The 72,089-nt window shown below is 37.0% G+C and overlaps 2 protein-coding genes across 2 annotated transcripts; one reads left to right on the top strand and one right to left on the bottom strand.

Annotated features, from left to right (window-relative positions):
• Nucleotides 1-27,647: 27,647 nt before the first annotated feature.
• Nucleotides 27,648-40,513, bottom strand: LOC120357505. Its single transcript, XM_039448019.1, has 3 exons — nucleotides 39,753-40,513; nucleotides 31,081-31,325; nucleotides 27,648-27,719 (listed from the first exon to the last, which is right to left on the bottom strand). The coding sequence occupies exons 1-3, from the start codon at nucleotides 39,991-39,993 to the stop codon at nucleotides 27,648-27,650; spliced, it is 558 nt and encodes a 185-aa protein (XP_039303953.1). The 5' UTR covers nucleotides 39,994-40,513.
• Nucleotides 40,514-52,277: 11,764 nt separating this feature from the next.
• On the top strand, nucleotides 52,278-55,259 carry LOC105204281. The gene has a single exon (XM_011173337.2). It carries the CDS (start codon nucleotides 52,278-52,280, stop codon nucleotides 55,257-55,259), a length of 2,982 nt encoding a protein of 993 aa, XP_011171639.2.
• The last annotated feature ends 16,830 nt before the right edge of the window (nucleotides 55,260-72,089 follow it).

Here is a 72,089-nt window from a genome sequence, read left to right as displayed (position 1 = left end):
AGTTCGCAGACAACAAATTGCAAGCTTTATTGAATGGAGATGATACTCAAACTCAACAAAAACTTGCGGATCAGTTGAATACGAAGCAGAAAGCCGTCTCCATTTATTTGAAAGCTATGGGAAAGATTTAGAAAGTGGGAAAATGAGTTTCGCATGAACTGAATGAAAGACAACAAAAAAATCAAAAAACCACTTGTGAAATGCTGCTCGACAGATACAAAAGAAAGTCATTTCTCCATCGAATCGTGACAGGTGATGAAAAATGGATATATTTTGAGAATCCTAAGAGTCGTAAATCATGGGTAAATCCAGGCAAACCATCGACATCCACTGCAAGACCAAATCGCTTTGGAAAGAAAACAATGCTCTGTGTTTGGTGGGATCAGAAGGGTGTAATCTATTATGAATTGCTAAAACCTGGTGAAACCGTTAACATTGATCGCTAACAACAGCAAATGATCAATTTAAATCGAGCATTACGTAAAAAACAACCAAAATATAGAAAAAGGCAACACAAAGTCATTTTGTTTCATGATAATGCCCCATCACACACAGCAAAACGGGTCAGGGAAACGATCGAGGCGTTCAGTTGGGAAATACTAACGCATGCGGCTTATTCTCCAGACTTGGCTCCGTCCGGTTATCATCTATTCGCATCACTGGGACACGCTCTTGCTAAACAATGCTTCAATTTGTATGAAAATGTATGAAAATGGCTCGATAACTGGTTTTCTTTAAAAGAAGAACTGTTTTTTGGGTGTGGCATTCATAAACTGTCAGAGAGGTGGAAAAAATGTATAAATAGCAATGGAAATTCTGAATAAAATATTTTTTATTATTTTCAAACAACAAACGTGTAATTTTTACAAAATAATTCCGGTTTCATACTTCTACACCTGGTATATTCTACACCTGGTAACCGTAGGGAAGGTACCGATAGCGCACAGTACTATTGCACACAGCCAATCACAGCGGCTGGTGCCTAGTGATATTCTTCTGTTCAAGCGCTATGAGTGGTTGTGAGTGGCTTGTGTGCAATAGTACTGTGCGCTATCGGAACCTTCCCGTAGCCGTAGGACCGCGAGTCTCGGCGCGGTGGGGGCATGAGGGAGCAGTGCGGTGCCAAGCTGTCCTTCCCCTTGCCGCCACTTATTGTAGCCTACAGTCGGGCCGCGGTAGGCGGTCCTACGGCTTAGGCGAGAGACCGCTTTTCTCTCCGCGCGCTCTTATTCGTCCGACTTTAATATTTTATTACTCGAAAATTATTGTAAAAATCGCAAAACGGTGTTAGACTTTTTGATTTATCTCGATCCCTTCTACCTCATCGTGATCTTTAGCCGCGTAAAAAACATTAAAATTATAAGAAAACAGCGCCAAATATATTTTTGTTACAATATAAAATCAAACCAAATCAAAACAAATAAAACCAAATATAATACCATCAAAAAGAAGTGAAATTAAAAACATTCCAAGTATATTTATTATCGATAGGATGAGAGCATTTTGACCACGTTGAAATTGACCACCAGCCATTTACAGTGTTAAACAGTGGAAAAACTCTAGGCATCAGCCGCTCCAAATGGCTGTGGTCAATGGCAACGTGGTGAAACTGGACACTCCCGTACTGATGAGCAGCAAATTATGTGACAGATAAAATTAAAGATGGGCAAAATCTAGCAGCAGCGTACTTGGCGCGTTTGTTTTTTTTAATAATTTTTAGAACATGTATTTCTTCTATTATTCATACTTTTACTTAAATCAAGGACAGCCAATTAGCGGCCCGCGACCTAGTTTTATGCGGCCCCAGACAAATTTTAAAAACATTAGATTATTGATTTATTAATAAACCTGAAACATAAAAATATAAGTACATTTTTTTTCCAAAATCTTTTTTGGAGTCCAAGTAATGTATAAATTGTAGAACACGGCTCTTATCCTCTTGTACCGTACTATAAGCGGGCAGGTAAAAGCGCCAACACAACGCGCCATCCGCGCAACTTGCTTTGCGCATCCCTGTCCAGTTGAGTTAGAGAATCTCTAGGAGAGAGAATTGCCAAGAGGGGGGGGGTCACGTGATTGACTCTGTAATTGGCTGACATCAATGTGCAAATTTATGCATTGCGACGTCAATGCATTAACCAGCACGCATCACGCGGAACCATCGATAGTTCTTCGCGACAAAGCCCGTCAACGCATTGACGTCGCAAATGCAAAATCTGTACATTGCTGCCAGCCAATCATAGAATCGGTTACGTATAACCTCAATCGCCACTATATTCAGCATCATGCTGCCAAGTACAAAAATTACACTGGAGAAGCTCGGCTTACTATTGTATCTAATTTGAAGAAAAAGGTTAGTGCTCAAAAAAGTTTTTTTAATAAATCAACATCTTTGCAAAAAAAAAATCACTCTTAGCTTTGTATGTTGTGAGTGCAGAGATAGCTAAGGCTAAAAAACCATTTTCTGATGGTGAGGTTGTTAAGAAATGCTGTGTAAAAATGGCTCAAGCCTTTGGTGAAGAAAAACTCTCTAATAACTTAAAAAACGTTTCACTTTCAAAACAGACTGTCACTAGGAGGGTTGAAGATATAAGTAACCATGTATTAAATAAATTAAATAGTATTATTTCAGAGGCTGCTTATTTTTTTCTGGCCTTGGATAAATCCTGATATTACAGATACTACTCAGTTGTTAATTTTTATCAGAACTATGGAATTTACAATCAATGAAGAGTTGTTGGCATTACAGTCACTGCATGGTACCACCAAAGGTCAAGACATTTTTGATGCAATTATGAAAGTACTGAACAGCCGTGAGAGAATAAATAACCTGTCGGCTATTGTAACAGATGGCGCCAAAGCTATGGTTGGTTCTCAGGCCTAGTTGGCTTACTGAAAAAGGCTAGAATCAACTGTCCAACAGTGCATTATATTATACACTAGGAAGCTTCGGAAAAATTCTGGAAATGGAATATACTATGAAAACTGTCATGAAATGTGTAAATATGATTAAAGGGGGGATCGGTCGTTGACCCATAGAAAATTCATAGCTTTTTTGTCAAAATTAAAGGCAGAGTATGGTGTTTTGACACTATTCACGTAAGTGCGCTGGTTAAGCAAGGGAAACTGCTTAAAACAATTCTTTAATTTGAGAAAAGGGGTAACTGAGTTTCTCAATGTACATGTCAAAATATCTAGCTCCTTGGAAATGCAAAAAAAGCTTCTCGATTCACATTTTTTGTGCAGTATGGCCTTTATAACAGACATAAGTCACCACATAAATGAGCTAAACTTGAAATTACAAGGTTCAAATGAAACTATACCTGAGTTAATTAGGCACTTAGATGGATTGTAAGCCGACTTAAGATATTCAAATCCAGCCTAGAAAAGGCTAATCTAGTACATTTTTCATCATGCAAAGAAATCATGGAAGAACAACAAGTGATTTCAGTTTTTGCGTACCTATTTTAGATATGCTTTTGGAATCGTTCAACGGTTTTTGAATTTTAATGAAATGCGGCTACATCTTTTCTTATTTAACAACCCCATGTCTTGTGATATTTCACAGCAAGATGACAACATTCAATTAGAGCTCTGTGACTTGCAAAGTGACCCATTTTTTCAGACAAGATTGGAAACTGCTACTGCATTTTGGAGTCTATTGCCTAAGGAAAAATATCCCAAACTACGTGACTTCGGTAGGAAAATAATTTTAATGTTTAGAAGCACATACTTTTGTGAGTGCACCTTTTCAACAATGAAATTTACAAAACTCATTGCAACAGACTCACAGACAATCATCTCCGAAATCTGCTAAAGGTGGCAATCACTTCAATTCAGAATGATTTTGATGAATTGTTGAACGATTGTGCCCGCCCACAGTGTCCTCATTAAGCGAACTACTTATGGAAGATTTTAAATGAATTAGACAGAGAAGATATAAGTAGAATTAGGTATGTAATTTTTTTTTTTTTTAATACTGTGTCCTGATAGGTTTTATGTCAAATTTGGTCTAACATTAAATTTTTAGTTTTTATTTAATGTTATACTTGTTTTGATCCTTTGTACATTTGATTATTGAGCTTGATATTAAATACATCTAAAAGTATTTTGCATAACGTTTATTGACTCGTATTATTTAGTATACGTACTGTCTACATTTGGCTTATTGATGTATGTGTGAAATTAGTTGTGTGGCCCTTGTCTTCACTGAAAATATTGAAATGGCCCTTTGGGGTTAAAAAGTTGGCCATCCCTGACTTAAATGACTGACAAATTTCAAAACATTTTATTTACCTACTTATAAGTTTACAAATATACTTACACAGACGAGAAGGCTCACCATCAAAATAAGCAATTTTATTTGAAAACAATACTGAATCTTATTACACATTATTACAGTATATAGAAATTTTGAAAATACTTATAGACTTTTTTTTGTTATTGGAATGGCTGGTGGTCAATTGCAACGTGGTCAAAAAGCTCTCACCCCACCGGTAATAAATATACTTGGAATGTTTTTGATCGGGGAGGGGGAGAGGAAAAGGGAGAGAGGGAGGGAGGGAAGGGAATGGGGTAGGGAGAGAGAAAGAGAGGGAGGGAGAGAGAGAGAGAGAGATTTAATTTGATTTTGATTAATTGACCTTTATTTAGCTTTCACAGCTATTTCTTGTACACAATTATTATACATACATTAACTATATATTAACATTAATTAATATATATTCTTTTAACAATCTCTTAAACGCTACTAATTCTCTACATTGCTTAATCATAGTGGGTAACGAATTATACATTTTTATACCTTCATAGAAAAGGCTTTTTGAGCACTTCTAGTTTACGGAAAGTTACTGCTAAGTTTCCTGTCTGCCTCGTTTGTCTATCGCATTCTCCTCCCACTATCTCTATTTTATTGTTTAATGCCTCCGAAACCATGCTATTTAATATTTTAAAGATAAATACATTAACGTTATAATATAATCGTTGCCTTACAGACATGAACTGTAAGGCGTGTAGCATGTGTTCAATTTTGATATATAGTATCTATTGTACTGTAAAATTACTTTTACGGTTTTGAGCTATCTGAAGTTTATTCAATTGCGTTTCATCCATCCCAACTAATAGAGTGGCACAGTACTCGAAATGAGGTGCTGTGATGGACTTGTACACAATACATCTAGTATATGCTGATACAAAGTTACCTATTCTATTTAAAAAGCTAGTCTTTTTCCCTATTTTCTTAAGTATATAATCGCAGTGGTCCTGAAATCTAATAGCGTTTTTCATTGGGAAAACTAGTGCGCACTGAATGTGCACTTACTGCAGGTAATTGGGTGTTTCCGTTGGCACCGTCATCGTGCGAACCGAAACGTCCAATTGCCAGCGGCGAGTGCACACTCAGTGCGCACTAGTTTTCTCAATGAAAAACGCTATAAGTCTATCGTCTAGCATTATACCTAAATATTTCATGGTTGATACCCGTTCTATTTCAATTCCATCCAGACACTTCACAACAGTATTATCTCTTAATTCTTTTCTAATACTTCTAATTATCATATATCTTGTTTTATCGGCGTTCATTTTTAACTTATTTATAGCGTTTTCGATTGGGATGCACTGGCTGCAATGTCAGGCGCGTGTTCGGTTGGCAGTGCCAATGCGCACTTGGCTAGTGTCGCGTGTTCGTTTGAACGCACGACACTCGCATAGTGCGCACTCAGTGCGCACTAAGTGGCACGAGATATTTTGACTGTGCCAGTTCAGTGCACTGGATGCATGCAAGCATCAGTGCATTATTAGGTTGTTTTCTATTCCTGCACTAGACTGCACTGGAACGTTCCATCTTGCTTTCGCTTACTTTCAAATATATATCTATTTCATTTTAAGTGCACACTAATTCAGGGAGTTCAGGAACAGAAAACAAACGGATTGTAAGCAATAACGAACAAAGTTTCAAATTTGAAAAAATGAGCAATCCGGATTTGGATCTTTTTCTATATTTTGGAGACATTTTTGGAATCTTCTAGTTCAAGCGAGGAAGAAGAAATAATTGCAATCTTTCGAACTAGAAGAATGATTCCAAAAACTATAAATTATGTAGCATGTGTGAAAAAAATGGATAATGACACCGTAAGTGTTATATCTTTTATACAAGTACATCGGCTTTATACCTTTTTTAAAATATACTTAATTATTTGATATAATAGCATTTTTTTAATGATTATATACTATTTAATTACATATAGTAAAAATCATTACTTACTGAGCACAAGATTACTTTTTCAAGATTACTTTTTTCTTTTTCGCGTGATCTATTATAATTAACTCAAGTGACACTTGCACTAAAAATTTGGGCGTGTTCTTTTGTATTTGCACTATTTAGTGCAACTCATGGAACTTGTCCAGTGTTGGCGTGAACTGAGTGCGCACTGGTGCGCACTAACTTTTTCCCAATCGAAAACGTTATTATATTCATCCAATGTTCGATTACATTAAAAGCCATATTCATTTTTATCTCTACATCCGCACTACTTTCTCCACTTACATATATAAGCGTGTCATCTGCAAACATTTTTATATTGCACCCTTCTGAACAGACTTCAATTATATCATTTATATATAATATCAGGGTTGGGAACGTTACCTTAAAAAAGTAACGCGTTACCGTTATTGTTACTGTTTATAAAAAGTAACTCGTTACCGTTACCGTTACTAACTTAAAAAGGTAACGCGTTACCGTTACTGTTGCTTGGAAAGTAACGATTCGTTATTTTTTCGTTATTTTTTGATGATGTTAAAATAGGGATCTTTTAACGTCAAAAAAATCTATTCAATACGTGATAAAAAGAAACATTTCATGTTTTTTTGTTTTACAAAATCCGCACAGAGGGACATAAATACCTTCTTATGTCTTTTCATGCTTTTATCTCATTCTTTCTTATGTTGTCTTCAATACACGTGCAACTTCAGATGTTAAAACATTTATGGCCGGTATTCATAGTAGATTCTTATTTCGAGATCATCTTAAGTAATGTCTTAAGATGCTGATACGTCTCTTTGATTGGTTGATAGCATCATAAAATGATACTTAAGACGATCTTAAATATAAGAGTGGACTATGAATATCATATGTACCATATATCTCCGTGTACATTCAGGAATATGATTCTATCACTGAATATAAATCCTATCGCAATTGCGATTCGTAATCATATACCATATCAAATGATTATGTGTGATAATTAAACATAATTGATCAATACAAAAAGTCTACGTTAATTAATGGGGCGCGTGCTGCCAACCATTTCTCCCACGCTGCGCGCGGTCTGCAAATAGTGCCCGTACTGATACCGCTGGAGCGCTGTATGAACGAACGTACTTGTTTAATTTGGTAACTATTAATTATGGGCCGAATAAAGCGCATGTTGGTTACCGAATGTAAAACGAACATAAAATGATGCATCATACGTTTTATGAAACATAGATACTGCCAGCTAAAGTAACGAAAAATAACGGCTGAATTCCGTTACCGTTATTGTAAAAATGTAACGACGTTACGTTACCGTTACAGACATAAAAAAGTAACGCTCGTTACCATAAAAAAGTAACGAAAATGGTAACGGCGTTACAAGTAACGCGTTACTTCCCAACTCTGTATAATATAAATAGCAAAGGTCCTAGTATTGAACCTTGTGGCACTCCATATTCTGTAGGCAACAATTTAGACTATATCCGATTGAATCGCATCTGTTGTTTCCTATTATTTAAGTATGATTTGAACCATTCTAAGGTTTTATTCCTCTAATTCCGTATTGATACATTTTTTCTAACAATCTTTCTTTATCTATTATTTCAAACGCTCTCTTAAGATCCATGAAGATAACTCCTACCATTTTTCCTTTGCTCACTATTAATTTCCATTTGTCTATAACAGATTGAATTGCTGTTTCACACGAATAATATTTTCTAAATCAAGTCTGATGCTCTGTTATGTTATAATACCGTTTGTTTCCAAATATGTTTTAAGTTGTTCTTTTACTACTAATTCTAGCACTTTTTCATATATTGGTAACATATTAATAGGCCTATATTTGCTCGCTTTTTTGGCTTTATCTATCTTTGGGAACGGTATTATAGTAGAGGTTTTCCAACCTTCCAGACAGTGACCTTCTCTTAAAGAATTATTTATTAAAATCGCAAATTCTTTTTTTATTACAGGAAAAGCTACTTTCAATATATCACTAGTTATTCCCTCTTCCATACCTTTCTTTTTTGATAATCCCATAACTATTTCTTCTAGCTGCTCTAGTGTAACAACCTCAAAATTTTCCATAATTCGTTTGTTCTCGATAGTATAAATAGTTTTCTTATTTATATTCATCCAAAATTTAATTATAATACTGCCGGATCTATCTACCTTTATAGAGTTTACTATACTATTAATTGTTTAACTTTGTATATAATATAAATTAAATTTATCGGCTATATTGCACTCTTCGGTATCTAAGATTTCAGAATCTATATTTCCTATTTCCTTTATACCTACTGGCTCGCCTCTAATTACTTCTTTCAAGGTTTTCCACATAGTCGTAGGATTTTCTTTATTAAGATCTATCATACTTTTGTAATATTCTTTCTTTTTTTCCCTGATTAATTTTACTACTCCATTTCTTTCAATTTTATACTGTGACCAATTTTGTTCGGTATTGTCATACAATGCTTTCTTATATGCCTTATCCGTTCTATCCGCAGCCTCTCTTATCTCACCTGAGAACCATTTTTTTCCCTCCTATGCTTTTGGATTTTTAAATTTTTTCTTTGGTGCCATTACATTTAACGCATCTACTATACTGTTAACAAATTTTTTCGCTCTCTCACTCACATCCACACATTCACATTGCCATTCCTGACTTTCCTGTAATTTGTTTTTTACTAATATAACAAATTCATCTTCATCGAACTCTTTGTAATTTGTAGCGCTAAATTCCCTGTATTTACTTTTATTTTTACTCACACTTAACTCTACTTTCAGCCACGCATGGTCTGTAATCTTAAGTTCATGAATTACTTGTACTATTTTATTATTATTAGAGACAATTAAATCTATAATTGTCTGACTGTCTTTTGTAAGTCTCGTCGGTTCGTTCACATACTGTTTCATGCCCAAGATTAACATTGTCTCTTGTAATTTCTTTGCACAAAACGAGTCCTTCATAAGGTCTATACTAAAATCTCCTATTACCATGCGTTCTCCTTTTATTACTAACTCCTCTACATCCTTAAAAAATCCCATGAAATCCCCGTGCGATGCGCTTGGTGAGTGATATGTTACCATTATCACTCCTTTATAAAGTTTTTCTTTTATTTCTATCGCAGCACACCAGCAATTTGATTCTAATTTTTTTATTAATACTACTTCATATCTAATATCGTCTCTTATATACATAATAACTCCCCCTGTGTTCCTATTTTCGGCATCGCATCTAACTACAGTGTAACCCGGCACATTTATTTCACTGTCTTCTATGTCACTAATCAGTCTGGTCTCTGACATCGCTACCACCACAGGATTTATCCTCTTCATAACCTGATGCTGCAGTTCGTCTATGTGCGCTGGTAAGCTCTGCGCATTTGTATACATAATTATTTCTTCTTTCTTCGGTAGTTGCTATTTTGTATCTTCCCAACCTGCTCTCCTCTTCTCTTCCTGTAACGCCCTCTTAAAAGTTGGACATTCTCGACTGATGGCTTCATGTTCGTCATTAATTTTAAATTGTATGTTCTATTTTTGAACATGCAATTCATACATTTGCTCTCCGTTGCTGTGCAAACACGCGAGCTATGATTCCCTGCCCATTTGCAGCATGTTTCTTCTCTCGTACAATTTTTAGCAGTGTGAAAGTACCCTCAGCATTTAAAACATCTTTTGGCACTGATGTGATTAAATACAGGACATTTCTTCCATTCTATATTTAGTTTTGATTTCTTCAATATCAGCTCATGCGTCTCTTCATCTACTTCCATTATTATTGATTCTTCTTCATTTCCTCTTCTTTGATTGTTACTCTTTTCTTCAACCATTCTCTTCACAATTCGCATATTTACTATCTATTTTATTCTGCTTCTTAATTGTATTTATAAGGTTATCATCTAAGTTCGTTTCTTCTAAATTTATGTTAACAATTTTTACTTTTGGTTTTGATTGAAACGACTCGAGTACTTTATAATTTTCTCCCAACTTAGCTTGTACTGTTTGCTTCAATTTTTTCACCTCTTCTCCAGTTTCACAACCCATAATTACTACTCCTTTGCTTTCTTTCTTTAATTTTGTTACTCCCATTGTCATATTTTTAATATCTACCTTCTCTTTTATTACTTTTTTCGTGTCTTCACTCTGTTGCAATTTTGGTTTAATTATTATAACGTTTTCTTTCTTCTTTTCTTTAACCGTTTCACTGTAGCTTCTCTGTGGTCCTTCCTTTGATCCATATGTGGTTTCCTGTATCATTTTCTTCAAGTTTTCTAATTCTTGCTTGACATTTTCTAATTCTTTTTGAATTACTTCTTTAATCATTATTTTAATTTCATTTTTACGCACCGCCTCATCTTTTATTTCTTTTACAGCTCTCATAATCCAATTTATTTTTAAATCAATGCCTGACCCTTTATTTCCACTGCTCATTGTTGTGACCGCTTCTGTAGACCTTATAGATCCTATCGATGATGTCCTATCTCTTCCTGTCGGTGTCAGTACTTTCTCAATATCAATCAAGAATTTCTCAAATTGACCTTTACACGGCATGTACTCTTGGTTTCTGTCGAGAATTCTATGCTTATTTACACAACCTGCATGGTAAAAAAGCTTTGGGCAAGCTTTGGGCTTTTACATCTAACAACTTTGCTCTTAATTGCCTTTCTACATGCCGAACATCGGTATTCTGCATATTCCTCGTTCATGCTGATAATTACCGGCCGAAACCGTTAATATTAGTATAAGCGATCCGTCACCTGTGATTCACTTACACACGTCAGCTATTGTATCCACGTATAATGTTTACTGTCTTGTGAGACTTCGATGTTCCAAACAATAAATTTACTGCTCACATTCACAGATCGCCATATCCCGGCTAGATAACTTTCACAGCTATCCCCGGTCTATGGCGGCGTAAGTCAATCAACCTATCTTATGTCTTTTCTCGCTTTAAACCACTCAAAAGTTATTACATTCACGGAGCGACTTTCGACACGTTTTCTCCTTGCGAGAGAGAGAGAGAGAGAGAGAGAGAGAGAGGAGATAGATTCTTGTCTGTTGTATCAGCTGAGCATATCAGCTCAGCGCAGAAAGCGCCTCACAAAACACCCGCGCGTAACGGTGAATGCGCCGTCCCTGCGTATCTTCTGTACTCGACCCGTGATACGCTAACTTAATTGGCTTTACTTTGAAATCTAAGTCTCTGTTAAATTCTTGCCAAAGAAAAAATCGTCTTAGAATTCGATCAGGAATATGTCCCTTGAAGGACAACTGTTTATTCTGAATTACCCCGTACATACATATATGCAGAATGTCAGAAAACAACTTTTCATGCTCTCGTAGGTTGATAGAGCAAGTGCATACTGTGAAGAAAAATCCTTTACCATTTTTCATTGTTCGCAATATTTACCAAAATAAAAATTAGTAAATTTCGAGACATATACGTGCGCGGCTTTGCATGTATGGCAGCCGAGAGCCAGCGCGCTGGCCGGTAGAAAATGCTGCTTCTTTCTCCTTACCGCGCCACCCGCAACTGCCTCTAGATTTACTAATTTTTATTTCACGAATCTTTTTTTTTAATTTGCAGGGAAAAGTCCAAATTTTACGATGACCGTCGTGACATTTGTGAAAAAAATTTGTCCTACTGCGTGGAGTGCGTCAAACTATGCAAATGTTTGCAAACAAAACACGTCTTTATTTTTAAAGCAATGGCGGAAAGAGGAAAAAAGAAATTTAAAATTGGTCAAATGCATCTTAAAGTAGAAACTTTAAGACACAACTTGAAAGCCTTTTACGGTTGTAGTTAGACCTTCGTGTTTGTTTTTATTTATGTGATTTTATATACCTTCCTCGAATTCAATGAACTGCGTATTATAAAATTTGAAATTAATATTAACTCTTTTTTCCTGCTAAAAAACTGTAAAGAATTTATTGCGAAAGATATCACCAATCCTGGTTGAGGTGATATTTTTCGCAATAAATTCTTTACAGTTTTTTCAGTGGGGGGAGGAGAGAAAGTGTTAATATTAATTTTAAATTTAATAATACTTGATATTACTTAATCTTGTTCAATATAGAGCTGTGTTATGACTGAAGAAAACAATTCGGCGCGCAGTTGAATTCGAAGAATGTATATAAAATCCACAAATAAAAACAAGCACGAAGTTCTAGCTGCAATCGTAGAAGGCTTTTAAGTTGTGTTGTTTCATTAACGGTCAAATATCTCTCTACTTTGAAATCACGCTGCCTCGAAAAGCGTTTCTAACTCATAGTCGGTTACAGCAAGAAATATCATCACAGCTTCAGTGGCCGAGTTGGTTAAGACACCTGTACCGGAGATTCGGGAGATCCCAGGTTCGAACCCCAGTTGAGGTGATATTTTTTGCAATGAATTCTTTACAGATTTTCAGGGGGCGGGGGAGGTTAATATTAATTTCAAATTCTATAATACGTGATATTACCTAATCTTGTTCAATATAGAGCTGTGTTATGACTGAAAAAACAATTCAGCGCGCAGTTTATTGAATTCGAAGAAGGTATATAAAATCACATACATAAAAACAAACGCGAAGATCTAGCTGCAACCGTAGAAGGCTTTCAAGTTGTGTCTTAAAGTTGTTATTTTAAGATACATTTGACCAATTTTAAATTTCTTTTTTTCTCCTTCCTCCATTTCTTTAAAAATAAAGATGTGTTTTGTTTCTAAACATTTGCATAGTTTAACGCACTCCACGCGGTAGGACAAATTTTTTTTTTACAAATGTCACGATGGTCATCGTAAAATTTGAATTTTTCCTTGCAAATTAAAAAAAAAGGTTCGTGAGATATAAATTAGTAAAACTAGAGGCAGTGGGTGGCGTGGTAAGGAAAGAGAAGCAGCATTTTCTACCGGCCAGCGCGCTGGTGCTGGGCTGCCACACATGCGAAGCCGCGCATGTGTCTCAAAATTTACTAATTTTTATTTTGGTAACTATTGCGAATAATGAAAAATGGTAAACGACTTTTCTTCTCAGTATACTTGCTCTATCAACCCATGAGGTAATGGGTAGGTTTTCTGGGTCACCCTATATATTTTATGACGTTTCAAGCATTTGTTGTAAAACTACAATGGTTTAAGTGATGCTACTTTTATACTTTTTAAAAGACTGAAAAGAACTGATCGAATTTTGTGTGTTAATCAAACATTGCTATTTAATGGGAAAAAATACCATTTAAGTTTATCAATGGCCTTGAAAAGTGTTATTAGAACTCTGCTCCGTCGAAAACAACCATTGTCGGTGTTTTGCTGAGTTCAAAGGTTGTACAGATACAAATGATGCTGAATGCGCTGGTCGTCCAAAAGAGGCTGTTATTCCAAAAAACATAAAAAAAACTCTCCAAATTATAATTGAGAATCGCAAAGTGAAGTTGCGTCAGATAGTTGAAGATATCATTTAGTAGTGCTCACATTATTTTGCATGAACATTTGGGCATGAAAAAGCTTTTTTCAAAATGAGTGCCGCGTTGACTCACAATAGAGCAAAAACAAGTCATTGGTTGTGATGGCAAAATTGCACGAATTAAGCTTCTAATTGCTTCCGCATTCATCATATTCACCAGATTTGGTCCCCAGGGACTATTGACTGTCTGCAGACCTCAAAAAGATGCTTCAAGGAAAGAGATTTGGCTCGAATGAAGAAGTGAATGAAGAAGCCGAAACTAACGCCTACTTTGAGGACAAAGGTAAATCGTTCTACACGATCGGCATAGAAAAATTAGAAAAGCGTTGGAATGAATCTATTGCATTTGAAGGAGACTATGTTGATGAATAAAGAAGAATTTTGCCAAAAAGATGTTGTTTTAGTAGTTAGTTCCGGGACTTATTGATTGATGTGTCAAACATATACAGTCTGTTAAATAAGTGCGTGGTCAGCCTTATTCACAACTGCTAAAAGTATCGTTCTCAATTTTTTGTGAGCCAAGAGAGGAAACTTTTTCTTCAACGTATTTTGAAGAAAAATTTGTTGTTGATGATCTTTTGTGAGAAAAACACAAGCGTCATTAGTGCTAAATATGCGATGCACTACGAGGCTGTGTTTCTATGCAGCCATCTGAAAGGTCCGAAAATGTCTCGAGATATTATACGAGGGTGGCCTGATAAATAGTAGAATTTGAAATAAAAACGCAATATTTAGTAAAACCTGATTTACCATCATATAGCTCTATCTTTCTAACAACGCTTGTTAAAATTTCAGTATACTTTGTTTATTAGTTTTGTGCTGGCAGTTGATTAAAGTGAATGTCTCAGTCATTTTCGTAAATATGGCAAAAGAGCAAACAATATCGGAAAAGAGCTAAATTATTATAAATGTATTGGGGTACAAACTGCTCCCCTATCCGCCGACAGCCCGATGAGGAAGCAGTTTGTATCCCAATTCGACTACTTTATTTTGTTTCCCATACCGTTTGCTCTTTTTTCATATTTACAAAAATAATTAAGACGTTTACTTCAATCGGCTACTAACACAAAATTAATAGACGAAGTAGGCTGAAATTTTAACAGGTGTTGTTAGAAAGATGGGGCTATATGATGGTAAAAACTAGTTTCACTGAATATTGCGTTTTTATTTCAAATCCTACTACTTATTAGACCACCCTCGTATGCTTGTTGAGATTGACCAAATTTGTTTGAAGCTACTATTATATTAATACATGTTCGTATAGAACATTTGTCAGTAAAAATTACATCACTAAAATCTTGATTGATGTTCTAGTTCATGCGCCCAAGTGAGTCACTTTTTCACATGTTTTTTACTCAACAGAAGTTTCTTTATTGTACTGCGGTATTTCATGCTATGAGCACGAATATGAGTTTGAATAGTTAGATACAATATTTCTAAACCTTTTTGCTTTAATGTCCTTTGTCTTTTACGCAGTATTAGGCCAGGATTTCGCGAAAACGAATTTGCGATCATTTTATTGTCTTTTTTCTTCAATTTTTCTATCGATCTACGTTCATCGATAATTTTTGTGGCTTTATATTGCTGAACCCACTTCTGCACGAATTGTTTTGATTTCCCCATATATTTAGCAATTGCTGATTGCAACATTTTCGGACTTTTCGGATGGTTGCACAAAAACACAGCCTTGTAGCGTGTCGTGTATTTAGCACTCATGGCGCTTAATGTGTTTTTCTTACAAAAAACCAACAGCAACTAAATCTTTTTTCAACATGCATCGAAGACATAGGTTTTCTCTATCGGCTCACCAAAAAGTGAGAATGATACTTTTACCAGTTGTGAATAAGACTGACCATGCTCTTATTTAACAGACTGTACATATGCGCGCGTATATATATGTATATATATATATATATATATATATATATATATATATATATATATATGTGTTTATGTGAACTGCAAAACTTTACCTATTTCTGAAAATAGGTAAAGATCATCAGTTTACAAAAGGTTGTGTATTACTGATTTAAATAGTGCAACAAAAATAAAAGTTCAATTGGCTGTTCAGACTGGATTTGTTTTGTAACTTTTATTTATATATAATCAGGTTCTTTGAAATGTAACTGAAATATTAATTGAAACTCATAGAAATCTAAATTTAATTAAATTTATTTATTTTAGATTTTTAGTAAATCCGTAATCTAAAGATTACGATATTATAAAAAATATTTTCCAAATGAATTTTGAGACTGTGAACCTGCTGCAGTTTTCTGCGAGTGGGTTAATGATATGTTCGACATGTTGAATTGAAAAATGCCACAAAATGGATTAATATTTAATAATGTTATAAGAGTGTAGACTTTGTTCTACATACAATAGTTATAAAAAATTTTTATACATGATTTTTTTATAGGTTTTAATAGATCGTCTTTACAGCAATTAAATACATGGGAAGAATAGATACAATAATTTACACTTTGAAATTCCTCATTTTTAACTTGACAGACTGCTGAAGGATTGAGAGTGATACTTCAATTGATAATGGACATTGTATGTTATCTGACCAAAAAATTTATTCTAACTGGAGGGCTCAATCAATATCCACTTGAGGTTTGCCATTATTTTATAATATTCTAAAATAATAGATAAAAATAGATAAATAACAGATAATAAATAATATAACATATTGTTAGTTTTTTTAGTCAAACTTTACAAAAATATCTTACAATATGCAACAATTTGCAATGTTATATTGTAGTGATAATATCATTTAAAATTTATTTTTAAATATATCTTTTTTTTCTACACGTTGTAGAACTTTTTCGGAATGATACGAATAAGCAGAAAGAGCAAATGATCATTTTGCAACTCCAACCTTCTTATAGTAATATAAGATCGTATTCATTTACAGTATTTTGAAACAATTCTCCTGTAGAAATTCAATTTTCAAACAAGATGTTTATAATTCCTCCATTTTCTTATCAAGCATTAAAACTATTTATATAGATCCAAGTAAAAGGGATTCAGGAATTCATTAAAGAGTGATAAAATTCATTAATTAAATATGAGGAATGATACTTTGCAGAATTAATTGAACACGATTATGCTTTGTCGAAAATTATCGATTGTTCAATTTATTATATCGCCGGTGTAGTTGCTAAAAAGATTATGCAATTGTCGAAATGTGAAATTTATAAGGTGTTTCGAAATGCAGAATATCACGCAAAGCCCGTGATTATTTTTTTAAATGACAGCGGACAGCCAGTTGCCTTGTCCAAATTCAAAACTGTACGCTTTTTTACGACAGATAGAATATTTGTTTTAAAGTCATCACACCTCTAGTTTAATGTCCTAGAATTAGTTTTTATGGATGGAACCAAACTTACATTTCCATGCATCGACCACGCAGAAAAATAATATCATTTGTTATTATATGTGTTCTTATGTATAAATATGATTGCTTCAATATGCTAAACAAATAAATAGAGAGCAGGCCAAAAAGAGTGTTTAGAGAAAAAAGGAATCCAAATTTTATTCTACATATTGGGTGTACAAATTAGTTCAGTTTGTTTTCAAAAGGTGGCTCTAGGTGTTATAAAATTATTAACGGCGACAGTTGATTTTTGCTGTATTGTGAAGTGTCAAAATCTGTCAACCAAATATTGTTTAACAAGCTTTTGAGTTTTGCACAACAAGTTTAATTTTTACTACGTTGAAAATGTCGAGTTTTGTTCCAAATAAGCACCATTTGCGGAAAGTTCTGATTTCTTGTTTCAATTGGAAGAAAAGTGCAGCTGAAGTGCATTGAATGCTTGTGGAAGTGTATAGTAAATCTGCACCATCGGCTAAATCTTGCAGAGAATGGTTTCGACGATTTAAATGTGGTGATTTTAGTGTTGAAGACAAAGAGCGTTCGGGTCAACCAAAAAAGTTTGAAGATGAAGAATTACAAACATTACTCGATCAAGATTTGTGTCAAACGCAAGAAGAGCTCGCGAAAACATTGGAAGTTACTCAACAAGCTATTTTGAAACGACTCAAAGCCGCGGGATACATCCAAAAGCAAGGAAATTGGGTCCCATACGAATTGAAACTGAGAGATATCGAATGACTTCGCATGTCCGAGATATCGGACGATTTTGCATGTCCAAAATGTTGCTTGAACGGTACAAAAAAAAGTCTTTTCTGCATCGAATCATTACCGGGGACAAAAAATGGATTTACAACGACAATCCGAAACGCAAAAAATTGTATGTAAAGCCCGGCCAACCGGGAATATCAACGCCGAAGCCGAATATCCATGGTGCCAAGGTAATGCTCTGTATTTGGTGAGATCAGAAGGGTGTGATTCACTATGAGTTGCTAAAACCTGGTCAAACCACGGGAGACTTCTACAGGCAACAATTGATCCGTTTAAAGCGAGCTATAGCCGAAAAACGTCCAGAATATGCGACCAGACACGAGTCCATAATCTTTTATCATAACAACGTTCGGCCTTATGTTGCTGTTCCGGTTAAAAACTATTTGGAAAATAGTAGATGAAAAGTTCTGGCTCACCCGTCTTATAGCTTAGAACTTGTCCCTTTTGACTACCATTTATTTCAATCGATGCAGAACGCTTTGACTGGAATATGCTTCACTTCAGAACAGGGTATCAAAAATTGGCTCGATTCATTCTTGGCTTCAAAAGATAAACGTTTCTTCCACGACGGAATTTATAAATTACCAGAAAGATGGAAAATAGTAGTAGCTAGGGATGGACAATACCTCGTGTGGAAATTCTGTCTAGGCTGTAAATTGGGTTAGGTTAGCTTTCCTTATTTTGTTTGAAGCCCAAGTTAGGACACCTATCTTGGCCCAATTTTGGATTGTCACGCGTTTTTTTCAGGGCCTGCATTGATTTCCAAACTTGGACCAATACAAAAATTTGAGTCTGAGCCTGTTTTTCTTTTATTTTTAAAAATAAAAAAAAATTTTTTTTTAGTTTTTTAACAGATTTTACTATCCTTATAGCTTAATCTATATTTACTGTTTCGCATATAAAATTTTATTTTATTAATTACAATTGCGTTTTATTTTATAATTTCTGAAAACGCGTCATCTGGATTCGAATCTAAGATCTTCGGAATCATAATCTAATACGCTGACACCTTGCTAATCGTATTTTTGCAATATTGTTAATAAAAAGTTATATTTGAACTAAAGCTAATTTGAACAGGAAGAAACTTGCGTATTGAGTACTGCGCAAATACTCTCACTAGCCCTTTGATTGTTTAGCTTTAGATAGTGTTGTGCCCGTTCGGCCAAGCTTGAAAAGCTGGCCGAAGGAAGATCTATCGATCAGACAGAAGAAACGCGGCCGGCTTTTGTTTTGGTGCTCAGGACGCGGAGCCGTCAAGATTCTGTACAATTACGCTACAATATTATTATAAAAAGTTCCAGGATTAAAGCTTGAGCTCTTTTGTAAAGAGTGTTAATTCATTTCGTGTCGCGCGTTTGAGTGTCCTAGCGCGAGTGAAGTGTGTGCTCGTATTATCGAGTATAACATTTTGGGGGCTCGTCCGATTTCGGACCACGTTATGGACATCTCGGAAGATTTTACGGCAGCGTCTCCTGCGAGAGCGGAGAAACGTCCTCTTCGTAAGAGAATGCGTCCCCGTACACCTGCAAAACCTCGACTCTCCACCAAAGCAAATTCTCTTCGGGCGGTTGCCGTGGAATTGCGTCAGCTTCGTGCTGAGAGACAAAGGCAGCGGCAGCGTGAGGAGGGAATGCAGGCACTGCTCCAGGAACGCGACGAGAGACTTCAGTGTCTAGAGGAGCGGCTACAACACTTTTCAGGCCAGTCGTTGCCTTTTTCTGTTTGTCCTCCGACCGCAGAGATTTCTCGGGATTCCGGAAACGCGGGCGTCAATTTTAAATTAAAACCGGATATTTTCGACGGGAGTGTTCCGCTGCGCGAATATTTTACACAATTTGAATTGATTGCACAAGCGAATAACTGGGAAGATTCTACGAAAGCAGTCGCGTTAGCCTCGAGTTTGCGGGGAAAAGCGCGTTCAGTTTTAGACGGAATAACGAAATTAGAAAATTTAAGTTATGGAGAAATTAAATCAAAGCTTGAATTACGTTTTGAAGAGGGTTATTTATCTCAAACTTTTTACGCTCAATTTACGAATCGTAAACAAAAATTTGGAAAAGATTTATCTTTGTTGGGAGCCGATTTAAAACGATTATCACGATTAGTTTATCCGGAGTGTTCTCAAGAAGTGCGCGACAAAATTGCTTGTGCTCAATTTATTATTGCAAACTTTAGATAAAATTTGAAAAAGATTTTATTGGGCGACTTGTGAGCAAGATGTGAAACACTGGTGTAGAACTTGTGTTGTTTATTTATCGAGGAAAGGTCCTTCCGATAAAGGAAAATTAGCATTGCAAATTTATAATTCTGGTTTACCCTTCGAAAGAATCCAGATGGATATTTTAGGTCCACTTCCCCAATCTTCTTCAGGAAATAAATATCTCTTAGTTATTATTGATTGTTTCACAAAATGGGTAGAGGCATTTCCATTAAAAAATTTCAAAATTAAAACTGTTGCCGAAGTTTTTGTGAGTCAAATAATTTCTCGTTTTGGTATTCCTTCGGAATTACATACTGATCAAAGGAGAAATTTTGATTCACGAATGTTTTCAGAATTGGCACGTTTACTTGGAATAAAAACGACCAGGACTACTCCTCTTCATCCGCAGTCTAATGGTCAAGTGGAACGTCAACATCAAACTTTGTTGGACTATTTAGCAAAATTTATTACAGAAAATCAAAAAAATTGGGATCGATGGATTCCAATGAGTCTTTTAGCGTATAGGTCTTCAAGGCATGAGGCCACTGGTTTAACCCCTGCGAAAATGAATTTTGGTAGGAAATTGAGACTGCCTTTAGATTTACTCCGTGGAAAACTTCTTGGTTTCAATTCAGTTAATTCTAGGGGAGATTATGTTTCGAAATTAAGAGAAAAACTTTTTCAGATTTATATCGAAGTTAGACAACGTTTAAATGTTAGGTCTCAAAAAATGAAAGAGGTTTATGATTGTAAGGCTCGCTCTATTCACTTTGAGTCTGGTTAGAAAGTTTGGTTTCACAATCCTCGTAGGAAACTAGGTAGGTCTCCTAAACTGCAGGGTAGTTGGGAAGGATCGTTTGAAATTGTCGAAAGGTTAAATGATGTAGTTTATAGTATACGGAAATCGCCTAGGCATAAAAATAAAGTGGTACACTTAGATAGGTTGGCTTCATTTCAAGAGAGATAAATTTTCTTTAGAAAAAAATACTCTGAGTTTACTTGAATTCCTTATTTTATAAAATTGTTTTCTTGCATGTATTTTTGTTTTTTTTAAGGCAAAGAGTTCTGTTCAGACGATTGCTGGGAGCCGCTTCTTTTTAGGCGTTTGAAGATGAACTGAAATTGTAAGGACAAGTCTTCTGGTCGTTTAAACAAAAAAGAAGACTGCCTCGCCCCAGGTTTTTGAGCCGTGGTTTTCCCTGTGGGACTGAGGGCAAATGCCGAGGCAGGAGCTTGGTGAGTCTTTCAAGACGTTGGGTCCACGGTAGATACCCCCACCTTGCTCGAAGTTTTTTTTTGAAGAAAGAAGATTCCTCAGAAGAATTCTTCGGAGAGAATTTCTCTGAAGAGGTTGTTTTTCGAGAGAGGAGGATTTCTTCTGTGATTAAGAATTCCAAGATGTTGTTTGGATCCAAGGAAGAATAGCTCAGAATCTTGAAGCAGCAGCTCAAGAACGAGAGCAGTAACACTCAAATGGGTCCTGGAGACGACAAAAGGTCCGGAAATATAAGAAGACTTTGTGCTTGTCGGGACGACAAGCTTTTAAAAAGGGGGGCAGTGTTGTGCCCGTTCGGCCGAGCTTGAGAAGCTGGCCGAAGGAAGATCTATCGATCAGACAGAAGAAGCGCGGCCCGCTTTTGTTTTGGTGTTCAGGACGCGGAGCCGTCAAGAATTATTCTGTACAATTACGCTACAATATTATTATAAAAAGTTCCAGGATTAAAGGTTGAGTTCTTTTGTAAAGAGTGTTAATTCATTTCGTGTCACGCGTTCGAGTGTCCTAGCGCGAGTGAAGTGTGTGCTCGTATCGTCGAGTATAACAATATTTTAAAAATAAACTATATAAACTATATAAATAATTAAAAATTGTTTTTGCCCATGCCCAAACCAGTAAAGATAGTCAAAAAATAACAATTGAAAATAGTGCTGGAGCATGAAAAAACATTATTAAGGTAAAATGCACGTTGCAAAAATCTATTTTGCAACTAATTGTTATAAACAAATTATTAAAATTGACTGTAAAAGAAAACTGATTGCGCCAATCGTTTCTACGGGAAAAATTATTAAAGAAACAGACATAACGTTTCTCAATTGTTATAGTTGTTATAATTGTTATAAACAAATGAGTTGCAAAATTGATTTTTGCAACGTGCTTTCTATATCAATAATATTTTTTTATATTCCGGGCCTATTTCAAATTGTTATTTTTTAGCTATCTTTATTATTCTGGTCGTGAGCTTTAATGCGTTAAAACAAATAGTAATTTTTTCTCTGTAAAAAATAATTTTTTTAGATTTACAAAATAATTTAGTTAAATTTTCCTTATTTTAAAAAAAAGAAATTTTTATTTAAACATACTTTTTAAGAATAATTATCTTGGAATAAAAGTAAAATTCAAATTAAATACTTTATGGGCTACAACTGGACAAGCCTAAATATGACTTGGGAGAAAAATTTAAACCAAACTGGGCCCTATACGGGCTGTAACTGGGCAAGCCTAAGTACGACTGTCTTGGAAGAAAAATCTAAACCAAAGTGGGCCCTATACAGGCTGTAACTGGGTAAGTCTAAGTACGACTGCCTTGGAAGAAAAATCTAAACCAAACTGGCTCCTATACGAACTGTAACTAGGCAAGCCTAAATTATACTACTCTAACTAGGTCCTAAATGGGCGTGAGTATGACAACCCTAATTTTGGATGCCTCAGTAATGCCTATATGAGGCCAGTACTATGGCCCCATATGAAACGCCCAGCTTATGGAACACCCGGATAAATTTCCATACGGGACTTTGAATAAGGTAATAATTTCATCGTTCAAATAAATGCGTTTTTCAAGCAAAAGAACGGACCGAATTAAGTTGTACACCCAATCTCTTGTCTTAATAAAGATCTTACTCTTATTCAATTTTTTCATTTGATTAAATAAAATATATTCATTTACATATGGGTACTTTCGGAGAGACCGCTATTAGCGTTATTTGTATTTTCTATTTTTATCGTTTATTAGATGTAAAACAAGGACAGAATGATAAAAATAGTGCTAAAATAACATTTTCCCGAATACATCTTTATTGTATGTTTTAGCATGACAGAGAAATATTCGTACATTGAAAAGCGAGTGTTTCGTTAAAAACTCACGTTGTACAATTATACTTAGCGTGAAAAAAATTAATACAAATATATGCATGATCTTGTAGTTGCATGAACGTTTTTAAAAAGGGAAAATTAATTTATTTTTGGGAAATACATGTGAAAAATCAAGCGCATTTTTAATTTTTGTAAAATAAAGCATTTTATTGATTTCTTAACTATTATTTGTGTTCACAGATAAATTGCTGGAACGAGAATTTAATGAGATTTGTAACAAAACAACTTAAACTGCTTCAAGTTTAACAATGAGTTTAATTTATCATTTTTAGATTTTATAACATTTCATAAAAAATTATAAACAAAGTTTTAGAAAGCTTAGGTTATTTTATAATTAACATATATGAAAAGTTCTGAAAAAATGTAGATTTTCTGAAAAGTTCAGATTCGTATAAAAAAATTATAGAACAAAAAATTTTAGAAATTTTAGGTTATTTCATAATATAAAACATATATAAAAAGTTTTAAAAAAGATGTAAATTTTCTGAGTATTTCTGAAAAATGTTCTGATTTAAAAATTTAAAGTACAAAAGAAGTATAAACAATTTTGTATAAAAAGTTTGAGGAAGTTATTATAAAATTATAAAAAAATTCTAAGAAAATTTTTCGTCAGAGCATGGTGTTTTCTATAGTTATTTTAATAAGTAGAGGAGAAGAGGGTAATATGGCACCTATTTTCATTTTATTGAATAACTTTATTTATAATTAATATATTCTATTAAAACTTGAAAGATTACATTCGTCAGAGTGTTGTCTGACAGATTCTAGACTCAAAGTAATGAAATATTTATTATTTAGGACGTTGATTGATTTATAAAAATCTAATGCACTGCATAATTGGTGGAAGAAAAAAAGTGGTTGTAATATGGCTATCCATAAAAATAATTAAAAAAAATTAGTTTAGTTTAAAAGAAACACAGTACCTTGTTACAAAATTATATAATTTGTAGGCGCCTGCCTACTAGTAACATAAGTATTATACTTGTAGTATACTTAGATTTAAGTGTGTGTGCGTGTGCGTGTGCGCGCGCGCGCGCGCGTGTGTGTGTGTGGTGTGTGTGAGGACACCGTGTGATGGCGCGGTATGTATGATTTTTGGAGCAATTAGGCAACATGCGCGCCAATGCTCACCTATTGGTGAAATCCGAGTAACCAGTAGATCACTTGCAAATTCGGAGTCATTATGAAAAGTCATATTGGTAAATTCAAGTGGATCGGTGAAAAAGTTGTGTGCGAACGTGATAAACGGAAGCGAGGCATAAGGCCGAGATCTTTGATTGCCGTAGCGATGGACAGCGAAGCAGCGCAAGTGCTTAGTTAGCAATGGACAGTTAAAACACTGCAAGATATCGGCGGGCTGTGAACTGAATTTCCGTGCGCATAGATAGAGAACGATATATGTACCACGCAGTGCGTGAATGTGATAGTAAAAGTGACTTACATACGTCTCAAAACTGCTTTTGATTGATATCACTCCGTTATTCTGTCCCGGCTAATTCCTGTCGTAAGCTCTTATTTGTTAATTAATAGGAGCTTATAAATTTTAATTTTCCATTGTTTAGAATTTTTTTGATTTACAACTTTCCTGCGTTCAAAAGCTTTAGAAATACTATTAAAAATTTCATTAAAAAATATCATTTTACTTCTGTTTAATATTAAACAACAAGCATAAAATAATGTCTCTAATGTTTTCCTTGTAGAAAAATACTATTAAGCACTAATAGTGCACAGTAGGATTTTGAAGTACTAGTTACTACGGCACTATTGCATCACTACACTACTGAACTGAACACTATTGCACTTTTCATATGATAAAGATGCACGAGCTTGGAATTGTAATCCCGCACGAAAATATTACATTCGATGGACCACATGCGTATGGTTATTGTAATACGAATATTACGAAGGCCAACTTATTACAATGATAGGGTCAACTTACTACATTGTACTACAGTAAGCTCTTGTTATTAACCTCGTCATATTGGAATTTAGGATGCCGCGCTGATGCAAGTCTGATTTCGCATTCTCACTCAGTAATCACATAATTTTAAATAGTTTTTTGTAGTATTTAGTTTTACAAGTGTTCAATATGCAAGAGCAGTTAATCTTCATCAAAGGTCAGTAAATGATTTATCATATTGACAGGTATAGGGTAAGTTTCCCCGTGTATCCAATAAAAGTATTGTTAAAATTACATAAATCGAATTTTGAATATTACTATATTTGTTTTATAAATATTAGTCGTATTTTAATCGTTTCTATTAATCCGCATATGATTTAAACATTTATAAAGATGTTATATATCATTCTTCCTTCCTTGCTGAAAATGTCCAATTAAAATTATTAGAAAGCTCTGTTTGGTCTAATAAGATTGAATTGTGTTTTTGAACCTGCATTTTTTAGTAAAACAATACCTTTCAAATCAGTTGTATAGTACAATGATGAGCTCTATAGAGTTTAATTGAATTATATTTTTTAATTTTTCAATTAAATTGTGAATCTAAATTTTCCAGTAAAACATAATAGGAGAAGACGGGGTAGGTTGCAACACAGCGTTTAAAATGCGCGCCATAGCGGCTATAATCGCGCTATAGAGACAGAAATTGTACTGAGGCCATGTTTTCATACGTTTAAATATGATGAATACCTGGTGACGACCGGTCTTTGTATACAGGTACCATTGTTTGTCAATTTTTATGAAGTGCAAGTAATTTTCTTTGGTTTTACGTAATCTCTTTTTACGCTCCAGGATTTTTTTGTAAATGTAAAATAATATGGCTACTTAGTTGGTTGTAGGTTAGTCGTAAAACAATTGGGTACAAATATGATTTGATATTAGCGAGTCTGATGAAATTAAAGTTATAAATAGGAAAAGTAGTTTGAGTTAGATTGCAACAGCTGTTGCAACCTGCCCTACCAGATATAAAAACTGTTTAATTTATAATAGTTAGTACTTGTAGCATATCAAAAAGCGTTTTTATTATGTTTCTTTTTTTAAAGGCCTTTGTGCCGCAAAATTATATAAGAAAAACTGACAGGAGAGGTACGACATCCGATGTAATTGAACGAGCTGCTCAACTTGTAATTGACAATCCTGATTCAAAATAATATTCTGTGAGGTAAATAGCAAAACAATTTAATATTTATTATTCAACTCTGTCTCGGTACATTGCTAAAAAGAAGAAATATCCCAATAGTCCGAAACGTCTTACAGGTTATGCAGCGTCCGGTTGGCAACAAATGTTTTCAGAGAAACACTCCAAAGAGACAGTTAGCCGAATATTTTAAGCACTCCAGCGATATTATTTTTGGTCTTTCTCCAAACAAAGTTCGGAAGTTTGCCTATGAGTGTATCATGTTTTTTAATATAAATACTCTGGACACTTGGAAGGAAAATAAATCGGCAGGCTCAGATTGGTTTTCAGCTTTTATGAAACGCAATGCTGATCTCTCAATTAGACAACCTGAAGCAACAAGCTTGGCAAGATGTACCTCATTTAATAAGCAGAACATAACTGCCTTTTTCGACAAATTGTTAACAGTGTTCTCTAGAAATTATATTTTACCGTCAAATTTTTAACATAGACGAGACCGGTGTAGCTATGGTTCTTAAACCTCGAAAAATTGTTACGCCAAAGGAAAGAACACAAGTTGGTTTAGTGACGTCAGCAGAGAGAGGGGAAATGATTACGGTGTCTGTGGCTGTAAGTGCTGTTGGAAATGCCATTCCGCCCATGTTCATCTTCCTAAAAATGAGATTTAAAGATCACTTTATTTGAGACGGACCTGCAAGATGCATTGGAGTAGGCAACAAGTCGAGCTGGCAGACAGAAGAAACTTTCATTGTATTTCTAAACCATTTTATATCTCACACTCATTTCACACTGGAAAATTCAGTCGTTGTTAGACAACCATTCGTCTCACATCAGCTGTGAAGGTATTAACCTGTGCAAAACGAATGGAGTGATTTTCCTTTCATTCTCTCCGCACTGTTCACACCGCCTGCAACCGTTAGATGTTTCGGTGTACGGACTATTCAAGAGGAGCTGTAAAATAAGGATTAACTCGTGGTTGAAAACACACCCTGGAAAGACTATAACTATTTATGATTTCCCTGAAATCGTCAAACAGGCTTTCCTATTGTCTATGACTATCAAACATTAGATCTGGCTTTAAAAAAAATATGATTACACCTTTCAATCTGCAAATATTTACCGATGATGACAGTGGCCCAGCTTCCGTCACAGAACGACCGCAATTTGTCAGTGTTACCAACAAAAAACCGCAACAAGTCTCATTGAGTAAGCAAGCTGAAGAGAACGTAGTCACTATAGATTATAATGAACCTGGACCTAGCAACTTCATTCAAGATGATACAGATGTAGAGCCTGGATCTACGGCTGGGTTAACATAAAGTAACGCTTCTAAACGTGTAAGATTCATTTCAGAAACCATTTGACCTCTTCCTAAAGCACCACCACGACAAAAAACTGTAACCAGGCGAAGACAACGGAAATCAGCAATACTGATGGACACACCTGAAAAAAGAGTTATAGAAGAGGAATAACTAAAGAAAACTGCTGCTGCAGAAAAGAAAAGTAATAAGGCAATAAAAGAAACTACACTTCCCAAGAACCTGAAGCCAAAAACTAAAATATTGGAACAGATGAGGACCGATTGCAAAACAAAGCAGAGGTTCGACTTCTAGAATTGGTACTTCTTCTGACGAGAAAGATGCTTTTGGGTGCAATACAAAATATTTTTCTAGTCACAAGTGTAGACTATGTTACGTACTTTTGTTTTTGTTCTACTATGAAAAATAAAATTATAAGAAATGGAAATGTAAAAAATGTTGCAACCTACTCCGTCTTCCCCTACAACTGATACAATACAGTACAACCGATTTGAAAATAATTATGTTTTTGTCTTGTTAGTTGGGTTGATTAGTTTGTATATCATTGTGATAACAAACTTTATGTAAACTTGCATAGATGAATAATAAGATATTTGCTAGGATTATATTAAAATGTAGTCATATAAAGTTTTATTATTTTACATGTGAATGTATTGTTGAATAAAATGTGTTCGAGTGATAAGTGTAACGACCTGGCTTTTCCGCGCACGGGGCGGCGTGCGTTCGGCGGGCGAGGACGCGGGTGAGGTCGCCAAGAGAACTAGACGTGGATGGTTGGTAAATAAAATAAACTTTATTTCGTTCTTTTCGGTGCTGTGCAATATCGTAGCGTTCTGGACGCGGCGCGCGGACGGACGAATAATGATGACGCTCGCGCGGACGGACAAACGGAGAATCAGAACGCGCGGAAAAACGGAACGTATGACGCAATAGTCGGAACGGCCAGATTTAAACACGGTATCTACAGGCGGTGTTTATTTACAGGCACGAGATTCCGTGCCAAGATTCTCGGAATTCGGAATCTCTATTGATGCGCTGGTGCCGTGGCCTTGCCGAAGGCCGCGGCCACGGCCGGAGACGTCGCGTGCACGGTACAGCTGTACTTTTAAATTCGATCGCGACGCGCTGCGGTTAGTACCGCGATGTTATGCGGCGGTGGCAATCGACTCACGCCAAGATCACTTGGTGGAGACGCGGAACTCCACACCCCGAGTCGTGAGTCGATACCGGGACAGGACGGCGGATCGGGAAAGTGCCGACTACCAGGATCTCCTGGTGAAGCCCAAGATGGACTTGGGCCCGTGAACCGGCGGTCTAGGAAGCGGATGGCTCATGTCAAGATCACTTGACTGAAGCTAAGTTCGCTTAACTCCACTAAGCGCTCAGGCTACACTTCTTTCTCGGACGGAAGGCGGACGGAAAAGAAGCCTCGACTATAGGAGCGGCGGCGCTTATATAGTCGGGTCTTGAGGGCAGGGACGGTGCGGGGGCATGGAACGGTACGGTATCGGAGGGAGAATCCCTGCCGCTCGAGATCGGTCCAGCGGCCGCAACTCTGGTCGTGCGCGTGCGCGCGGAGATCTTTCGACGCGCGGATGGGTATACGCGCGCTACGCGGATTTTACAATCATATTGGCGCTGTGCGCCGGTTTCTCGCTGTCCGGCGGTTGTTCGACCGGATAGCCTGGAACGGTGGACGGTCCGAGGGGGGCGCGGAAAGGCGGTTTGTTACATAAGAATCGCAATTATATATACATAACTTTTTTTGAATATGTATTAAAAACAACTTATAACAAAACAAAATAATAAGAGCTACAGATCTTAACACTACTTATTGTTAACACTACTGAAAACTACTGCACTCCTCTGCACTACAGTAGCAATAGTATAGTAGTGTTGTAGTGCAGTAGTGTAGTGCTGCAGAAGTGCCTCAAAATACTACTGCGCACTAGTAGTGTTCAGTAGTATTTTTCTACAAGGGTTCTAAATACCGCTCTTTAGAATAACAATCAATTTATCGAAGAAGTATTTCGATAAAAATTTAGCTTAAAAAACCATATTAATAAAATTCCATGTTATTATTTTAACTTTGTATAACTCGAAATGTATACGGCCAAATAAAAAGTTAAATAACAAAAAAACACTCGAGTGTATGTACTTTTGTATGATAATACATTCAAGTTTAAGAATAATAAGAAAGTGTATGTAATTAAAGGTTAAAAGTGTACCTTGAAAAAGTTTAGAAGTGCTCAAAAGTAAAAATGTCTTATAACAATTGTCAGTCATTATGTATTGGCATCACATATATTAGTATCACGAAAAAACGGCGGACTACTAAGCGAATAACTCCATAAGCAATTGTTAGAATACGTCACCTAATAACGAAAATAATAGGGGTAGCCATATTGTCGACATATATAACCTCTTCTCCTCTATTTACAATCATCAATAAACTGCAAAAAACATCTCAATTTATTTATTTGACACACTTGTTATTTACAAATCATATATCGTAGAAAGCACCATAAAATGCTCTTAGTGTTCAAAAAATGTCACCGTGACAAGAAATTAAAGATTGAATATTGCAACAAGAGACTGGTGGACCAATAGCGTTTTTGACTGCAGTGAGTTTTAACCCAAGTTCGTCGCCATTTGCAGCAATCGTTTAATTAGAACGGACGATCGTCTAATTGGACCGCAGTCGAAAACGCTATAAGTTACTACCAGTGTCTTTAACGGATCTCAGACATTAAAGAAGTGAAATTTTTACATTGAAGGTAGAGATGAGTGCAAGAAGCCTGCTTTTTAAAAAAGACGAAATTATAATATAACTACAATATTGTTACAACTTTCATGTTGTATAAAGTATATTGAAACTTATAGTTATTATACAGTCAACGTGTAACTGTGTTAATTGGGCCTTTATCGACGTATGTATCAACTAGAGTTGCAACGATTTTTTGGTAACTATTCGATATCTTCCTATTTGGCAACGTTTATTAAAAAACAAAATAAAAATAATAATAAAAATAAAAATAATAATAATTTTAAAAGTAAAAATAGGAAATAGAGATGCAGCAAATAGTGATATACACTACTTAACGAATACCGAATATTTGGTAATGATAAACCGAATAGGTGAATATTTAGTAAATATTTTACATAAATAAAAACATGTAAATATAAAAGAATATCAAGCAATAAAAAAAAATATTGACAAAAAAATGATCGAAAAAGAAGATAAAGAATATCGAATAATTGCCAAATATTTGGTGCAACTCGCCAAATATTCGTTGAAATTCTAGTATCAATCCGTTAGTTTCAACCATAATAAATATTTGTCATTTGCATCAATACCTAATAATACAGTGTATAGAATTTTGTATAACATTATTGTGATACTGTCCGTAATCTGCACAAATCTATGTGACAAAGGTAAATCAAAGGTATCAATCAAAGATAAAAATGTATATATATAAACTTACTTCGTTTGGTATATTTACGTGATACTGAAGAGTATTATTGTGTTTAAAATGGGCAGCGAAGTAATTTACTTTGAAGGGCGGAAACTCTTTTTGTGGATTACGATAATTTGTGTTGTTTAATAAAAGCCGCTCTGAAATTTGCAGAGGATCAGTGCTCATTGTATCAAAGCATTGGCTCTGACTGCCTAGCCAATAAGTGTTTCCAACTAGAAAACCTGATGGAAATTTGCCGCTAGAATCTAAAACTATAAAAATAAAAAATAAATTAATGTTATTTATGAAAACTTATTTACGAAAAAAATATTAAATATATTTCTCATTAATTGCACTGAAAATATATTTTGTAATATTAAGTAAATTTATTTATTATAATATTATTTTTAATGTAAATAAATATTACCAAGTGTAAAATAATTACTTTAAAAATTTTATATTTCCTTAATATATTTACCAAAATAAATATATATTGGCTATATATTGGCTATATATCTAATAACCCAGACAGCACACGTTAAATTTTTATGATACATTTTCATAAATATTTATTGTGTTACGTATTTTTTAAATACTTATTATATAAATATTTTATATAAATTTTATATACATAAAGAAAAAATACAGAAAATTTTTATTTAACATAAATATTATTATTCCTTACTAGCCATTATAGGGTCATTCGCGTTCAAGTAAAATTTTCCGCGTTACGTACACCGGTACAATACGAGCTACACGAGCCTATATCCCATTTAAAGAAAAACTTTGTTGGGGAATATAACGCCGCAGTGACACTTTTTAATGGCTGTTATTTCAATTCATTCAGTTAGATCAATGTGAAAAATTCACAGTGCACGACTGATCAGCTTAGCGGGTGAAGATGCTAAAAGTAGAAGTCAGTAACTCTTATATTTCTTATAATACATATTTCATTTTATCAATATATTTGCACGATATTTGTAGTTTTTAATTTTCTATTAGGTGCGCAACTAAGTTCTCGCTGTTTGCCAATAGATGGCTCCAGCAGTAAGTGCTAGTCGATTTAAACATATCCAAAACGTCATGAACCAAGCTTACAATTAGACATATGGTAAACAAACCGTTGATATGTTAGTGATTTTGTTTTGGCGTCATATACTTTTGATTGTGTGAAAATGTCTGATTTTGTGCCAAATAATCGTCATTTGCGGGAAGTGTTGATTTTCTTATTTCATTCGAAGAAAACGGCGGCTGAAGCGCATCGAGAACTCCAAAAAGTTTACGGAGATGTTGCTCTAAGTAACACAACGTGTCGTGATTGGTTCCGTCGCTTCAAAGACAGTGATTTTGATGTTGACGACTGTCCGCGTGAAGGAAGGCCAAAAACATTCGAAGACGCTGAATTGGAGGCATTGCTCGATGAGGATCCGTGCCAAACGCAAGAACAGCTTGCTTCAGCATTAGGAGTTACCCGCCAAGCTATTTCCAAGCGATTGCATGCGTTGGGAACGATTCAAAAGCAAGGAACTTGGGTTTCTTATGATTTGAAGCCAAGGGACGTTGAGCGTCGTTTTTTCACCTGTGAACAACTGCTCCAGCGACAAAAAAAGAAAAGGTTTTCTTCATCGCATTGTGACGGGTGATGAAAAATGGATTCATTACGGCAATCTAAAGAAAAGAAAGTCATGGGGACTGCCCGGTCATGCTTCTACGTTGTCGGCTCGGCCGAATATCCACGCTGCGAAGGTTATGCTGTGGGATCAGGTCGGTGTTATTTATTATAAACTGTTGAAACCGAACGAAACCATTACTGGGGAACGATATCGACTTCAATTGATGCGACTGAGCCGAGCACTGCGCAATAAACGGCCACAATACGAGCAGAGGCACGACAAAGTGATTCTACTGCATGACAACGCTTGGCCTCATGTTGCCAAACTCGTTAAAACCTACGTGAAAACGTTCAAATGGGAAATCCTACCCCACCCGCCATATTCCCCAGATATTACTTGTTCCGTTCAATGGCACATGGTCTGGCTGATCAGTAGTTCCGCTCATATGAAGACATCAAAAAATGACTTAATTCGTGGATAGCCTCAAAAGACAAACACTTTTATTGTAACGGTATTCGAGCTCTGCCAGAAAGATGGACAAAAGTTGTAACTAGCGATGGGCAATACTTTGAATGATTCATTTGTAACCATTTTTTCACAATAAAGTTGCATTTTCATAAAAAAAAAACAGCGAGAACTTAATTGCGCACCTAATATTAATGAAAATATTTGTGATTTTTATGTTATTATAGAAATATATATATTAGTTTTAAAAATTATGTAAATATAAAGATGTAATTTTTACTTTTCAACACTAAACTCTTATTAAAATTCATTAAACTCACAAAATTGAAGCTATATTTTTTGAAAATCCTCTATTATCCGCTAATTCTATATCATAAAAGCATTATTTATGTTACAAAATTAACATTAAACTATGATTCCAAATCAACGGAATATTTTTTTATAAAAATATGATTTTTTAACTTTAATTTCTTTTTTGAATCAATTCTCTATGATAATTGTTAAGAAAGTTATGATTGTTCCAAAATTACCCTGCATTTGCTGTAACTGTCACATATTTATTTGAAATTACATAGTTTCACTAATTGTTACTGCTATTTTTGCTTTTCAATCGTATATTAGAAGATTGAAACAAAGTAAAATTACAGTTGAAAATCATCACATTATCCCAAGTACGGTATACCCTTTAATAAAATTGTAAAAGACGAGTGATCCCACTAGCTAATGAGAAACAAAAAAATTACGATGGCTAGTAAGTGTTAAATATAGACTAAGTATTTTATAAATATTTTGTAATATTTTATAAATATTGTATGCTGTCTGGAAATACACAATTTTTTCAGTGTAATCATTGAATTTTACATATAAACAAATATTAAGAATGTATTACACCCAGGAAAAATAACTAGTACGATTTACTTAATAAGAAATGTAAAATAGATTTCAAAAACTCATTTTAAATATAAAATAAGGAATATATAATACATGCCTCAAACGTGAACAAACAGATTATTCGGAAAGTCTGCTATCAATTTCTGTTGCTAGAAAGGCAATAGATTTCATACACTCTGCAATATCTGCGGTGTTGGCAAACTGCTGTCAGAAATAGGACAGAAACTGTTGGCATTTAATTCCAGCAGAAATCGAGCACATGTTGTTGACAGGACTGTTGTCAGATTGGCGGCAGAAATCAAACATAACCTGCGCAACACAATCTGACGTCTGACTAGCAGCAAAAATCGAGCATCGCGTGCTGACAAGACCTGACGTCAGATTTGTGGCAAAAAACGAGCAGGATCTACGCAACAACCTGACAGCAGACTGGCAGCACCACGCGAATACGCCGTGTTGCCAGCACTTAATGTCAGATAGGTGACAGAATTAGAACAAGACCTGCACAACACAATCTGACGGCAGATTGTTAACACAAATCGATCACCTCGTGCTAACAGAATCTGAGGTTACGCTGGCAGCACATATTAAGCAAACCGTGCTGTTTTACATATTTTTAAATTGTGGTTTCATTCTTCATGAATTTATTAAGGGCCTATTCAGACAAACTTGCATAATTGTATGCGTAAATAACATATGCATAAAGAAAGTGATTGATGCATTTTCTTATGCATTTGCTTGATTATTGGACCAATCAATTTCTTTATGCATAGGTTAATTCTGTCTGTTTCTATTTGCATTCTGTACGCCGCAATTTCTATCTGCACAGGTCCACGATTACATACAAGAATCCTATTCGTATCTATCCGCATGTATTCGTCCACATTTCTATCTGCATCTGCTCGCATATATAAATAATTAAAACCCGTTCCTGGCCATAGTCTAACTAACAAAAATAGTAAAAAAAATTGGAATTGGAAATAGGACCAAAGCATGAAAAAACATTACTGATGTAAAAAGAACTTTTCGAAACTCAATTTTGCAAACAATTGGTATAAACAAATTATTAAAAATTTACTCTAAAACGCCTGATTGCGCCAATCGATTCTACTGGAAAAATTACTAAAAAATTGTTGCAAAAATAAGTTTTGCAACTAATTTTATAATGCATGTTTTTTGAGTCATTTTTCCCGCAGAATCGATTGAAGTAATCAGTTTTTTTCTACAGTCAATTTTTAGTAATTTGTTTATAACAATTAGTTGCAAAATTTATTTTTGCAAGCGTGCTTTTTACGTCAATAATGTTTTTTCATGCTCCGGTACTATTTCCAATTGTTGTTTTTTTGACTATATTAGTCTGGAACAGGTTTTAATTATTTATATAGTTAATATAGTTTATTTTTAAAATATTTAAGTCTAAATAATCAAAGGGCTACCGGCTAGTAAGAATGTTCGCGCAATACTTATTAGGTAAATTTTTTCCTATTCAAATCAGCTTTACTACAAATATAACTTTTTATTAACGATATCACAAGTGTACGATTAGCTCACAAGGAAAGTTTGCGAACCAGAAAATTCAAAAAATTCTGAAATTTTGTGTACATATAGAGAAGTTCATCCATAACACAGAAATATTTTTTGTTTATGCCCAATTTTAATTTAAGGTGATGAAACACCCCTTTAAAAAAAATCGGTTTTATTCTTTCGAAGCGTATATCATAAAAACTATAAAAAATAGAGAAAAATGTTCTAAATAGAAGTTGAATGGCTCAAAGAGTACTTTATAACAGCAAAAAGAAAAGAAGTTTTTTTAATTTTTTTCATACTTTCCCCCATTACTTACCTACTTTTTTTAAAATTTTTATTTTTCTTTATAAGCAAAATAAAGTTTATTTTGTTACAAATTTAACAGTATTTGATAAAGTTATGATGCGATATTTCTATTTTCCAAAAATAATTAAAAACCACCCCATAACGCATGATACGCGCACCCGTCCGTGTACTATGGAAATGTCTCCTTTCAATTTTGGCAAGTGTTTAATACGTTGTAGTACAGATCAAAAGAAAGGACACGTATTTTTTTATAGTGTTTTAATGTACTTTTAGGGGGTGAAACACCCCTTTGAAAAAAATTATTTTTTTTTCTTTCGAAATGTGCATTGTCGAAACTATAAAAGATAGAGAAAAATGTTCTGAATAAAAATTGAATAGCTCAAAAAGTACTTTACAATAATAATTAAAAAAAAATTTTTTTTAATTATTTTTTTATACTTTCGCCACCACTTCACATTTGTTTCTAAAAATTTTCAAATATTTTAATGGCAGAATTAAAGCTTATCTTTATACAAATCCAGTCATATATAACAAAGTGTCTTTCCGATGTACCATTCTTGAAAAATAATAACAAACTCCTTATATATGCACGCTATACGTACTTGTTCGTGCGCTCGATTTTTTCGCATTGGAACTAATTCGTCTTATACGTATCGCTATTCGCGTATTACGCGAAAGAGCTTTAAAGACAAATCAGTATAGTACAATGAATATTAAAATAAGAGTTTTTTAAAAATAATAATAGTAATAATAATTAAAATAATAAAATAATAATGAGTTTTTTGAACACAACTGCCAAAATCAGTCAAATATTGTTGGCGAACAAAATATGTACCTAATACTTTGAACAATGAAAAACGAGTTATGCTTATATAAAATATTAAGTTGTATTAAATTAAGAAAATTTTACATGTGATTATTCAATTATTTGAGACTCTCTTACGCGCACTATTTACCGCGCCTGACTCGTATTTGCTGTTTTATTTAGATAAAACATTATTTAGATAAATTATTATTTTTGCAAAATATTGTTTATTTAATTTGTCTATTTAATTTTGACTATAGAACAGTTAATTGCAATGGTCAATGAATGAAATCACTCCTTGAAGAAAATGTACATGAGTGATTTCACCCCCTATAGCTGTAATTTGGTACGAACAAAAAGTAATTTTGTGAACTATTCTACTTGAACATAATATGTTTAAGTTTATTGAATTTTTGAGTTGCTCAACATTCGTCAGTAAAGTACATTTACCATGGCAAATATACATGTTTTTTCAAGGAGAGGTTTTATCCCCTATAGCTATAATTTGGTACGGACAAAAAATAATTTTGTGAACTATTCTACTTTTACACAATATTTTTAAGTTTACTAAATTTTCGGGTTTCTCAACATTCGTCAATAAAATACATTGACCATTGTAATCAACTGTTCTACAATCAAAATTAAATAAACAATATTTTGCAAAAATAATAATTTATCTATTCATAACTCGTTTTTAATTGTACAAAGTATTAGGTACATACTTTGACATCGTCAACAATATTTGACTGATTTTAGCAGTCGAGTACAAGAAACTCATTATTATTTTAATATTTCAATTATTATTACTATTATTATTAAAAAAAAACTTATTTTAATATTTATTTAACTATACTGATTTATCTTTAAAGCTTTTTCGCGTAATACGCGATTAGCGATACGTATGAAACAAATCCGTTTCAACGCGGAAAAATCGAGCGCACGAACAGGTACGTATAGCGTGCATATATAGTTTATTATTATTTTTCGAGAATGGTACATCGGAAAGACACTTTGTTATATATAGCTGGATTCGTATAAAAATAAGCTTTAATTCTGGCATTAAAATATTTGAAAATTTTTAGAAACAAATGTGAAGTGGTAACGAAAGTATAAAAAATAATTAAAAAAAACTTTTTTTTAAATTATTGTTGTAAAGTACTCTTTGAGCCATTCAACTTTTATTCAGAACATTTTTCTTTATCTCTTATAACTTCAACGATACACGCTTCGAAAGAAAAAAACCGATTTTTTTCAAAGGGGTTTACCCTCTAAAAGTGAGATTGGGTACGTATAAAATATACGTGTGCTTTATTTTGATCTGTACTACAATGTATTAAGGGGTAACACCTTTGGGATTTAAAAATATCAATTTTTTTTTGCTTAAATCATTAGTTTATACTTATAAAAATATGCTGTAAGTAGTTTTAGAACAAAATTCAAACTGTATTATAGTGTTTGAGCTGATTAAATAAATCGTCTCTATGCGCCTACCGAGCAGCTGCAAGCGATTTGGAGCGGCCCCGTCTTTTCTATGCTTCGTAGTTATTTGGGCCTTATTTATGTACCAAAAATAGACCTTTGACTAACACAATATAGATGTTATTACTTGTACTATATCAGTAAATAGTTTTGAAAACGTCTGTTTCTATGTTTATGCAACGCCATTAGTTTTTCTGTGTTTATGCAACAAACTTGGCTGTTTGTTATTATAATGATGGCTATAACAGTCTAATAAAAATTTTGCAAGTCTAAAACCTCATGGTAGGCATTACTTGTCATTATTATTGCCAAAAATTGGATGTGTGGCGCGTCGTACTTGCCGAGCGCAGTCTCACCCAAGAAGCAAAAGAGACCAGAATATCATTATTAGCAACACGAAAGAAATATAATAAGGGTGCTGAACTTGAGGAAGGACCGCTTTATAGGGCAGGCATCGCAGATTAGAGATAAATTAAAAATTTTCAATTTTATACACAAAAAATCAGTTACCAAAACTTTAAACGCGTTTTTCTCAAAACACAGTTTTTCAAATTTGCGTGCAAGGTTACTCTTACAATTTTTATCCGATTGACTTGAAATTTTAACACAATCTTCTTGTAACTATTCTACAGGAAAGTACGTAGGCTTTTTGCGAAATGTTGAAAACTCTTTTTGTAATCAGCATTTTTTAAACAAATTTTTCGGTGAAAAATCCACTTTTTTCTATAAATAGTTGCCATTTTGATAAAAATTAATATTTTTAAAAATCCCTACGTACTTCCTTAGTTTTGAATATGTAAATAATGAAGGTTTTTTTTGTTTGGTTCCAACATAAACCATGTCACAGAAAACTTGCACGCAAAAATTCATCTTTAAGAAAAGACGATTTCGTAAATGGGCCAGTACGCCGCCATTTTGTGCATGGAAAAAAATTAAAAAATATTTTTTTACTCGTCAATATATGTACAATAAAGCCCTCTAAGCTTTTTTTATTTAAAATTATTCATTTGCCGACAATAAATTCCCAAACTTAGGTATCATTTTAGGGCCTCAAAGGTGGTGTTACACCTTAAATGCATTCCACACGGGCGTTATCTACGGTATGCGATGAAACTCGAAAGAATGTCGCACCGTAGGTGACGCCCGCGCGGGATGCATTAAAGTAAAATTTGCCAGTACTGGCTCAACACTGGGCCAATTGTAAAACCAGTGCTGGGCCAGTACTTCATATTTCTTACTTGATTAATTAAATAAATAAAATTTAATTAAAAGTGTAAAAACTATTTTTTATAAAGATATCAAAGCTTACATTAAATAGAATATAAATGAAAAATTATATTAATTAGCAGGCGTAATGTACAAATTTTAAGATTTTATCAGTATTAATAATTACTTAAAAATTATTATTGTAACGTAAGTATTAATGCTAAAATCTTAAAATTTTTATATTATTTATGTCTGTGAATGCAATATAATTCTTCATATTGTATTCTGTATAATATAAATAAAAGTGCTTATTCAGCCGTGATTGTTTCTTCTCTGAAAATTAGCACATTTTTAAAAATGGGTGTAATACCTTCTTAAACAATTATAGTTAAGAATTTTATCAGTACCTCTTAAACTCCAGAGTATTCGTTGATTAACTGCGTCTCGGAAATCCAGCAATTCCTTTTCACATAATGTCGAATTAAGAAGGCCCGAAGCTATTGAAGCAACAGTATAAGCGGGTAACATATAATTATTCTCGTTGTTGCCATTGTTATTATTCCATGTATGAATTTGTGCAGAAACGCAGAATAACGTGGTAAAGTTTACGCAAGCACATAAAATAAACGCAAGTTGCCGTTGCGACATAATGAGATATTTTAATACAGAATACAGTCACTTTTACTTCCTTATTATAAGATAGTGATAAACTTCGATATCAATTATAAAATCAATTTTGTACTATAGAAGAGTGATGTTGTTTTATATGTATAACGAATTTTGTCATAGCGTACGTTTAATTATCCTTCTGAGATAAACGGCAATTTTAGCACTGAAATTAATGAAAACTACATATAACTATATAACTATATTTAACAAGACGATAAAAGAATCAGATGATTCCGGAAAAAAAGATCTTTTTATCACTATCGTTGAATTTTGTTTGTGCAAATAGTTGTACAAAATTCAAAATTTTATAAATAGATATTCATCCCTATTTTGAACAAAAATACCGCACGAAACGATCAGTAAAGTTCGACGAATAAAAGCAGACTGAGATATATATCCGGAAGACAACGTGTATTTATAATAAAGATTGGAGCGTCTTTTATCGTTGATTTATTACGTCAATGTCGATTATTCACAATTTTAGCAGTTTTTTATATTCAAAACATTCAGTTATATCATATGTGTTGAAAAAAGTGGTAAAAACATGTTTGCGCAACTTTAGATATTGAGAAATATTAAAGATAAAAATCGACATATTGATATATAACCTTCTATAATCCTTTTCTAGAAAATTTACTTATATTTTATTAATGCCAGTGAATTATAATCTATAGCAGAACGTTAAGATTAATAAAAAAAAAGACAGATACGAGACAAGAGAGAAAGAAAAAAAGTACATTTCCGTTTTTTTCTATTGAAAAATAGAAAGTGATTAGAAATTAACGGGAAGATATTTTTATAATCAATCACAAATCAAATAGTCAAAAAGAGATATGTATCTTAACAACCTACAGTCTAGTAAGAGCGAGACCAACATAACTTTTAAATTATTTATTTAAAAAAAATAAAAAAATTACATATGTATCACACACTTAATACTACAACGCTTTTGTATTAATAAGTCGCCCAATTACTGCCGTTATCAATTATTTTTTTACATCGCCAAGAAATACTTTCTACCAATTTTATAATATATTCTCAAAGTAAAGTCAAATCAATCAAATCTGTTAAAATTTTTTTACCGAATATACTTTTTTTCCACGCAGCTACTTCATCTTCATTAATTCCCAGAACACTTTCGATTGAATTTGCATCCGATGATTGTGATGGACAATCTAACATTTTAATGTCATTTTCTCTTTTCCATTTGCAGTTAAAATGATTCCGTTTTTGGGTCGTTATTCTCTTGAAGAACATAATTTTGATTGGACATGGCTAGATCTTTATACTGAAATTTATTCGTGTGATCTTAAATACCTTTTCAATATCACCAAACTGTGCGCCGAATAAATTTTTTGGTCATAACACAGCTTTAAGTTGAATAAGAGTTAGTAATATCACGTTTATTAAATTGAAAATCAATTTAATAATAAAATCAATTTAATAATGGTGCTAATTTGCATTTAAAAGTGAGAATTCTTTCTCCACTGAAAGAATGTAAAGAATTTGTTCTCTAAATTTAAAAGTTCTCTATTTTAAATCACTTTCTAAGCAAACGTCTCTCATTCTTTGTTGATTGTGAGGAATTTCACTACAGCCTCAGTGGTCGAGTTGGCTAAGACACCCGTATTGGAAATTCGGCACGTTCGAATCCTGTCTAAGGTGTTATTTTTTTCAACAAATTCTTTACAGTCTTTTAAGGGAAAAAGGGTTCTTATTTTCAAATGCTATACTATACTATTCATCAATTTCGTGGTTTTTTCATAATTTATGATAGCATTATGTTAATATTTCTAAAAAAAATAAATTAAAACGATTGTCATGATACAGAATTATCAATGCAGAGTAAAATGTAAGAACTTATTCAAATCAGCGTCAACATTAAAAATGATATGTAGATAAAATAAATATTAAGAAACTTTAGAAAAGTATAAATATTTATTTTTAAAATTACAAATTATTTGATTATTAAGGGGCCTTTCTAATGTAACGGTTTTGAAATTAGACTATTTTTGAGAATTTTTATACATTCAAATTTTATTTCTTTCTATCGTATATATTGTAAATAATAGAATAACTCTGTGCCTGCACATTATGATGCTAAGCGGATAAAATTTTCGCGCATGCATCTTAATCGCATTATTTTTTACAGCGATACGTAATATTACAAAAATTTATATAATTACATAAATATTTAAAATATTCTCAATATAGCGGAAGTAAATACGAGTCAGGCGCGGTCAACGGTGCGCAGTAAGTAATAATTATAAATAATGTATTCACATGAGACTTTATTGATCGCTGGATGTTTCGGCTTATCCTTGGAGCCATCTTCAGCATAAATAAACAGTGATATAACAAGAAAAGAAGTCGCTGATTAAAGCGTAGATCTTTCTCGTGAGGAAAATGTTTTAAATTTAAGCGAGTTGTTAAGCTCGAAAATAATAAACATGACTCAAGCTCAGCAATTGTCAGTTCTTTACAACAGGTTCTGGCAAAAAAGAGGGTGCCACGTGCTTGCAAAATATCACAAAACCAGAGTAAATTAAAAAAATAAATAAATTAACAATAAGAATAAATTAAAATTGGAGCTGTGAGCATGTTTTGTATGTTCTATACAATTATGATTGATTTAATTTAATTTCGTATATTTGGATCCTAAAAATTGGACCTATTTTACAGATTTAAATAAAGAAACGTTGCTCATATTTGTTAATCAAACATGCGCTTTATACTCAAACGTGGTTTTTTTATTATAACAAAAAGAATTCAAGAGTCGATAAAGTAAAAATTTTTTTGGTTATATTCACTTTATGAAACATTTGGCTACGTGATTTCTTAATATTTCGTCAAGCTACCTCAGATTAAAAAGAAAGATGCTTCTAAGTTGTTGCTGAAATAAAGCAAATTTAATGTTTGAACGCGCAAAATCAAATCCAATCATTAAAAGTGAGGGAAGCGGCAAAAATTTCAGTACAGAGCGAGACAGTTGTGAGACAATGCACACTGTCATAAGACGAATTTTTTCAATAAAAAATTCGAGACTTTTAAAACAATAAATTTAACTCTTCATAAGAGTTTAATCACAGGTTAAATCACAGTTTTTAATCGTAAAAATTAGAGCCATAGTAATTTAATAAAAAAATAATTATTGTGGTTTTAAATATCAAAGGTTCATTTTTTTTAATTCATTAAAAATAGCAGCTATTTAATGCTTTACATAACTATTTGATACGATGCGTATTAACAGAATTATTCTATTTTTTTACAAGGAAAATAGATACTTTTTGAAGCCATTTTAAAATAGTTTAATTGCAAAAATTTGTTTTATTACAAAAAATGTATGTAATAGTGAAACTCTTGCAAAGAAGAAACATCAGCTCTGTAGTTTACTATGCAATTACTCAAAGATGAAGAGTGTTTTTGCAGGCAAAATTTTAGTAAACTAACAGTTTATTGCAAAAACTAATAAACATTTTGAGTTCAACTTTAGTAGAAGTAGATTTCTTTTGTTAAAACGAAAGCTACGTTTTACGAAAATTTTAAAGCCCTGTGTTCAAATCTCGCTAAACAGAGAGCAAATAAAAAAAGGCATTTTTTAATGATCTTTATACGGAAAGAACAATTTTATCGCTAATTATCGTCTAAAAAGTTAGTTAGATGCAAATCAGAATAATTTTATGTCGAGCCATCAAAATAATTATGTAGAATGTTCAAGTTTGAAAATGTTGCTGCAAATAGTTTTGACATTTTAGCAATCAAGTTAAATATCTAATACAATTTTTTAAATAATTCAAAGTAATTATTTTCAGATCTATATTTTAGTAAAATTGTTTTTTACGTATATATATTTTTAATTTAATTAATGAACTGATCTTAAAGTTTAATGTCTCATTTTGTAGACATTTTAAATATCTACATTTTTATGTGGAACTTTTCCATACAGTGAATACATTTTATTGTACATGCAAAAAACTTGCTTTTTGCAATGTTTCGAATTTCTTTCGTATATTTTCTACACAAATTACGATTCAAACATGTACATTTCTTTCTTGATGATCTTTCGAAGCATTTCATCGTAACATACCCACTTATAATTTTTTTATATTTTAAGTGTAATTCTACTGGACTAATTATCCTATTCTAAACAACTCCTTAGCAGGACATTGTTTTCAAGGTGTAGCATAAATACAAAAGTCGCTCGATAAATTCATTGCTTAAACCGATATTTTTTTTCACAAAGAAATCCGATAGTTATCTAAAAGGTGGCAGAAGGGTATAGAAAATAAGGGAAAATATTGTTCAAATTGATTTGTAGTCATTATATTATATGATAAACAAATAAAAGTTTGAAGAAATGATTAATACTTTTGCATTCACCTAATATATATCTAATAAAAAAAATTCTCACTATATACATATTACGTAACGTAAATAATTCATGTAGAAATAATTTTCAAATATACCGCACAATTCTGATGAAAATTGTTTATTTGGTATTTCTTTTGTCAGAGACTGCAAGAATATGTGTATATCGCTGACTCATATTGCGTCACTCTCTCTCTCTCTCTCTCTCTCTCTCTCTCTGTCTCTCTAAATCGTGTATAATTTATATGTTGTATACCCAGATGATATTTAAGCTGAAAAATGATTTTTGCAAATGTCAACGAGTCGTACGTATAATTCTCCCATTAATAGTATCATATTTCACGATCTCTTTTTTACTTAATATAATAATTTAAGTTTTAGTAAATGATCATTGTTTTCATCATATCAATATTTTGCGCATTGCGTACCAGGATAATGCGATACAATGTGTATATATTTATACGTGCATACACAGACACGAAAAATTAAAAAAAAAATCCTCTCTTACGGAAAAAAAATTATAAAAATACGAAAAAATTACTGATATAGTATTAATAGTATCTATACTAGTATTTTTTTCGTATTCTTGTAGTTTTTTCCGCAAGGGCTTTGTTATTTCCCAATTTCAAAATAAATTTTTTCCGACCTATTTCTGTTCTAAAAGTTTTCTTTAAATTCTCAAAAAATTTCATTTTTAAATCATCAATTGTAGGTTCTTTTTCAGATTCAAAAAGAAATCCTTTTTGAATCTATAAGAATATCACAATAAATTTGAAATAACTATTGGATAGTACTCTAATATAACTCTAATAGAACTCTACCACTATTTATTTAATATACTTTTTCAAATCGAAAAGATTTGAATTATTGAAATGCTCCAAAGAATTACAACAATGACAACACAGGAGACAAATGAGGAAACTTCTCTGTTTATTACCATTCCTTACATTAATAACATCTCAGAAAAATTCAAAAATCTGTTTAAGTGTGATTCCGGTGTTCGCATGTTTTACACAAGTTTAAATAAACTAAATAAATTTATTAGAGCTCAAAAGGACCAACTTCCATCTAGCTCGTAATCGAACGTTGTATATAAAATAAACTGTATCGATTACAATGCTTCTTATGTGGGACAGACGAGCAGATTCCTGAATACTAGAATCTCCGAGCACAGAAATCACATCAGAAGAAATATGACTCAATACTTGGTCATCACAGATAAGAGAATCAACCTTTCCCATGATTTTGATTAGAATGGAGTAGAGATTTTAGATAAAGAAACAGTGCTAAATAAAAGATTAATATCTGAAATGATCTATATTCAAAAACGAAAACAGTCTCTAAACTTACAGACAGATACAGAACGTTTAGATCCGTTACATATCGAACTGTTTACCTATGCCTAACGTTTCCATTTCTTATTTTGGTTTAATTTAATACTGTGTATCCCGCTCAATCTTCTGTAACTATTTGTACTTTCCACATCAGAATTACGATTGCCCGTTTGTTAAAGTTTGACAGTCTACGAATAAGTGTTTGTTCTTCCAAAAATATGCGAGTAGAATGTATAAGCCGGTTTTAACCCAGGGATCTCAGGGGGGTGCGGGGAAGGGGGGAATATTACGGGTCGCGCGGGGGGACCTAACCGGCGATAAGGTCCCGCGGGTTGACCAAACTGGGTGGGGAGGGGAGGGGGGCTTAAAACGGGGTCACACGTGTAAACCTAACCGGTAGTTTTGCGTAATCAATGTTTATATAAACAGTGATAACGATTCGAGGACCATGTTCTAGGCCGATGTTTAAATAAATTTGACACCTTTGAAATGTGCCGCTTGCAGGGAAGGGGAGAATATTTCGGGTCTCACGGGGGGTCTAACCGGAGACGATGTTACGCGACCGAGGCGGGGCGAGGGGGGATTAAATCGGGGACACGTGTACGAACCTAACCGGTAGTTCTTCGTAATCAATGTTTATGTAAACAGAGATAACGATTCGAGGACCGACACCTTTGAAATGTGTCGCGTGGAGGCAACTACTGACCATTTAATGTAAACATGGACCATGTACTTGTCACTCTGTTTACATAAACATAATAAATCACACCGCGAGGAGGTGTGTATGACTGTTCTTTGAAATCGGAAATGTCTGTCATCACGAGGGGGATAAGCGATACGATGGCGAAGGGATGTGCGCGGCTATTTCCGCGGAGCCTGCCGCCGCCGCCGCCGCCGCCGCCGCCGCCGCCGCCGCCGCCGCCGCCGCCGCCCCCCAACGCTCGCTATCCTCTAATAATTTTTTGGTCAAGGTGGATGCAAGAGAGAGAGAAAAGCGCTAAACAGCTCTTTCAGCTGTGCTAATAACGCGTTGAAATATTATTTAGAGTTGTTTACATGAGCTCTTTTTCGTGTGCGGTTGCCACCCAGTGGCATGTCTAATCGTGCAAGGTATCTTTCTTAGTAAAGATAAGCGCCGATAATTCGGCTGCTGCACGTTGAAACAATATTTAGATGATGCAAGAGGGAAGCGTTAATATTTCGATCGATTAAACAAAACTCCTGTTTCGGTTATAAGTTTGACGAATGTATTATACGGTCAGTCTCGATGTGGACACCGAATCAGTTGTAATAGTTACTCTCTAAAAAAATGGTTGATCATATTGAAGTTCACATTAAACGCAATCAAAATACATGCAAGTGCTCCGAGAAAGCGTGTGATACGTACTAAAAACTGAAAAAAATGGAAAATAGTGAGCGAGTGGAACGCGAACTGCTCGAGCAATGCTCGCAGATTGCAAATTTAGCTGAATGTTTCGAGTGGTTGCAACGATGCGACGAGTACCTCGCGCAGCTCGAAGAACATTGTAGTGCCAAACGTCCTCGACTCGCCGTGGGAAAAAGACAATCACTTGTGTCAAGAATCGCGCGACTCAAAGGTGAAAAAGCGCAGTTAGAAAGACGTTTCATGCACGTTGGTGGCAATTATGCAAGCACTGGCGCTGATGATAAGCAATCGCTCGTATGGCGCGAGATCGAGACCGCGTTCAAGAATCGCATTGTGACTGGCGCTGTTATTAACATTGATTATATCGAGCCGCGACATTTTTTGGAGGACGCCAATGATTTGGTGATTGAGCGAGTGCCAGACGCTATCGCGAAACATGATAGTGTAAAGGTAAACACCGTATTTAATGGTGAATATGTTAATAATCATGATGAACGTAATATTAAAAATATCGCTACGAGGAACAATGAACTTTATCGATCGTCAAATTTGCGCGAGTGGTATCAGCAGAGTGTCATCGATGTCACGTTGGCGATGCTCGACGAGTTCCAAGAACGCGATAGTGGTTGGGCTCTTACGCGAATACTGAATTTAACGGTAAACATTAATAAACATAATCCCATGCACGCGGGATGTTGCATCGAATTGCCGCGAGGAATAAAGAATAAACGTGCCGTGATTAATGTGCAATCGAAAGACAATGCGTGTTTCGCGTGGTCGGTAGTGGCCGCTCTGTACCCTGTTGAAAGACATGCAGACCGAGAGTCGTCATATCCGCATTACTCGACTGTTTTAAATGTTAGTGACATAACATTTCCAATGAACATAAAAGACATTGGAAAATTTGAACGATTAAACAACGTGTCGGTAAATGTGTACGGTACCGAATTCGACAGAAAAGAAAAGAAACTAGGCGTATTCCCGATAAGGCTCACCAAGGATAAGAAGGAGAAGCATGCCAATCTACTGTACTTGGAAGATGAACGTGATAACAGCCTCGGCCACTTTGCGTGGATTAAGAACCTGTCACGACTGGTCAGTTTACAGCTGAGCAAAAACGAACACAAGAAATTCATCTGTGATCGGTAAGTGTAATAATAAAATCTGTTAAAAAAAAATATTTATCACTTATAAAAATTGTTTTAATTTTAAAAAATCGTCTTCTATTTTTTTATAGTTGTCTGCATTACTTTAGCTCTGAAGAAAAGTTGCAGTCACACAAAGTGGATTGTCAGCAATTAAACGACTGCGCCGTTCTACTACCGAGCGAGGATAACAAGTGGCTTGAATTCGATAATTACAACAACAAGGAGCGTGTACCCTTTGTTGTTTATTCAGATTTGGAGTGCATACTGCGGAAGATTGACCCAGGAACAGAGAACACTTCAAATTTCTCGTATCAGCATCACGAGGTATTTAGTATAGCATATTATGTTAAGTGCTCATACGACGACGCGTTGTCAGAGTATCACTTTCGTCGCGATAACGATTGCGTCGTGTGGTTCGCGAAAGAACTCGAAAACCTGGCGCATAGCGTGAAAGCCAGAATATCCGCCAATGTTCCTATGGAATCATTAACTAAAGAGCAGCAAGAGGCATACAGTAACGCGAGGAATTGTCATATCTGTGAAAAACCGTTCGCACCGAATAGTATACGTGTGCGCGATCATTGCCATTTGACAGGGTCTTACCGTGGTCCTGCTCATTCAGATTGTAATTTAAATTACAAAAATTCATACGTTATTCCGATCGTATTTCATAATTTATCTGGTTACGATGCACATTTCATCATAAAAGAAATTGCCACCACGTTCGAATGCAAAATCGATTTACTACCGATAAATAAAGAAAAATATATATCTTTTACCAAATATGTTGAAAATACTTGTGATAAAGACGTAATTTTCAAAAATGCACGAAATTATATACGGCTACGGTTCATCGATTCGTACAAGTTGTTATGTACACACACACACACCAATGTCGTGCACGACCCACACTTACACAGTTCGATAATGTCAAAATGACCATTCATAGCTATGAATCATATTATATATTTCACTTTCTAAAAAACGAACGATATAATTCATAGCCGAGGAGATAACGGGCGAGTTTCGGACAATTGCCGAATGTTTGTACACATGCATTCCTTGAAAGGCGATAAAGGGTCCGACGCCGCGGCGTCGGACTCTTAAACCATAAAACGATGACCCGGAAACGGCTATTGTCGCGTTCGTCATCCTAGGTGCGGCGATCGTTGTCTTAGTTGTTCACAACTCATTCGTCAAACTAAAAACTGGTCGGTTTCGATTTGTTATCCTGGACGTACGCCTACCCGACCTGAGTGCCAATCAGGACGAAGGGTCGGGAATCAGAAGTTATAAGAACGGCGTGCCCAAGGATGAGGGATCGATTCCATCAGATTACGAAACGCGCAACAGAAATCGCTCGAACGTGTCAAGTCCGAGCCTAGCAGTGTCCGAACGGTCCGATCTTCCTCGACTAAGAATATCTATGCGAGTTCGCGACTCGGGACAGCTACCCCTAGGCGTCGTCTCTTTAGACTCAGGGCCGCTGCTTCCCTGAGGCGTTTGTCGCGACGAAGCGTGTCATCTCACGCACATACAAAATATCACGTCACACGTGAACATTGATTATCATGCGAGTGGATTGAACCTTTGTTACTTCTCAAAAAATAAATTCATAAACGAAAGACGAAACTCAGTGAGTGAATTTTAAGTGATTCCCCACATTACATTTTGGTGCCTCCTGTGAGGTTTCACGATCTACGCAGAGGACGAGCAAGCGGGACGGAAACCTTCTACATACACGACAACGGCCTTCCACATACACGACACCAGCCAGTCTTCAACAGACGAGCGCATCACGGGTCGACCGAGTCAGATCAGCCAAAGAGTTGAGCGGGGAATACCGAACATCGAGCAATTACACATAAAGTAAGCCATTCGAATTCAATTTATTACGGTCGCTAAAATGCCTGATAGAGTCAAGCTTCTATTACAAAAACGGACTTCATTGAAGTCGCAGATAACGAATTTAACGAATCTCCTCGATAAGAATGCGTTAGATAATGCTGCAATAAAACTGCGGATTGCCCGTTTAACCGAAGTATACCACGCGTTTGAGGAACAAAACGACGAGCTCGCGATCTTGGATCCGAATGATAACAATCAGGAGGAATTTTTAACTCTACAAACCCGGTTTTTCGATCTCGCGGGCAGAATCGAGAACATCGTGAACGTTGGGAGCACGTCGGATCCCGGCACGTCGAGTAACGGATCACAGAGCGCTGTCGCGGATTCCATAACCACCGCGAAAAAACGGCGAATCAAACTACCCGAGGCGCCGCTGCCTACCTTCGACGGCAAATTTGAAGGTTGGCTATCGTTTAAAAATGCCTTTCGTAGCATGATCGGCGATCAGAACGATCTAACAGACATTGACAAATTACATTATTTAAGATCGGCGTTAAGGGGAGAAGCTGCAAATAAAATAAAAATTCTTGAGATAGACGGAATAAGTTACGCGAAAGCATGGGAGTTATTAGAACGCTCTTATGAAGTTAAACGAATTCTAGTTCAGCGGCACATTTCGTGCATCGTAAACTTACCGGTATTAGATAAGGAAACCACCGCCGGCTTGACTAAATTGGCAGATGAAACTCAACAACATCTCGCTTCGTTATCCGCGTTAGGAGCATCGGTCGGATCCGATGTGATCGTCTACCTACTTGAAAGCAAACTGCCGAAAAATACGTTAAATAAGTGGGAGGCGACTTTAGACAGAGAGGAACTTCCGAATTTAGACCAATTGTACGAGTTCATATACAAAACCGCGGTCTGTGCATCGAGACGCGAGAAGACAAAGACATACGATTCAAATAAAACTATCGGCGAGCCCGCGGCAAAAAGAAAGCGAATGCACCCGGCGAATCGAATTTTTGTAACAAACGCGTCGCGTAATTGCGTGACATGCAAAACTAAGCGACATCCGCTTTATTTGTGCGATGAATTCAAGCAATTACCTGTGCCAAAGCGTATAGAAACGGTAAAACGCGCAAAATTATGTTACAACTGTTTACGTTCCCACCGCGAAAGCCCGTGCAAATTTTCTAATTGCACAATTTGTCAAAAACGGCACAATACGCTGTTGCATCTTGACAATTTCTCGAAACCGATCAAAGCGACTGCATCAAATACCGAGGAGTCCGGCACTAAGACCGAATGACTAACCGACAATCGAACAATGAATTTCGCGACCTTACACGTTTCTACACCACAATTAATGACGAGCGCATTAATTTACATTCAAGGCGATAATCACAAGCAAATCAAATGTCGTGCACTCTTGGATACTTGCGCCACTGCTAATTTTATTACGGAATCGATGGTAAATTGTTTAAAATTGCCTGTGACGATGCAATCGTTATCAATTAGCGCAATTAATGGCACAAGCACTGAGTCGAAAGGCATAGTGCATATCACAATACAATCCATACACGACGATTTTACAAAAACGTGTTTAACAATTCCGTCGATTACCGATTTCGTTCCATCCGAAACATTCCCACGTAACTCAGTTAAAATACCGCGAAATATCAGACTCGCAGATCCAGACTTCCATTTACCGCAGCCGGTCGACTTATTAATCGGTTCCGGAGCGACGCTTTCCTTGTTCGCAGTCGGTCAAATAAGTTTATCAAACGAAAAACACGATCTTTACATACAAAAGACGCGACTCGGATGGGTAATCGCCGGGAATGCGACATCGCAAAGACCAGCAAATCCAATATGTCATTTAACGCGTTTAGAAGAATTAATCTCTAAATTTTGGAAAATCGAAGAGGTCGCGACAAATAAATCACTTTCCCCAGAGGAAATCGCATGTGAAGAACATTATCAAAGAACAGTATCGCGTAACGAAGACGGTCGATACATAGTTCGCTTACCGTTCGAAAAATTAACGCCCGTCTCGGCGATTCCCGAGTCATCGCGCTTAAACGTTTATCGGCTTTGGAACGCAAACTTAACGCGAACAGTACATTAAAAATCGAGTATACTAAAGTAATAGACGAATATATAAATCTAAACCACATGTCCGAAATCGAGGAACCTGAAGATGACGGTTATTATATGCCTCATCACTCGGTAATTAAAGAATCAAGCAATACTACGAGAGTGCGAGTAGTGTTCGACGCATCGGCAAAGACAAGTAACGGTACATCTTTAAACGATACGCTGATGGTAGGCCCGACCGTACAAGACAAGTTAATTTCGCATTTACTTCGCTTCCGTTCTTACAATTACGTCTTAACAGCAGACATCGAAAAGATGTACAGACAAATACTCGTACACGACGAAGATCGACGCTATCAGCGCATATTATGGCGCAAAAACGGGAAAATAAAAACGTTCCAATTAAATACGCTCACTTTCGGGATTGCATCTTCGCCGTTCCTGGCAATTCGAACCATCCAAAAACTAGCAGACGACGAACGATCGTCATATCCGCGAGCAGCCGAAGTAATCGAGTCACATTTATACGTAGATGATCTATTAACCGGCACTGAGACAATAGACGAGGCTCGAAAATTACGAGACGATATAATATCATTACTAGCTCTCGGCGGGTTTAGTATAAGACAGTGGGCGTCCAACGACAAACGCGTAATTAATGATTTACCGATGAACGCGTTACACGAGAATTTCGCGTTAAATACAGATCGCGCTCTAAAAACATTGGGCGTATCGTGGAATACACGCGATGACGGAATATATTACTCGACGAATCCGATTAAAAATATCGGAAAAATTACCAAAAGAAGTATATTATCCGAAATCGCGAAGATATTTGATCCTTTAGGATTATTAGGCCCGATTATTCTATACATTAAGAAAATAATGCAAGACGTGTGGCGGTGTGGTCTACAGTGGGACGAGTCTGTGCCACAAAACATATATACCGAATGGTTAGAGTTTATAAAACAATGGGAAGCAATGAGTCGAGTTTCCTTCCCGCGTAAACTGCTAATTGAAAATTGTCAAGACGTACAATTGCACGGATTTTGTGACGCGAGCAATGTAGGCTACGGTGCATGCATATACGTGCGTTCGACGGGAGAATGCGGAGACACAATAGTTAGACTACTGTGCGCAAAATCGCGAGTAGCACCATTAAAAACAGTCACTATACCACGGCTTGAGTTGTGCGGCGCATTAATAGTAGCGCAATTATACAAAGAAATAAAGGACGTGCTAGATTTTCCCATAAACAAAATCGTTTTTTGGTCGGACTCGACTATAGTATTGCATTGGTTAAACACATCGTCGTACTTATTAAAGACGTACGTCGCGAATCGCGTAGAAAGCATTCAGGAAATCACCGGATCACATGAATGGCGACATGTCAGAACTGCAGATAACCCCGCGGACGCAATTTCGAGAGGACAATTACCACGAGCGTTTACCCAGAATAAGGTGTGGTCGTCCGGGCCTTCGTGGTTGGTCGAGGACGAAGACAAATGGCCAAAACAAGATCCCCAAATAATTGAAATACCAGAACTAAAAAAGAATGTATGTCTAATAACCGAGGCACACGATTTCGGATTCGGATTAATTAATAAACATGCCTCCTATTACAAATTGCGTAAAATTGTCGCGTACTGCCGTCGTTTCCGGCCCCGTAATGAATACTCCGGTCCATTACACGCGAAGGAACTAGACGAAGCCGAAATTCGAGTATTAAGGTGGCTACAGGCTAGCCGTTTCGCCGACGAGATCGCGAAATTAAAAAAGAACAATTTGAGTCACACAAATAAAATCGCGAAGTTGAACCCATTTTTGGACGAAAACGGAGTAATCAGAGTCGGAGGACGGCTACAAGCCTCGAATATGTCTTTCGCGCAAAAACATCAGATTTTGCTTCCTAGCCGGCATAGCTTAACTGATAGTATTATTCGCGAAACACACGAAAGACATTATCATCCCGGTATAGTAACTACATTACACCTCGTTCGTCAAAAATTTTGGTTACTCGATGGCAGGAATCAAGTACGGAAAATTATACGCTCCTGCGCGCGTTGTTTCCGATTCAATGCCCAAGTAGTCGAGCACAAAATGGGAAATCTCCCAATCGCACGCGTACAGGAAGCAATACCGTTCACTAACACCGGTATTGATTTCTGTGGGCCGTTTTACATTAAGGAAAGAAAGTATAGAAATCGAACGCGAATCAAGGTATACATCTGCATATTCGTGTGCATGTCAATCAAGGCGGTGCATCTCGAACTCGTGAGCGATTTGTCGTCCGAGGGTTTTATTGCAGCGTTGCGACGATTTATTGCAAGGCGCGGAATGCCAGCGCATATTCACTCCGATAACGGCAGCAATTTCGTGGGCGCGAATAACCAACTCAAGGAACTGTATGCGTTGTTCAATTCTGAACAACATCAGACCGTTCTAAATAAATTCATAAGCGATCATAAAATTACATGGCACTTTATACCTCCCGCCGCTCCACATTTCGGTGGAATTTGGGAGTCGATGGTTAAACTTTTCAAACACCACTTCAAACGAGTGGTAGGAGATTCGTTATTCACATTTGAACAATTGAATACATTTATTACTGAAGTCGAAGGCATTCTTAACTCACGGCCGATCACATCTCTATCATCAGATCCGAATGACTTGCTTGTGTTAACCCCCGCTCATTACTTAATCGGCAAACCGTTGACGACCCTTCCGGAGGGCGATTTGTCATGTGTTCCAGTTAACCGGCTATCTGTTTGGCAACACATCTCGAAGATCCGACAGGACTTCTGGGCTCGATGGAACCTGGAGTATTTAAATGAACTCCAAATCCGGAACAAATGGACGAAAGATGGACCCAAGCTCGAAGCGGGGAGTATTGTCTGCATAAAGGACAAAAATCTGCCCTGTAATCAATGGATGCTAGGCAGAATCGTAGAAACACATCCGGGCGCAGACGGAATAGTACGAGCCGCCTCCATAAAAACTGCAACCGGCATCATCAAGCGAGCGGCAAGGGCCTTATGTCCACTTCCCATCGAGCGATAGCCATGTAATGATTTGCGTAAATACATGATCAAACACAATATGCGAAAAACCACTGTAAGCGTTATCACGGATCGACTCAGGACGTCAGCCCCTTGACATTGTCGTGAAAACAATTGTAAACCGATCCCAAGATTATAACCATTCGATTTATAAACTCATCATTTGAATGTACAAATAACATTGATTACATTATGCGAATAGTTGATCGGCTCACCCTCTCAACGGGGGGAGTATGTTATGTACACACACACACACCAATGTCGTGCACGACCCACACTTACACAGTTCGATAATGTCAAAATGACCATTCATAGCTATGAATCATATTATATATTTCACTTTCTAAAAAACGAACGATATAATTCATAGCCGAGGAGATAACGGGCGAGTTTCGGACAATTGCCGAATGTTTGTACACATGCATTCCTTGAAAGGCGATAAAGGGTCCGACGCCGCGGCGTCGGACTCTTAAACCATAAAACGATGACCCGGAAACGGCTATTGTCGCGTTCGTCATCCTAGGTGCGGCGATCGTTGTCTTAGTTGTTCACAGCTCATTCGTCAAACTAAAAACTGGTCGGTTTCGATTTGTTATCCTGGACGTACGCCTACCCGACCTGAGTGCCAATCAGGACGAAGGGTCGGGAATCAGAAGTTATAAGAACGGCGTGCCCAAGGATGAGGGATCGATTCCATCAGATTACGAAACGCGCAACAGAAATCGCTCGAACGTGTCAAGTCCGAGCCTAGCAGTGTCCGAACGGTCCGATCTTCCTCGACTAAGAATATCTATGCGAGTTCGCGACTCGGGACAGCTACCCCTAGGCGTCGTCTCTTTAGACTCAGGGCCGCTGCTTCCCTGAGGCGTTTGTCGCGACGAAGCGTGTCATCTCACGCACATACAAAATATCACGTCACACGTGAACATTGATTATCATGCGAGTGGATTGAACCTTTGTTACTTCTCAAAAAATAAATTCATAAACGAAAGACGAAACTCAGTGAGTGAATTTTAAGTGATTCCCCACATTACACAAGTTTTAAGTTCAAGTCTTGACAAATTGGCATCTTTTTTAAGTCTTGATAAATTAAAAATTTCTCATTCGGAATTTTCCTCCTTATCAAACGAAGACTTTGAATTGTTGACACGCAAAGGTGTCTTTCCATACGAATACGTGGATAATGTTGACAAACTGTATGAAACGCAACTGCCACCGCGTGAATCATTTTATAGTTCTCTTACCAAGCAGACGGTATCACAGACAGATTATGCTCATGCTCAGAAAGTTTGGCAGCGGTTCTCAATCAAAACCCTGGGTGAATACAGCGACTTATATCTCAAGACCGATGTCTTATTATTGGCTGATATTTTTCAAAACTTCCGCGAAAGTAGCATTAATAATTATGGTCTTGATCCCGCGCATTATTACACATTGCCAGGCTACACTTGGGATGCAATGTTGAAACTAACACGCGTAAGATTTGAGTTGCTCACCGATATAAACATGATCTTATTTATAGAACGCGGTATACGCGGTGGTTTGAGTCAATGCTCCGGTAGATATGCTAAAGCCAATAATAAGTACATGCGTTCTTACGATCCATCGAAACCATCGTCTTATCTAATGTATTTTGACATAAACAATATGTATGGTTTTGCGATGTGTCAACCATTACCATACGGTGAGTTTCAATGGATCGAAAACGTTGACAATTTTGACGTGAACGCGATCGCTTCGGATTCGCCCACTGGGTATGTGCTAGAAGTCGATCTCACATCTCCACAATGTCTGCACGATCGTCACACTGACTTACCTTTCTGCCCTACACACGATAAACCGCCAGGATCACGGCAGAAAAAACTTCTCGCAACGTTGTACGATAAAAAGCGGTATGTGATACATTACCGTTATTTGCAACAATGCACGCGCAATGGGCTTAGCGTAACAAAAATTCATCGCGTATTACAGTTTGCTCAATCTCCGTGGCTTCGCGATTATATAGAATTGAACACAAAATTTAGAATGAATGCAAAAAATGATTTCGAAAAGAATTTGTACAAATTGATGAACAACGCCGTGTTTGGAAAAACTATGGAAAACGTACGAAATCACGTAGATGTAAAATTATTGACAAAATGGGAAGGACGTTACGGTGCAGAGGCAATAATCGCTAAACCAAATTTTCACAGCCGCAGCGTCTTTGCGGAAAATTTAGTTGCCGTCGAACTGCGTAAACTCGAGGTGAAGTTTAACAAGCCGATTTATGTGGGTATGTGTATACTTGACATATCAAAAATCTGCTTGTACGAATTTCATCACGAATATATGTTTCCGCTATATAAAGACAAGTGCAAATTGTTATATTCAGATACTGATAGTCTTGTTTATTTCCTCGAGTGCGATGATATTTATTCAACGATGAAACGTGATATAGCGAGATATGATACAAGCGATTATCCCGCAGACAACCCGTACGGTATGCCTCTCGCGAATAAAAAAGTCCTCGGTCTAATGAAAGATGAAAACAACGGTGCGATCATGACCGAATTTGTAGGGCTTAGAGCAAAGATGTACGCGATCAAAGTAGATGGTAAAAAGGATACCAAAAAAGCGAAAGGTGTGAAAAACAATGTAGTAGCGCGAACTATTACTTTTGAAGATTATATGCGATGTTTGAACGATGAAATAGAAATAACTCGTAGCCAATCGTGTATACGTTCGAAGCTGCATCAAGTGTTTACAGTTTCAGAATCCAAAGTGGCGCTCTCGCCATATGATGATAAAAGATACCTTGTTCCATCATCATTAATAAATACATTACCATGGGGACATTGGCAGATACAATTATAATCATAAGATGTTCTCACATTTTTACAAATATTATGCATTTTAATCTTTTATTGTATTACATTTTTTGTATTTCTTACACGTTTAATATGCTAGTATTATTTTATATAAGTACGTTATTCATACTTTATACTTTGTTTTATATTCTGTATGCTTCATTTTATACATCTTATGTATTGTTTCAAATATGTTACACGCTTAATATATATTTGACGTTTTATGAATAAGATATTTTTGATATTTTTTTTTCAAATTTTAGATTTACGTTTTTTAATAAAAATTTTTATATGACATTTTGTATTAATAAGGATAGAAGAAGAATAAAGACCTAAAAATTGTTTGTATTCATTTTATATATTTTGTAAACGCTTATATGATATAAAATATATACATATTTAATTGAAATAAATCAAATAACATCTTTTTTATTTATCCATGAGTTGTGCGAATCATCGAATCCCAGCCACTTGACGTAAACCTTGTTTCCTTTCTTCTTTATTATCTTCTCTACCAGGTATACATTTGGATGAGTCGTGCGATGCAACTCGTACTCATAGAAGGCACCCGCTATTTGTTTACCGCGATAATCTTCCAGGAGATAAGTTACGGGATTAGTGCGCTGTACTTTAACGATCTTAAACACCTCGGTGGTCCAATTGGGGGTGTACCCCTTAGAGAATGTCGTTTTGTGCTTGCTCACGCGCACCGAATCGTTTACTTTGAATTTCGCGGGTCCCATGATTTTTATGTGAGAGTATACAGTGCCCAGGAGTTTTTCAGCAACTTCCGAGTTAACGTCGACTGGTCGCATGCCGATAGTACGATGCCTGCGGTTGTTGTAATCCGACACCAGACGCGGAAGCTCGTTGACCCACTTGTGCGACCCGTTAAGTGTAAACATACGCCACATATCGTTCTTAAGTGTGCGATTCCATCTCTCTATTATCGATGCTTTTAAAACCGAATATGTAGAATAATGATTAATGTCATGCTTTTTCAAGACTTTTTGCACATCGGCGTTATAAAATTCCTTTCCCATATCCGTTTGTAAATTTTTCGGGCATCTTCCGCTCTCTCGAATTATCTTGGCGATTGCGTCAGCCGTCTCGCGCCCGGCCTTGCTCTTGAGCGGTACTGCCCAGGCGTATTTACTCAACGCATCGATGACGGTAAGTATGTAATTATGACCTCTATTGTACTTTGAATAGGGACGCATCTCGACGATATCAGCTTGCCAAAGATCGTTGAATCCTTTGATTATAACACGTCTTCTAGGAAAATTGCGTCTAGCTGACGCGTGTAATTCTTCGACGATTCCTCGCCTCTCGGAGCTTATTGTTTTCTTCGATGAACTCATATTTCGGCGCGTAAACGAATTGCATTACGACTGACTCGTTTAGCGGTTACACGATGTAATTTATAATGTCGACATTGCAAAGTTCCTCTACTTTTGTTTAAAAAAAAACGTTTTTTTCTCCATTTATCAGTATTTTGTGTCTTCCTTTAATAACTTTTCTTTGTCTTCCGGTTTCTGTCGATTAGATAATTTTTCATACTCATTCTTGACTCGATCTACGGCCATTCGATAACCATCCTTCACTCGTTCTTGTGTCTTTTCATAGCGATCCTGAGCCGATCGATAATTGTTTGACAACCGTTCTTGAAACGTCCGATTTTTATTTAAGAATCGTTCAAAGTCATTCGTTAAACGTTCGTAACCGTCTTTTCGACGTTCATTGCTGCTCATTTTTGTCGTCTATCGCACGTCCTTCTCAAACAAAATCAACCTCTCGTCTGACTCGTTTCGTGGGTATACGATTTAATTTATAATTATGCCAGCTTCACGAAGTTCTTCCACGATGGACAACATCTCGTTGCCGTGAGCGTCGTTGCCCGCTCGATGTGAAGCGTCTAGCAATCGTAGACGATCTACTAATTCGTTGGGATCGTTCCAGTGCACGTAATCAATCGCGTTGTCGTTTAGTATCATAGCGCGAGGTAATCCCTTTCCGGATTTATTCGTTCTCTTTGGTGTAGATTCGATTGACATCAATGGTGCGATCACGTATCTATACTTGTATCCTTTGTTGCCTCGTAGTCGACTCTCCGCGGTGTAATTACGTCTATGTACGTTTGTAGTCAACAATATGCTCTTGTACTTTTGCAAATCGTCCTCCTTATAGAGAAAATCATCGGGGAGTCTCTTAAAAATCAACTCGTAAAGACCGGGTGTGCCAGCGTATCGCACGCCATCGATAATTATGTTATCATTGATGTCCACGTCAAACTTTTTATTACCAAGCATCATCCTTGTCGAGACGAACACCATACACGGTGTCTATAATTTTCTCTTTTCCACCACCGCTGAAGAAATCTCCAATGTACTTTTGACCGAGCGGGCCAAAATGCTCAGACAACGTTTTTCGACCTTCCAACGTTTGCATCTGATGTTGAACAGACGTTCCAAACGAATCGTCTGTGGTTTCGAAAACGCCTCGAGAGCCTTGTTAGTTAATGTTGCAGGACCAATCATCGTACGCGGTGTTGACGTTATCGCTGGTGAATCCATTGCGTCGTACGCTTGTTCAAAACGTTGCTTTTTGCTCGATGTTGCTTTCGACAATTCGTAAGATGCACCATCGTCGTCATCGTCGTCGCTCGGTCTTTTCTTAATTATTCTTTCTTCCTTGATTTCTTCTTTTCTTTTAATCGGCTGAGATTCCTCGACAATCTGTTTCAGAGGTGCGACGATGGGCTTGAAACGTCTCTCCATTGCAATTTCCTCCTCGATCCTGCCGGTTTTTAAAGCGCGATGTTTCTTGCGGATCGCATCGCTCGTTTTTTCAATCTCCCTCGCGAGTTGCTCACGCTTGCATATATCTTTGTTATTTTCCGCCATGTTAACGTTCAACGTTGACGTATCGATAATGACTAATCGTTTTGCGGTACCGCGAACTCGTTAAATCCTTTTCTGTATCGTCCGTTACTAAGCGCGCTGTCCTTGTCTATCACTAGAAATCCATACTTTTGTTGCCAACAAGCACGGCACAAAGCACAAAATTCGTCGTACGACATGTCGGTGTTTACGTGATCGTTGTAAACGTGTTTGAGGTTGGTACCATCCTGTTTAAACAGAATTAGGAGATTGGCGTTATCGCGTATCAGATGTTTAGGTATCCTCGCGTACGTTTGACAAAGATAAAAGCAGTCGACATTCGAGTGGCGGCCCATTGAAAAGTATTCTCTCACCGCATCCTGCTTATCGCACGCAACGTCGTCGAAGACGAAGATTGAATTTGGAAGCGCCTCGCTCGGTGGAATAACGTCGCTATTATTGGAGAACGTAAAGTAGCCGATTTCATCGATCGATTTCAACAGATTTTCGAGATATTGATATTTAGGCTGCTGCAGCGACTTGGAGTAAATATAAACATTCTCGAAACGTACACCATGCGGACTCTCGAGCAGGCTTATCAGAACATTAGTTTTGCCGCACGAAAATGGTCCCGCAATTATTGCGCGGATGGTACTCGGCAGCATTTCACCGTGTTTCCGCAACTGCGCGTTGTCCCCCATCATTCGCAATTTCTCGTCGCAGTTTGTGACGCGTATCGTCAGCGACTGCCGCACGAATTTCATGTTTCACACTAAACTCGCGTGACGCGTCGAAGGCCTATTTATAGATGTGTGAAATCTTGAGTAGCTCAGTATCAAAAATGTTTCTCGCGCTGTCACATCCCAGCGATATTCTGGACGTAAGCGCTGAGCAGTTGCAATATATACCTAAAGTCGTACTGTTACGCGTGTACGGTAATTACATCGACCACGTTTGGGAACGGCTTCCGAAACATATACAGGTGGACCCGGTAGTTCAAACTTATCGTCGCTGCGACGAGCATTATAATCAACCTTGGCAGCGTACGCACATCGACGGCCCTGCACCGAGGATAAAAGATTGCAGCGAATGTCAGCGTCGAACAAAACCGGAAGTTTGCTGAATCGAGCGATAAACGCGCTTCCTTTCGAGTTACATATCCCCGGTTACCAGTTTTGCGGTCCGGGCACTCGGCTGAAGAAACGATTAGCCAGAGGCGACACGGGCGTAAATCCATTGGACGCAGCGTGCCGCGAACACGATATTGCGTATTCTAAGAGTAACGAACTCGTCGATAGACACGCTGCTGACGATATACTCGCAGCGTCAGCACGGAAACGCATTACCGCGAGAGACTCGACTTTGGGCGAGAGAGCCGCCGCTGCAGCCATCTGGGTAGCGATGAAGGCCAAGACCAAGATCGGCATGGGTATGAATGCAAAGACGAGAAAGAGGAAAACGACGACGACGAAAAAAAAAACGAGTACTTCCGTCGGCAAAACGAGGCGGCATGTTACCGATTCTGCCAATGTTGGGCGTTCTAGGATCTTTGATCGGTGGAGCTGCAAATGTAGCGAAAGCGGTAAGCGCCCGCAAAGATGCGCGACGTCAACTTGAAGAACTGCAACGTCACAATCGCGCGATGGAACAAGGTCGCGGTCTATACTTGGCACCTTATAAATACGGACGAGAAATTTATCTCGGGCCGTATAAACGCGGACAGGGCGTATCAACTAAGAGAAAAAAAAAAACGTCGAAAAGACGATAAAAATGCCTGCGGGCGTGACCACCGACGTGCAATTGAACCAGCTGGCGAGACGTATGCGCATACCGTATTTTAGAGGTGTGTACATGCGTAATGCTTTACCGACGAGTGGCGTACGTCGAAACGAGAGCGGTATCGTTAATTTGGACGATACCACGGGCCCTGGCACGCACTGGGTGGCTTACGCAAAGAGGGGCAACCGCGTTGTGTATTTCGACAGCTTTGGCAATCTTCGACCGCTTCGAGAGTTGGTGCGATATTTCGGAAGCAATGTTACGATAGAGTACAATCAAACGTCCTATCAGACGTACAATCAAAATTTCTGCGGACAAATGTGCCTGAGATTTTTACAAACTGTTGACTTTTAAAAAGATCGATGAGATGTCGAAGAGTCTCAGTATTCGTTGAACGCTTTTTCCATCATGTCGTTTACGCTAACGCTAAGCGGAAAGAGCAGCGTTCTCACTGCAAATTACTCTCCGGCGATAGATTTGACCGATGCCGAATACGAACTCGGTTTAACGCTTTTTGAAACTTATAACACGATACCGAACGTGAACGCCTCAAACAATAAATTTTATTTCGGCAAAGACGATGTGGAGATTACGATACCCGAAGGATCATACGAGTTGCCGGCCATTAACGAATTTTTGAAACGTGCAATCTCGCAGAAACGTCCACGACGCAACGCGCCAGATGCCGGTGACACGCTAGTTGTCCGCGGCGATATCGGCGTGATCAATGATGACAACGAGGAAGCGATAGTGATTCGAGCTAATCATAACACGATGTAATGTGAAATTAAATGCGCTTACAAAATAAACTTTAACAAAGCCAACAGCATTGGATCGCTGCTGGGATTCTCGAAGCGTATACTGCAACCACGTAGATGGCACGAATCGGACATGTCAATTAATATTATGAACGTAAATATTATCCGCGTCGAATGTAGTATCACCGCAGGTGCATACAATAACGGTGCGCGTGTGCATACGATTCATGAATTTTCTCCGAGCGTGCCTTCAGGATATAAGCTCAGTGAAAGGCCTGCAACAGTCATTTACTTGCCAGTGATCATACGAAGTGTTACGGATCTTATCATACGCATTGTCGATCAAAACGGACGATTGCTGGATTTTCGAGGGGAGGAAATTACCGTCAGGTTGCACGTTCGAAAACGATAACGCGACACATGAGATGCTTGTGTTGAGTGGAGCTGAGCGAGCAAAGAGAGATAACGCATTCTTTACAAGACCGGTGACATCATCATCATCATCATCGATTGATAATCCGACTCGATCAACTGAGAAGCGAAAGAAGCTCAGTGAGTAGTATGACTATGCCGGTTCTAACTACGGAGCAACGAGGGGGGGTGAGGTGCGCGGGGAAAATGTAGGTGCGGCGGGACTTACCCTTATCTGTTTACATAAACAGTGATAACCGTTATCTATTTATGTAGATAGTGATAGCCGTTATTTGTTTATGTAAGTAGATAGGGGGGGGGGCCTCATTGCTTCCGAGTTAGAACCGACATAATATATATTTATAATTTGCGTCGCGGGCCTGACGTCACCCGCGGACCTAAAATTCGCGGCGCGCGGGTCTGACGTGGCGTTCGCGGAACTGTCCGCCGCCGCGCGCACAAAGAAATAAATTTGCTCACTCCCCTCGGCCTCCACTTCGTCCTCACCTGTAAAGGTGGTGGTGCTCGAAGAGGATTAAGCCGAGGAGGCTGTCCGTGGGAACGAACTCCTTGAAGAAGACGTTCATCCACGTGCCCCACGTCATTTTTTCTCACTCACAATGTTTGCTAATCGAGAGCACGTCTACGACTGAGGAACAAAGGACTGTGCGAGAGCATCCTCCGTCGCACTGCGTATTTACAATTAATCGCATGTATATAGAATGACGAGTATCTTTTATACGTTCCCCGATATGTGGGGGTAGATTTTCATGAAACGATGATTCAAGGGATCGATTGCCGCTGCATGACGCAAGCTTAGACAAAGAAGATGCGGATAGGTAGGCAAAATATCGATGCGAATATGACCTGTTGTCAAATACACGATCCCCCGATATAGGGTGGGGGGGGGTAGATTTGTTGGCAAAACGATTCAAAACAGGTATCAACCGCCGCTGCATGATGCAAGCTTAGACAAAGAAATCGCAAACGTCGGTGCGAACATCCCTCGATATGTGGGATAGATTTTTATGAAACGATGATTCAAAACAGGCACGGACAGGTTGCATTAAACAAATCGCGAAGCAATGACGATGCTTCCCCCAGTTGAATAAAGGGACAAAGGAGTTGCAGATAAAATGTATAATAAGTCAATTAGCGCTCAGACCTCAGTAGATGTCTCGAAAGCATACCGAATCGGTCGCAATATGCAGTGGTAAAAATGGCTGAGCGTATCGAAGACGTTGAGTTCGAAAATGTTGGGAATATAGATAATAATATGGACATTGATAATGAATCGTTCGAATATATGCGAATGAATTTTGAGAATTTAATAGACGAAGAATCTGACGAAGAGTTACCCGATGATAATGATTGCAATCAGAGTGAATATCCTGAGAATTTTGTGGAAAGAGTCATGTCAAATGCGCAAATCCGTGCTTTGAATCAGAGTACAAAATATTGTATGATTCATGTTTATTATACGTCGTATGATTCTCGATCACTGTGTGCAACGTGCATGATTGAAAGGGCGCAATACACATGGAGAGTAATGCGCATTATTCGAGATCATGAAACAGGTTCTTTTATTGCGCTAAACGGTCGATCTTGTACCAACTGCAGGCGATCAACGTTTCTGAAGATTCCATGTGACATGTGCCCAATATGTGTGTCTACACAATAAGAAAGACATTTATTATCAGTCAACGCATAGATGTCGATTTTGAAGCAAAGTTTGCACAAGATCAATATCGCGTTCAAAGCATCAATCGAGACTGTAATCGATCGTGTAAACTATATACGTGCAAGTGCTGCTTGACATTTTATAGTGCATGTTAATAATTGAAAAATGAAAAATAGTGAGCAAGTGGAACGCGAACTGCTCGAGCAATGCTCGCAGGTTGCAAATTTAGCGGAATGGTTCACGTGGTTGCAACGATGCGATGAGTGCCTCGTGCAGCTCGAAGAATGTTGTAGTGTCAAACGTCCACGACTCACCGTCGGCTCTAGACAATCCATAGTGGCGAGAATCGCGCGACTCGCGGGTGCAAAAGCGCAGTTAGAAAGGCGTTTTGTGCACGTTGGTGGTGGTGCGCACGCTAGTATTAGCGCCGGTGACAAAAAATCGCTCGTGTGGCGCGAGATCGACGCTGCGTTTGAGTCACGTATTCTTACGGGTGCTGTAATAAACGCGGATTATATTGAGCCGCGACATTTCTTGGAAGACGCTAGTGATTTAGTGATCGAACAAGTGCGAGACGCTATCGCGAAACATGGAAGTGTAAAAGTGAACACTGTATTCAACGGTGAATTTGTAAACATTCGTGATGACCGCGATAATAAAAGTCTGGCGACGAAAAACTATGAATTGTATAGAGCATCAAATTTGCGCGAGTGGTATGAACGACGCGTTATTGAAGTAATATTAGCGATGCTCGATGAGTTTCAGGAACGCGATAGTGGTTGGGCGTTACACCGAATACAGAACTTGATGGTGAATATAAACAAACTTAATCCCATGCACGCGGGGTGTTACTTTGAAGTGCCGCTGTCGGTAAGTGACAAACGTGCGGTAATTAATGTGCAATCGAAAGACAATGCTTGCTTCGCGTGGTCAGTGGTGGCTGCCCTGTACCCAGCTGAAAGAAATGCATCCCTGGAGTCGTCGTATCCGCACTATTCGACTGTTTTAAAGTTTGACGATATACAATTTCCAATGAAAGTGAAAGACATTGGAAAATTTGAACGATTAAACGACGTGTCGGTGAACGTGTACGGTACCGAACTTGATAGAAAAGAAAAGATACAGTACGTTGTACCGTTACGCCTGACTGAAGATAAAAAGGAGAAACATGTTAATCTTTTCTACGTGGAAGATAAACATGACGTCACCCACAGCCACTTTGCGTGGATTAAGAACCTGTCGCGACTGGTCAGTTCACAGCTGAGCAAAAACGAACACAAGAAATTCATCTGTGATCGGTAAGTGTAATAATAATAATAATAATAATATTAATGATAATATTAATAATACATGTATTAAACATATTTATTACAGATGCCTGCATTACTTCCACTCTGAAGAAAAATTGCAGTCGCATGTAGTGGAGTGCAAGAAAATAAATGACTGCGCCATCATTCTACCGAGAGAGGACCAGAAATGGCTAGAATTCGACTCATACAACAACAAGGAGCGCGTCCCCTTTGTAATTTACGCCGATTTGGAGTGCGTATTGAGGAAGATGGAGAATGAAACAGAGAACACGTTGAGTTTCGCGTATCAACATCACAAGGTATTTAGCATAGCTTACTATGTTAAATGCTCGTTCGACGACGCGTTATCAAAGTATCGCTTTCGCCGCGATAAGGACTGTATCGCGTGGTTCGCGAAAGAATTAGAAAATTTGGCGCATGACATGAAAGCCCGAATATCCGCCAATGTTCCAATGGAACAATTAACAAGACAGCAACAAGAGGCATTCTTGAACGCGACGAAGTGCCATATATGCGAAAAACCGTTTGTATCAGATAAGCGCCTTATCCGTAACGAGTGGCTTGATAATCAACGGGTGCACGATCATTGTCATCTGACCGGCAAGTACCGTGGTCCCGCTCATAATAAATGTAATCTAAATTATAAGAATACGTACGTTATTCCAATCGTTTTTCATAATTTGAGCGGTTACGACGCGCATTTTATAATAAAAGAAATTTCTACCGCGTTCGAAGGCAAGATTGATCTACTACCGGTAAATAAAGAAAAATATATTTCTTTTACTAAACATGTCGCAGCTACTGGCGTAGGAACAAAATCAGGCGAAGTACGAAATTGTATACGATTTCGATTCATTGATTCATATAAATTCTTAAGTTCGAGTCTCGAAAAATTGGCGTCGTTTCTAAATATTGAACAATTAAAAATTACTCGTTCTGAATTTTCATCGTTATCGAACGAGGATTTCGAATTGCTCACACGCAAAGGGGTCTTTCCGTACGAGTACGTTGATAATGTCGACAAACTTTTAGAAACGCGTTTACCTCCGCGTGAATCGTTCTACAGTTCACTCACCGAGCAGACGGTATCAGAGCATGATTACGCTCATGCCGAGAACGTATGGCAGCGGTTCGCAATTGAAACCCTGGGCGAATACAGCGATTTATACTTGAAAACGGATGTTTTATTATTAGCCGACATTTTTGAAAACTTTCGTGATAAAAGCATGCAGAGTTACGGTCTAGACCCTGCGCATTACTATACATTACCAGGCTATACATGGGATGCAATGTTGAAAAAATCTGGTATAAGATTCGAATTGCTTACGGACATAGAAATGGTACTTTACGTGGAACGTGGGATCCGTGGCGGATTAAGTCAATGTTCGGGCAGATATGCAAAGGCCAATAATAAGTACATGAAATCGTACGATCCGTCAAAACCATCAATATATTGTCAATATTACGATGTGAATAATCTTTATGGATGGGCAATGTGCCAGCCGTTGCCATACGGTGAATTTAAATGGGTCGAAAACGTTGAAAATTTTGATGTAAACGCGATCGCATTGGACTCTAACACCGGGTATATATTGGAAGTCGACCTTGCATATGAGAATCATCTGCACGATCGACACAGTGACCTACCGTTCTGTCCTTCGAGCGATAAGCCTCCAGGGTCAAGGCAAAGTAAGCTTTTAGCGACAGTGCATGATAAAGAGCGTTACGTCATCCACTACCGCAATCTTCAACAGTGCACGCGTCATGGGCTTCGAATCGTAAAAATACATCGCGTACTTCAATTCGCTCAATCCACTTGGCTCAGAAATTATATAGAACTAAATACAGAATTTCGAACAAACGCGAAAAACGATTTCGAGAAAAATTTATATAAATTAATGAATAATGCAGTTTTCGGTAAAACAATGGAAAATGTACGTAATCATGCTGATATTAAATTAGTAACGCAATGGGAAGGCCGTTATGGGGCAGAGGCCATGATCGCTGCTCCGAATTTTCATAGCCGCAGCGTTTTCACAGAAAATCTGGTTGCCATAGAAATGCGTAAACTCTCGATAAAATTTAACAAACCCATATATGTCGGCATGTGTATTCTCGACATTTCAAAAACCTGCCTTTACGAATTTTACTACGATTATATGCTACCATTGTATCAAGATAAATGTCAGATACTCTACACAGACACAGACAGCATGGTGATGGCCATCGAGTGCGATGATGTGTACATGGACATGAAACGTGATATCGCGAGATACGACACAAGCGATTATCCCGCGGACAATGTATACAATATGCCTCTCGTTAATAAGAAGGTTCCCGGGCTAATGAAGGATGAGAATTGCGGCATGATTATGACTGAATTTGTAGGGCTAAGAGCGAAAATGTATGCTGTGAGAGTAGAAGGGAAAAGAGATACGAAAAAGGCTAAAGGTGTAAAGAATACTACTTTGAATATAAGCGATGCTTTCGCATGACGACATAATTGCCCGCCGCCGCAAACATGTATACGTTCGTATCGCGAGGCGCTACCATTACGCCGCACTTACGTACTTAGCGACGATCAGCGCCATGCGGGGCGTACAACACAAATATGGCAGTTTACGTGTCACGTCATAAGCTGCAATGTTGTCAGTATACGACGGTTGTTATATGCTCTTTGCTATTGTAGCAGTATTTCATTTCTTTTCACAAACCTGTTTATCACGTTTCTTTATATTGACGTAATGGCTGTTCACGTTGCGTGCGTGTGTGCGTGTGCGCGTGCGTGCGTGCGTGCGTGTGTCGCGTGCGTGCGTGTGTGTGCGTGTGCATATCTTCTGGTTCATGTACAATTGACAACGGCAAGAAAGAGCAGTAACAAAAAGCAGCGGGAATCATATATTTTTTCATGTATTTACGTTCACACATATACTCTTACAAAAATAGTCAACAAGCCTTGTTTCATCCGGTTTGAATTCATGCGATGCACGAATCCCGCTCACGTAAACTTTGCTCTCTCTTGCAATTTTCACTAACAACATCGTATTACTGCCGTAATTCATGTTCGCGATAATCTTCCGGGTCAAAATGGATTGATGTCATCGTAAACACCGGTCGTCCAATTCTGAGCATAGTTTTTCACTGTCTGCGTTTACCACGTACTAGCTCAACCTGAATTTCAGAAGGCGATCTAACGTGGTTATACACGCACGAGGAGCTAGTCATCTGCCAACACGGGTCGTACGTTGATCGCACGACGAAACGCGGTTGTACTCGAAACAGACGCAGGCTGTCGACCACTTCGTAAGATCTCGCAACGCAAACACACATCTCTCCTCTCAAAGTTCATTGGCTCACCATCGATGCCATCACGAATACGTGGAATAATGATTATCATCGACGTTGTAAACTCCTGGCCCAAGGTCTTGTTTGTAAGCCGCGACGCCTCTGCCCCGGCTGGCGATGACGTCAGCTGTCTCTTTTCCGCTCTTGCTCTTCATCGCTACTGCCCATGCGAATTTGCTCAACGCATCAATGACCGTTAGTATATAATGATGACCTTTGTTAATATTTGAATATGGACGCATCTCGACGATATCAGCTTGCCACAGATCGTCGAATCCTTTGATTATAACACGTCTTCTTGGAAAATGTCGTCTCGCTGGAGCGTGTAATTCCTCGGGCTGGATACGCGTATACGTTCGAAGCTCCACGATGTACACACAATCAACCTGTTTCTTTTTTTCATGTTTCATATAGGTTGTTCACATTTCGTTTAACGTTCTTATACATGTTTCACGTACGTCATGTACGTTAGACGTTTCTCCAACGTTTTTTTCATGTTTCATATAGGTTGTTCATATTTCGTTTAACGTTCTTGTACGTTTTCGGAACGCAAAAACGTGTAGTGACATGTTCAAACGATAACGATGATGATGATGATGATGCAATTATTGAAAAGAGGGGGAAGCCTCCCCTCTCCATCTATACGTTTCCAATACAACATTAATAACTGCAAACATTACCATTTAACGATCAGTATTGCATCAGTCGCTCGTTTGAACAGTTTCTTTGGCATCGCTCTTGAACTATGTACAATGGCAAGCGAAGTATCCGGACGTTTTCCTTATCGAAAAAATTTTGAGGAAAAAAAGGAAATAAAGTCTACGTTAAATGGCTGGGATTCGATGGATCGCATAATTCGTGGATAAATAAAAGAGACGTATTAATGTTTCTCGGGATATATTTATCGCGTTAAACGAAATATGAACAACCTATATGAAACATGAAAAAAACGTTGGAGAAACGTCTAACGTACATGACGTACGTGAAACATGTATAAGAACGTTAAACGAAATGTGAACAACCTATATGAAACATGAAAAAAAGAAACAGGTTGATTGTGTGTACATCGTGGAGCTTCGAACGTATACGCGTATCCAGCCCGAGGAATTACACGCTCCAGCGAGACGACATTTTCCAAGAAGACGTGTTATAATCAAAGGATTTGACGATCTGTGGCAAGCTGATATCGTCGAGATGCGTCCATATTCAAATATTAACAAAGGTCATCATTATATACTAACGGTCATTGATGCGTTGAGCAAATTTGCATGGGCAGTAGCGATGAAGAGCAAGAGCGGAAAAGAGACAGCTGACGTCATCGCCGAGATAATTCGGAAGAGCGGAAGATGTCCACGCAACTTGCAAACGGATATGGGCAAGGAGTTTTACAACGTCGATGTGCAGAAACTTTTGAAAAAGCACAACATTAATCATTATTCCACGTATTCGGTGATGAAAGCATCGATAATTGAGCGCTTCAATAGAACTTTGAAGGAGAAGATGTGGAAAATGTTTACGTTGCAAGGATCTTACAAGTGGGTCGACGAACTACCGCGTCTGGTTTCAGATTACAACCGCGCGTTTCATCGTACGATAAGCATGCGACCTGTGGATGTAACGCCGGCATTGGCTACAAAGCTCCTCGACACGGTGTATAGCCACGTTAAGATCCCTGCACCTGCGAAATTCAAGGTTGGAGCTAAGGTACGCGTGAGCAAACACAAGACAATTTTTGAAAAAACTATACTCCAAATTGGACAACCGAGGTGTTTACGATCGTTAAAGTGCAGCATACAAATCCCATCACGTATTTATTGGAAGA

Source organism: Solenopsis invicta, chromosome 4 (assembly GCF_016802725.1).
Source record: "Solenopsis invicta isolate M01_SB chromosome 4, UNIL_Sinv_3.0, whole genome shotgun sequence".
Taxonomy (NCBI): Eukaryota; Metazoa; Arthropoda; class Insecta; order Hymenoptera; family Formicidae; genus Solenopsis; species Solenopsis invicta.
Note: the sequence above shows the minus strand (reverse complement) of the source record. Positions and strands in the feature narration are given on the sequence as shown.

Coding starts and splice junctions, on each gene's coding strand:
- LOC105204281 (XM_011173337.2), top strand. CDS start 52,278: ATGTCCGAAATCGAGGAACCTGAAGATGACGGTTATTATATGCCTCAT.
- LOC120357505 (XM_039448019.1), bottom strand. CDS start 39,993: ATGTCGCAACGGCAACTTGCGTTTATTTTATGTGCTTGCGTAAACTTT. Junction 31,326..39,752: donor AATACTCTGGAGTTTAAGAG/GTACTGATAAAA, acceptor TTATTTTTATAG/TTTTAGATTCTAGCGGCAAA. Junction 27,720..31,080: donor ACGTAAATATACCAAACGAA/GTAAGTTTATAT, acceptor CTCTTTTTTCAG/GTGTGTCCATCAGTATTGCT.